General features: G+C 45.5%; 2 protein-coding genes and 1 pseudogene across 2 annotated transcripts; 2 read left to right on the forward strand and 1 right to left on the reverse strand.

The window, feature by feature from the left end:
* Window positions 1–12,885: 12,885 nt before the first annotated feature.
* On the forward strand, window positions 12,886–17,351 carry LOC147957092 (uncharacterized). The gene is made up of 4 exons (XM_087531577.1): window positions 12,886–14,050; window positions 14,528–14,583; window positions 14,656–14,730; window positions 15,354–17,351. The coding sequence occupies exons 1-4, from the start codon at window positions 12,886–12,888 to the stop codon at window positions 17,349–17,351; spliced, it is 3,294 nt and encodes a 1,097-aa protein (XP_087387703.1).
* Window positions 17,352–18,196: 845 nt separating this feature from the next.
* LOC147957093 (uncharacterized) lies at window positions 18,197–20,023 on the forward strand (annotated as a pseudogene).
* Window positions 20,024–43,503: 23,480 nt separating this feature from the next.
* Window positions 43,504–43,864, reverse strand: LOC147957094 (protein transport protein Sec61 subunit gamma-like). Its single transcript, XM_087536009.1, has 2 exons — window positions 43,705–43,864; window positions 43,504–43,619 (listed from the first exon to the last, which is right to left on the reverse strand). The coding sequence occupies exons 1-2, from the start codon at window positions 43,796–43,798 to the stop codon at window positions 43,504–43,506; spliced, it is 210 nt and encodes a 69-aa protein (XP_087392135.1). The 5' UTR covers window positions 43,799–43,864.
* Window positions 43,865–72,089: the final 28,225 nt, after the last annotated feature.

Here is a 72,089-nt window from a genome sequence, read left to right on the forward strand (position 1 = left end):
CCTTGACTGACTTGTGCTGCGACAACACTCACCCACGAAGGGAGGCAACCCCATGTGCGGAGCACCGCATACCCAAGCGCCATGAAGACACGTGACGAGAGGACCAGCAGAATGATCAGCCCACTTACAGGGAGGACCCACCCGCAGGTCACACCCTTAATGAACCAGGAGCCTCTCTCTCAAAAAAGCTTAGAGTTTTACGTGATCAGGAACTGCCTATCCTAGTGGTACGCACCGCTTCTCCAAAGTGCATTGTTTTTTTTAAGAAAGCCAATTTCTTGTGGACCTTGATGGCATGAACAGTAATGAGTTGCATTGTGAGCACTGCCACCAGGCTGAGGGATATATCGTGTTAGCAAAGTCATAGGGGATCTGTTTACCACCAGCTTGGCTCTACTTAGCGTTGCATTGACATTGAAACGCGTGGATGTGAGATGAACACAATTCGTGGGTGCACATCATACTCTTGAAATAATTGGTGCAACAAGTCTGCCAGAGTTTGGATTAGTTCGGTCGAATAATGCAAACTGAGTGTGCGCGTTAAATGAAACACCACCCCAAAAGTCAAAGGATCTTTTGTTGAATAACTAGCCCCAAACGAATATTTGTTTTACCAAGAAGAGATGAGTGGGATGACGGGGGGAATTGCTCACTGTTGGTCCGGTGCAGGGGGGGAGGAGGACCCCTGCGCTCGATGAGGAACTCTATCCTTCTAGTGGCATAATTACCCAGTGATCAATGTCTAAACGGTCGCCATCCTTCCTTGCTCATAGATCTGGCCAAGCTTGGAATCAACGGATGGAAAGGAACACACGACGGATAGAGGCAACTTCAGGATATGGGCTAAGGATTTCTCCACGCCCAACTTCCAGGTGCCGATGGAGCCCTTGAGTGCCGCAGATTGCCTTCCTGATGATGTATCCCCACTTTGTTTCATTAAGGCTCCTCATGGTCTCGAAGATCTCGGCTTCTTGCGATTCCATGGCCATCACATGCTTATGTTGCCGTGTAGTGAACTTGGGCTCGTTGAGGTAACCCGGTAGATCCAGCGTGAGAACAAGGCTCTTATTACTGATTACCACTACAACTTGATAAAGTGTTCCTCTCAACTTTCTCACTCCACAGTAACTGAAATGAGCCACAAGAGTTTCTAGTGTGGTGGGGAGGAAGAACACAAATGGGAGAGGGTGTCTGCCGCAATAATGTTTTTAATCAACCTATCCTTCTCTGTGGCACTCGATGGGATGTAGTGACGTGGCTGGGCTGTACTTATGCCCAATCTTGGCGTGTCATTTTGCTGCTGCTCCTTCTGCTTCTAGTGCTATGTCTGAGTGTGGGTTCTACTTCGTTAGGACCTATCTCCGACTAGCCTTGGTGCTCCACAACGTGGTCCTGATTCACAGGGGTGCTCACACTCTTCCGGATGCAACATCAATATTTATGCAATCGTGTAGGGATTACAACCTGCCATTGCTGCAAAGGTCGTTCAATGTTGCACATTCATGCATGAAGCAATTAGAACAGCCGTTCTTCAATCGCTCTTTCTGGGCGTTCAAGGATTCCTCTGTTTGTTTGTTACTTTCCCTATGCCTCCTAGTCATATGTGTTCAGGATGCCATCTCAATTTTGAATTCACCCCACTTATGCTCTAACACCGCAACTAACTATATGAAAGAGTGTAAAAGCATGTATGCATGTGACATGTTGTGCTTTTCCTATGTGCTCATGTCAACATTGGGTACTATATATAGGAGAGAGGAAGTGGTGAATGTATGAACTAAGACCTGCACGTCAATGCTTGTGAGCAACTTAAACATTCATACTCTAATGTATGAAATTCGAAATGTTAGAGTGGAAGTTGGGCAAGCTGTGAATAAAGAAAACACTTATATTTCAAGTAAAGAATTGTACCTACTCGAAGAAGTAAAGATTTTACTTCTCATGAGTCATGATATTAGGTGTCCTGGACAAGAGAAATTACCACTAAATTATTTTCAGTGATGCTTGCATATTCCGTGGCTTGTAATGGAAATTGCTTCTTAGTGAAGTTTTCGTTCTACATTGATATGGAACAAAAACACTCAAATTAGGCAAGTCTATGATTAATAGTCCCAAGCTGTTTTGTCACCTTTCTTCATCAAAAGCGCAATTCAAGTACATAATCACCTGATTTTGCTTAATAACCAATTTCTTGACATGTCATATGAAAATGGGAGTACACTCATAACATTATCCACCAATCCAGTCACCATCCTCTGCCGTCAGGTTGACCAGGATTGCAATCCAACAAATTTAATTAAACAGCTCAAAATGTGTGTAGTAATTTTATCTTGACAATGCAGTAAGCATCTCGCATGTTTTCTTTTGGAGAGAAAACCTTTCATGTTCGTGAAAATGTTCAGATGGCTGAATGGTGATGTGAAATAATAAGTTGTGGCCGAATACACTAGTAGAAAAAGGGCCATTTGTCCCGGTTCGTAAGGCCCATTTGTCCCGGTTGGGGAATCGGGACTAAAGGATCAGTACTAAAGCCCTATACCTTTAGTCCCGGTTCTTACACCAACCGGGACAGATGGGCCTCCACATGGCCGCTGCGGCGAGCCCAGGCAGGGGGGCCTTTGGTCCCGGTTGGTAGCACGAACCGTGACCACAAGGCATCTAGGCGTCAGCAGCTGGCAGGAGCTGAGGTTTTTGTTTTTTTAAAAGGGGTGGTTTAGGGGGTTTGGGGGGGGGGTAATTTAGGGTGTTAGCTAGCTACTAGAGAGAAGTTTCCTCTCTTATCTCCGTGCTTGGTTTACCAACGCTACTGCCATGATGAAACATGGCTTAGATTGAAGTGAAGGCAACATGTGGTGCATGTCGAAAGTAATACTAATCCTAACTTGATCAAGTTTGGATTAGTACTACTTTCGACATGCACCACATGTTGCCTTCACTTCAATCCAATACATGTTAATTTCATCCACTGATTTATAATTACTCTTCATGCTCGCATCATGCATCATCATAATAATAAGTCCTACTAATCATCGTCATACAACTTCTACTCGTTATTAATAACAAGACATACGATCATCATCCTCATAGTCATCAAACCAACTATACTATTAATTGTTCTTGGCACATGATCATCAGTATTAGTTAGGATCTAAAAACCCTCTTTAAGGTAAAATAGCATAAAACAATATAGACCCTGACTCTCCATTATGGAGAATGCAGATCATCCTGTCTCCAATTCTTGCGCTTCGTTTCCTTTTGCTTCCAAGAACCTCCTTACGACTGTCCATACATTTTTCCCATTCTTTGATTACCATGTGTTCACCTGTTTTAGAAATCCGGTATGGACAGTTGAGATTCGTAGGATGACCTGGCTGTGTGTTCAAAACATCAAGGGGACTATTCTGATACATCAAATGAGACACAATCCATCGGGATTCTCTATTGAAAAACATAGTAATAACTTCGTAGTTAGCAATGATGTACTAGTTTTAGAATTATGCAAAAGATGAATGGATGTCGTAATAGTAAAAAATCATACCAGGGTATCTCCATAGAAGTTACCGTGGTTCAACACGTGCACTAGTGGCACGTGTTGACCATAATTTGGAGGAGTATCATAATAGGTATTGTAATTCTCAAGGTCAGTACCAAATGCGATCAGATGATTTTTCTCCTGATAAGTTAATTTGGAGCCATGGGTGTAGTGGGTTTTGTCTACCATCTTCCGCACATTGTTTGAAGAATGAAAATTAGCTGTCAATGGAAATAAGCTGTCAACTATTTTGAAATAAACAATATAAATTAGCTAATATCTATGTTTGAGAAACTCGCATAGCGGTAGAATTAAGCGTATCAACAAGGATCCAAATGTCCATATTGTCTTGCTCGATGTCAGGATCACCAAGATCCATGGTGACAAGCATATATATCCTCATAAAAACCATACATCTTGCAAAGTGCTTCCCAATTTGGGCAGCCAAAATGGGTTGGGTTACACTCTGAGAATTGTACATATTTACTTCAAAATCCATACCATGATGGGTCCTTAGGTGAATTTTCTTTGTTTCGAAACTTTCATGGTCTTCAAAACCCATCCTATCCAACACATAGCGTCTTGCATGGCATGGGATAAGCTAGTCAAATTGTAAAAGATGAAAATTACACGTTGAAATAGTTGAAGTCATGCTTAATTACGAAAAAAACACTTCTCGTTGTTGCGTACCATTTCAACATCACAGGTCTCCTGCAGCTTAATGTTGAAGCGCAGATCTTCGTCCAGGTGAGGGCACCTGTCGCACAGACCTCGGTCATCGTTGCACCAGGAGCACTCCCCCGGGAGACTTTCGTCGTCCGAGTACGACATTTCCTATGTTCATAATTCAACGATTAAACTTGTACAATTAAATATATGTACTACAAAAACTAAATTAGAACATTTTTATTCATCATGGGTTGACTATCGGTCTGTCGAGTCTTTTCTTGAAAACTCTCAGCTCACGTGGTGTATATATTCGACCATCGGTGATGGCAGCTCCTCCTTTCGTTCCCGAGTGCATTACACCAAATTGTCTAGCTCACAGGAACGAAGGAGAAGCTACCCCGACGACAACAGTCGGGATTCTTCGTCCTCTCATATATGGTGGAGACTCTCCCTCACTGATTCCTCTCTGACATTTGCGATCGTCGGTGATGGTAGCTCCTCCTTTCGTTCCCGAGTGCATTACACCAAATTGTCTAGCACACGGGAACTAAGGAGAAGCTACCCCCACGACAACAGTCGGGATTCTTCGTCCTCTCATGTATGGTGGAGACTCGACAGACTTAAAGTCAACCCGAAATATTGTTTAATTATCTTTCTAAAAAAAGGACATATCGAGCGCCTGAAATTTGCCGGAACGGAAATATACATGTTTTTATCTACATCATATGAGCATTCAAACTTGATGGCCATTACATTTCAATGGTTGAAAATATGAGCAAAAACATTTAAAAATATCTTATATGACTCATATTGACATGGAGATTTGGCTGGTCTCACCTCGAGGTCGGAGGGGTGTCGGTGACGGGGACGACGGCGGGAAAAACCCTATAAGCTATCAACTAATCAAATGCATCGCTAATATAGCTAGAACCGTAGCGCCCGGCGGGTACCAGCGCGGGCGGTGGACACCCAAAGAGAAGGAACCATCACAGATCATAGCTCCAGTGAGATCCCTGAAGAACCTGCCAGGTATTGTCGAACCTGCACTCCAACTCAACCATGTAGCGACGGATATGCTCGTCCTCCTCACTGACACGGTGACGTACCATCTTCGGGGTGTCCGGAAGCCTTGGCACCGTCACTGGCCCACGCAACCGCCACCAAACAAGGTTCAGGTCAACGAAGGGCTGGCTCCTCACCAACCTACGCCCCCCGTAAGGTAGCACCTCCCAATACCAGCCCGGCGGAGCCCAGTCCCGGACATGGCCCCTCTGATCAAGCAGGCCCCCTCCGCCGAGTCGACGACGAGGATGCGGGATAGGCGATGCGGGAATAATTTCTTTAACTAAAAAACAAACTAGTTCTATTAATTTTCTTACTAAAAATAAACTACTTCTATAGTAAAATAAAGTTGTTTTATTAAATCCACTAGTTCAACTACTAAGCACTTAATATAAATAAAATAAAGTAGTACTTACTAAAAATAAACTACTTCTATAGTAAAATAAAGTAGTTTTATTAAATCAACTAGTTCAGCTATACTAAGCACTTACTATAAATAAAATAAAGTAGTACTTACTATAAATAAACTATTTCTATAGTAAAATAAAGTAGTTTTATTAAATCAACTAGCTATTTCAACTACTAAGAACTTACTATAAATAAAATAAAGTAGTACTTACTAATAATAAACTACTTCTATAGTAAAATAAAGTAGTTTTATTAAATCAACTAGTTCAACTACTAAGCACTTACTATAAATAAAATAAAGTAATACATACTAAAAATAAACTAGTTTAACTAGTTCTATTATTTATCGACCCCCCCCCCCTCATGTCGAAGTTATCAGGGAGGGGGTATATCGACAACGACATACCCGATAAAAAATAAGAAGAGGAAGAACAAGAAGAAAAGAGAAGAAGAAAAAGGAACAGAGAAGAAGATTGAAGAAAAAAAAAGAAAAAAAGAGGAGAAGAAGAAAAAATAGAATATATCGTCTATTCCCTTCTTCTTCTCCTCTTTTTTTCTTCTTTTTTTCTCTTCTTATTTATTTATCCTCTTCTTCTCCTTCTTCTCCTCTTTCTTCCTCTTCTTATATCCATCCATACATACATAGCCACATGCATCCATACATATATGAACAAAATTAATATCTACTAATTAACAACCTAAATAAAAAAATAATACATATATGAACATTATATCCATACATACATAGCCACATCCACACATACATATATCCACGTACATATATACATTATATATATGAAAAAAAAAATATCATCACAAAAATTATCATCACAAAAATTGACAAGTGTGGCGGCTCACAGAGGGGGCGCACGACGAGGGCGACGGCGGGGGCGGCGAGGGCACGGTGAGGGTGACGGCGGGGGCTGCGAGGGCACGGCGACAGCGACGGTGGGGGCTAGCCGGGGCAGGGGCGCGGCCCGCCGGCGTGCTCGGGGGCGGGGCAGGGGCGGGACGGGGCTGGGGCGCACGGGGTCGGGGACGACGTCGGTGACGGCGACGGCGTAGGCGAGGACGAGGCATGGGCGACGGCAGGGGCGGCGGACGGTGTCGGGGCAGCCTAGCGGCGTCGATGTCGTCGGGGGAGGAACTGAATGAAAATTTTGACAAGTGTTGTATATATAGACAGAGCTTTGGTCCCGGTTCGTGGCACCAACCGGGACCAATGCCCCCCTTTGGTCCCGGTTCGTGCCACCAACTGGGACCAAAGGTCTCTTTTCAGCAGCTCAAAAGTCTCTTTTCAGGACGCTTACATATATACTCTCAAATCATATAAGTGGGCATCCAATAATTTATGGGAAACTTTAAAATAGAGAATGGCAAGCTTTTAGAAATTTACAGGCCAGTTAAAAATACAACAAACTTCTAATGTTAAAGTTGAAATTTTAATATATGAGGATGGCGTCTAGAGCGTTGCGGTGCAAGTGAAAAAAAGATTTGACCAAAAAAAAAGGGAATATTGGAAAGACAAATAAGGCATCCAAATGTTGAAAAAACAATCTTTAAGAAGTTCAGTTATTTTCCGAACATTTTAAAAGTACAAGGATAAACCGGAACTGATCCCTGTCTCCTAACAAGTCATGCAACTCAGGGCATTCTTAGAATGATCGACATAAACTAACTCCTCTGAGAATGAAGAAAGCTCACCTATGTTTTCAAGGAATATTTCAGTCATATGTATGATCTGGATGCAACCAGTAATTGTGCAAGTAGTAACCCGTGAAGAGCAATATCAAAAACAAATGTGGCAAAAAGTTTAAATGTAGATGGTATATGTGTAATAAAGTTAAATAGAAAACACATTTTGAATGTATTTAGTAATTACAAAAGTCAGAAGCCGTTAAATATATATAATGACATCACCGCTTTTTCTTGTCGCACAATGCTTAAAACAAAAATTCAAAAATAGAAGATGATCCACGATGTGCTGGTCATAATAGGAAGTAGAGAAACATAAAACGTTATGGACTATGAAAATACTTTTCTTTCTACAAGATTCAAACAAAGCAATACTTATATAAATTTTCTATATACAAAATTAAATCGTCAAAAATTACTAGCCTGTGCAGGAGCACGGGTTGATGACTAGTGTATAATAGCCGCTGATGTAGTGGAAGCATAACTCGTTTTATTTAGCAAATATTTGAACCGCGAAAACACCAATTACATATTTGCTCACGAACATAATTACCCTGGCCCACAGTGTCTTGGCCCAGTTCACAGGAAATCGCCGAAGCCGTTCTGCAGAGTAGTGGCCTAGTTTACATTTGGTAGCTCTCTCATGGTATAAATGGGGCATGGATGGATGGCAGAGGTCTTTTTTAGACGGATGGATGGCAGAGGTGATCCAGGCCGTGCGCGTCCGAATCGGATGGGTGGGAGTGCCGAATCGCTGTGGCAAGGCATAGCTCGCTACGACTTTTCTGTTTTTTTTAGGGGTACGTTTTACTGTTTTGTAATAGGATGCCGTTGCATGCTTCTCTTTTCTTTTCAACCACGGAGGCAACTTGCCCAAGGCCCACCACCAGTTTGCCTAGCGCCACCAGCACACATGCTCCTTCTCCCACGGCATACACGTACTCACGTTTGACACGCCCGCACACAGCTGCCCAACGTGGTGCGCGGTGTGTGTTTTCTGAAGTCTCCTATTCCCAAAGGAGCTTCATGTCTCTAAAGCTTCCTTCTTTCACCCTTTTAACCGGCTAGGCTGAGCTCCTCTATCTAGCTTATCCATATGCGTGACGTATATCGAATTAAGCCCTCCTTGCATCGATCTTGTTGCTGATTGATGAAGAATAAATAGATAGAAACCTACACTGGAATGTGACCTATATATAGGAAGAAACGTATAGAGGAACATTATCAGCATGGTGTAAGGTAGGTTTGGTAGGTAAGTGCGCATCAAGATCAAGGACGGACGGTGCAACTCCATCATATGGGTGGGGCAGGCCGACGGAAAGTTTTCAACTCGATCAGCCCATAGTGTCTAATTTTCTTTTCGTGAGGGCTTCGTTGCGGCTTTGCATATTTGGCGTGCCGGTTCACTGGAAAAGCGCCACTTCTTTGCCTGGCCCCTAGTTCACAGACGTTGCTGGAGAGCGGATCATCTTAAGCATCGTTCCCTCCCAGTTCCTATCGCTTGCCGGCTCAGCGATCAGCATCATGTATCCATTAAACATTTGTTGATCGGATGTGTTCTCGCCGGGTAGAGTGCTTGCCCACCGTGGCCACGAATCTCACGAATTGGTGGATCTCGCTATGTGTGACTTCGATAGTGGCCAATGATTTATGGACCTGCCTCATCTTGCTGTGATAGTATGTTTGGCATGAGAGGAATGTGGTGGGATTGGACTGCGTGCTAGTTTTCGACCAGCCAGTTCTAAATCTCATAGTGTCGTGGGAACGATTCCGACAAGGGAAGAGGGGGTAGGACAAAGGAGCATGGTCTATCAAATGGGTGACACGAGTATTTTTTACGAGTTCGGTCCTCTCACGGGGGAGATAACAACCCTACATCTCGAGCTCCAGAGAGACTTTCATTGATCTGCGTGTGAACATAGGGTTACAAGGTGTATGTGTGTGTGTGTGTGAGAGAGAGAGAGAGGGGGGGGGGCCTAGGAGGCGAGTAATGCTACATTCACGGTATATTACGGGGGTTTTAGTTTAAGGGGTGTGGAGGGGCCCCACGCACCTGAAATAAAGGGGGGTGGAGCTAATTAAAGGAACGGCCCCGTAATAATCCTGTCATGAGCCCGTCCGTTTACCTTATAAAGAATGCCCCACCGCCTAACCTTCTAAATGGGGCCATTGATTCAGCCCACTACAGAAGGTAACTGACGTATTAAAACATATTTAATGTAAAAAGCTTAAACCCACTGGTGATTCAGAGAACTGACAGTTGGTCTTCGCGCATCCGACTAAGTTATACGATAGGATGGTTTGTGACCGCCCGAGTTGAGGGTATGTCTGACGTCTGAGTAGTGCTGACCTAGATACCGTCCGAGTAACTTCCTGTACAGTATGAAATTTTTTTGGACCAACCTGATATGTGGACCCCATGCTTTATGATCCTATGACACTTTGTGGGCCTACCTATTATGGTTATCTCCATCACATACCGTAGGTGTTTGAGGCATGGCGATCTGCCGAGTTGATTAGGGTTGACCTTTCTCCATGTGGGTTGCCAGTAGAGCGTCACGAGGTCTTACGGCCAGACTAGTATTTGTGCATTGGCAATTGGCATGGATAGCCATTATGACGTTATAATGTTCTTGCCTACTTGGTCTCTCCTTCTAGTATAAATTTGATGCGACTCCATGTCACATCCTTACATGTGGGACGATCCAGTGAAGCACATGGATCGAATAAGGATGGGCGATGGAGCCAAAAAATCCCTGCCCCATGCAAGATTTGTGGATTGACAATTCGTCCTTTCGCTCCTGGTATAGATAGGCAATAGAGCTGGCCTCTCCATTCCCACGCCCTTCTCCACTAATGCACGCAGGTTGGAACGAGGTCCTCGTCACCGACATCCAGCCCTCCAGGCACCAGCGTGCGACAGATTGATCCTTTCTAAGCAGCGGCGATGCAAGCGTCAAGATGCAGTAGATGGGAACATGCGTGTCTAATGTAAGAGTATAGAGTAAGACTGAAATAGAAAGATTAGTAGCAACGTAATAACCCTTCACAAACAAAACCTAGTAACACCTGTTGTGGGCGCGTGTATGGGCGCGCGCCGGGCGTGCTGGGAGCGTCGGGTCCACGGCGGGTCGAGTGTGTGCGTGCGTGTGGTGTGCACGGGCGTGTCCTTCTGCTGGTACACCATAGGTGTGGGTGTGTGTGTTGATCGTTGGCGAGCCACGCGGGGCGATTGGGCAGGTTCTGTTGGTGCTCACCTCGAGAAGCGCGCGTGCGGGCGTGTAGCGGGTGCTGCGAGAGCATCCAAAACGTGGGAAATATTGCGGGCGAGTGGATGCCTCAGTGCATGCCCGGTACGCTGGCTCGGGGTATAAAGCCGTGTGGTGGCGTTGTAACAGATTGACATGGTCGAGTTCGTGCTCGAGGGACGAAAGAGGCGTTCGTGCGCCGGAAAAATCCTGTGTCCACTGTCTACCCTGTCCTTCTTCTTCCTCCTTCTTCTGTTGATTAAGTGCAGAGAGAGAGCGAGGTGCAGAGAGAGAGAGAGAGAGAGCGAGGTAGAGCTAGGGTTTAGGGCATAGTCTCGGTTCCAACAATTGGTATCAGAGCCACGTGGAGAGGAAAGCTCGCCGGAGATGTCACTCGTCCTGTACGCCGGTGGATTGGGCGGGTCGCTGCCGCGGCGGGTGCCTGTGCTCACCGGTGAGAAATACACCGCGTGGGCGATCAAGGTCGAGGTCAACCTCGACGCGGCCGGGCTGTAGGAGGTGGTGGTCGTGACAGAGGACGCGGCGGCGGCGGTGATCGCGAAGAAAGACCAGCCAGCGCGGGTGTATCTGCTCGGAGCGCTAGCGGAGGATCTCCTGCTGCAGGTAGCTTCGAAGAAGACGGCGGCGGAAGTGTGGGCAAGCCTGAAGGCGGGGTTCGTCGGGGCGGATCGAGTCCGGGCGGCGCGGCTGGGGACGCTCCGCGGCGAGTTCAAGCTCCTTCCCATGTCGGACGGCGACACACTGGACGGGTTCACGGGCAAGATGGGCGGCATGACGGCGCGTTTCGCGGGGCTCGGCTCGACCCTGGATCACGCGGCGCTCGTGAAGAAGCTGCTCGACTCCGTGCCGTACCGCTTGTACGCGGCGGTGGCCGGGATCGAGCAGTTCTGTGACATGACGATGATGCCGTTTGAGGAAGCACTCGGGCGGCTGAAGGCGTTCGATGAGCGGCTACGGCAACGCGGGCAGGTAGGCGGCGAACGAGCTGACGGCGTGCTCATGTACACGGCACAATGGCGGGCTCGGGACTAGCAGCAAGGAGGTGCACGGGACGACTACGACGCGCGGAGCGTGGCATCGAGCAACGGCAGCTACCGGCGATGGCGTTGCTACAAGTGGGGCGAACGCGGGCACTTCAAGCGGGAGTACCCTCTGCTGCGGAAGGAGCCAGCGAGGGAGCGTGCACTGCTGGTCGACGGCGACGTCGAGGACGCCAGCCTGCTCTGAGCCACGGCTTAGGGCGCGAGTGTTGTGTGTAATAAGCCGTGGTGACGACCTTGTTGCATCGGGCGCGTGTATGGGCACTCGCCGGGCATGCTGGGCACGTCGGGTCCACGACAAGTCAAGTGTGTGCGTGCATGTGGTGTGCGCGGCCGTGTCCATGTGCTGGTACACCGTAGGTGTGAGTGTGTTTGTTGGCGAGCCACGCGGGGCGATCGGGCAGGTTCTATTGGTGCTCACCACGAGAAGTGCGCGTGCGGGCGTATAGCATGCAAAACGTGGGAAAGATCATAGGCGAGTGGAGGCGTGGGTGCGTGCCCGGTGCGTTGGCTCGGGGTATAAAGCCGCGTGGTGGCGTTGTAACAGATTGACATGGTCGAGTTCGTGCTCGAGGGAAGAAAGAGGCGTTCGTGCGCCGGAAAAATCCTGTGTCCACTGTCTACCCCGTCCTCCTTCCTCCTTCTGTTGATCAAGTGCAGAGAGAGAGCGAGGTGCAGAGAGAGAGAGAGACCGAGGTAGAGCTAGGGTTTAGGGCATAGCCTCGGTTCCAACAACTCCTTCTCATCGCACACCACCCATTTGCTTATGAGTGAATCATGTCGGTATTGAACAGGACTTGCGGGATGTCATCAAAGCTCTCACAGATAAATGGAGCTACCACTTATCTACATCCGTAATGATTGATGACTATACTTGATTGCTTACATGCTTTGAGCCCTGTTGGAAACGGTTTATACCTGCCGTATTGTAATCTAACTCTGTATTGTTGGTCTTATATATATACGAGATATGTGGAGGCTTTGCCCCACGTAACCCTAAATCAAACTTGGTAACAAGCCTTTTTTTCCAATCACGCTGTCGCTCGCGTTGAAGCCGCCGTTCGCTCGTTCGTGCCGTCGAAGCTGCCGCTCGCTCGTTCGTGCCGCTGCTTGCTAAAATCGATCGGGCGTTGCCTCTCGCTCGTACGCATCGTCGCACGTTCGGCCGATCGCGCGTCGCCGCTCAGTCCCGCGTCACTGCTCGGTCTCGATGGCTTCTGGATCCTCTTCCGCCGCGATGCAACTGGCCATTATCGGTCCGGTTGTGACGCCTCCGGCCGCAACGGCGCCAGTCCCGTCCATCGCGCCTTCCCTTGGCGTACGTCTGGATCGCGGCAACTTCCCGCTATGGCGCACCCTCACCGTGACGCATCTCTCCGGTGCCTCTCTCCATGGCTACCTCGACGGCTCCGTCGCTGCTCCGCCCACAACCATCTCCCAGGGGGCAGGTGATACCGCCACCACTGTGGCAAACCCTGCGTATGCAACGTGGTGGACGCAGGACCAGAAGGTCCTCGGGATGCTCCTCTCCTCCATGACGGAGGACATTGCGTCTCAACTGATCAGCTGCAAGTCCGCTGCTGCCGCGTGGACCTCCATCCACGCCATGTTCAGCGCGCAAAACCGTGCCGGGGTTCGGCACATCCGGCGACAGATTCAGTCGCTGAAGAAGAACGACATGACTGCCAGCGAGTACATGCACAAGGTGAAGGCTCTTGCCGACGCCATGGCCTCCGCTGGATCCCCCCTCGCTGATGACGAGATCATCGACTACATGCTTACCGGATTGGGCAAGGCCTTCAACCCGATCGCGGCTTCGCTCAGCGTCGTGGTCACTCCGGTCGCGCTGACTGACTTCTACTCCATGGTTCTCAACTATGAGGCGCTGCAGCTATCGCAGCAGGTCGACGATGAGGAGTGGACCTCGTCGGCCAACGTCGTGGCACGATCCGGTGCTCCCGCCCCCGTCAACCGTCCTCGAGCACCCGACACTGGTCGTGCCACCGACATCCGCCCCGCTGGAGGCTACCCGCAGCAACAGGGGCAGGGCTACCAGCACGGCGGTCAAGACAACCGTCGTAACAATGGCGGTGGAGGAGGAGGCAACGGTCGCAACGGCAATCGTCGCTGGCGCCCGAGGTGTCAGATTTGCAAGAATTGGGGTCACGAAGCCGACACCTGTAAGAAGCGCTTCGATTCAGACTACTCCAGCGGCAATGGCCGCTCGGCATATAATGCATCGACCTCTTCCAACAACTCCACCCACTGGGTTCTGGACTCCGGCACCACGGATCACCTGACTAGTGACCTGGAGCGTCTTCAGTTCCGCGAACGCTACGGCAGCCATGATCAGGTTCAGGTGGCCAACGGCTCAGGTTTGTCTATTTCGCATATTGGGCACTCGACCTTAGCCGGTTCTTCTCTACGACTGAACAATATTTTACATGTTCCAAATATTAGCCAACATCTTCTATCAGTCTATCGTCTTGTGTCGGATAATCGTATCTTCATTGAATTTCATAAATATTTTTTCCTTGTTAAGGACAAAGCCACCAGGAGAATTCTTCTTCGAGGTAGAAGCAAAGGAGGGCTCTACCCTCTTCCACTCGGACGAGCCTCGCATCTGTCCGAGCGTCAAGCGTCGTCCAGCGTCTGTGTCTCCTCATCTCAGTGGCATCAGCGTCTCGGTCATCCATCCAAAACTGTCGTCAGTTCCATTGTTAGGAATAATGATCTCGAGTGTTCAACCTTAGATACTTCTGCTTTAGTTTGTGATGCTTGTCAATGTGGTAAAAGTCGTCAACTCTCTTATACTGCTTCTGCTCGGGTGTCTACTATGCCTCTTGAATTAGTTCATACTGATGTTTGGGGCCCTGCTCGTGCTTCCTCTGGGGGGTACAAGTATTATGTGAGTTTTATTGATGACTACTCCCGTTTTTGCTGGATCTATCTACTAAAACATAAGTCTGATGTTGAACAGGTGTTCTATGCTTTTCAAGCACATGTTGAGCGCCTTTTGGATGCTAAGCTTAAAGCTGTCCAATTTGACTGGGGGGTGAATACCATAAGTTGCACCGTTATTTTCTTCGTACGGGCATCTCTCACCGAGTCTCTTGCCCTCACACCTCCCAACAGAACGGCATTGCCGAGCGCAAACACCGACACTTGGTTGAAACTGGTCTTGCCTTGTTGGCTCACTCGTCTCTCCCTTTACGTTATTGGGATGAAGCTTTTCTGACTGCGTGTTACCTCATTAACCGCATGCCCACCCCCGTGCTTGGTCAAGATACTCCTATTCATCGTCTTCTGAAAATTCCACCCAACTATACTTTTCTTCGTACCTTCGGGTGTGCTTGTTGGCCTAGTTTGCGGAAGTATAACTCCCACAAACTCGAGTTTCGGTCCAAGATGTGTGTTTTTCTGGGATATAGTCCTATGCATAAGGGGTACAAGTGTCTTGATCGGTCTACGGGTCGTATATACATCTCGCGTGACGTTATCTTTGACGAATCTGTCTTTCCGTTTGCTACTCCCGGTGTCACTGTTGATGCGTCTACACTTGACGAGGCTATTTCTTTTCCATCCACAGAACTGGCTACGAGTGCTCATGTGCGTAATTATGACTTAACCTACTTGGCTACTAATCCATCTGGCCTAGCCAGCGTTTCTTCTGTGCAGGCTCCGCGACTGGCCATGCTCGACGTACCCGTGGCCATGCAGAACGACGTGCATGGCGGCCAGGCTTCCCAGGCAGGGGTCCCGCTCGCACGTGCGGCTGGCTCTGCCCGCGAGTCGGCCTCGCCCGCCAGCACCTTGGCCTCGCCCGCCCACGAGTCGGCCTCGCTCGCCCGTGACTTGGCCTCGCCCGCCCGCGCCTCGGCCTCGCCAGCGCCTGGAGTGTCGCCTGGCTCCCCGTGTGCCTCGTCGGCCCATGAGCAGGCCCATGAGCCATCTTGGCCGGCTCTTGTGCCATCGTCGCCAAGTTCGGCACCGTCTCCATCCTCGCCTATGTCTCCGGCCGTCGAGCCCACTCACCCAATGGTGACTCGTACCCGTGATGCTACTCGTCGTGAGAAGGAATTTACTGATGGGACGGTGCGGTATAATCCTCTTCGTCGTGCTTTCTTTGCGACACCGGTGTCACATCATGATGCCCTCCGTGAGCCGGCGTGGCGTGATGCTATGGCTGCTGAGTTTGCAGCGCTTCATCGAAATGGCACATGGGTTTTGGTTCCTCGACCACCTGGCGTTAACATTGTTGGCAGTAAATGGGTGTTCAAGACGAAGCAACACGCTGATGGGTCTGTTGACAAGCATAAGGCTCGCCTCGTTGCTCGTGGTTTTACTCAACAGCAAGGTCTTGACTATGGTGATACCTTCAGTCCCGTTGTCAAACCGACTACTATTCGTCTGGTTCTTTCGCTTGCTGTTTCACGAGGATGGAGTTTGAGGCAAGTTGATGTCAGTAATGCATTTCTTCATGCCTTTCTTTCCGAGACTGTGTATATGCAGCAACCACCAGGTTTTGAAGATACTCGATTTCCTTCGCACGTGTGCAAGTTGCAACGGGCTCTTTATGGTCTCAAACAGTCGCCACGTGCTTGGTATGCTCGTCTCAGTGCTCGACTTCTTCAGCTTGGTTTTGTTCCATCCAAGGCAGATGCATCTCTCTTCATCTTTGTTGCGCATGGCGTCCAGATATACATGCTTGTGTATGTTGATGATATTGTTATTGCTGGCTCCACTCCGGCTGCAGTTGAGCGTTTGGTGAGATCTCTCTCCGACAGTTTTCCCATCAAGGATCTTGGTCCTCTCCAGTATTTTTTGGGGCTTGAAGTATCCTACAATTCAAAGGGCATGACGCTAACTCAACGCAAGTATGCACTTGATCTTCTTCATCGTGTGAGTATGGAGAATTGCAGGCCTACCTCTACACCATTATCTGCCACTGAGCATCTGGCTCGTGAGGTTGGCACTCCTTTGGGTGTTGAGGATGTCACTCGATATCGCAGTATTGTTGGAGGACTGCAGTATTTAACGCTCACTCGTCCTGACCTGTCTTTTGCAGTCAACAAGGTTTGCCAGTATTTATCACAGCCGACTAATGAGCATTGGGAAGCTGTCAAGCGTATATTGCGTTATGTCAAAGGGACTTTGAGTACAGGTTTGAGGATTCGTAAATCTCCTTCCACTGGTGTCAGTATTTTCACAGATGCTGATTGGGCTGGATGCATTGATGACCGCCGTTCTACTAGTGGTTTTACTGTGTTTGTTGGATCAAATCTTGTCTCATGGAGTTCCAAGAAACAGCCAACTGTCTCTAGATCGAGTACGGAGGCAGAGTATAAAGCTTTAGCTAATGGAGCAGCTGAAGCAATCTGGGTGGAGACCTTACTCAAGGAGCTTGGGGTCTTCAAGCAGCGTACCGCCATTCTATGGTGTGATAATCTTGGGGCTACGTACCTGACAGCAAATCCAGTCTTTCATGCAAGAACCAAGCACATAGAGATAGATTTTCACTTTGTGCGTGAGCGCGTTGCTTCTGGTGTGTTAGATGTCAGGTTTATCTCGTCTAATGACCAACTGGCTGATGTATTTACTAAACCGGCCACACGACAGATGTTAGAACGTTTTCGGTCCAATCTGAACCTTGTATGCAGTAGTAGTTCAGATTGAGGGGGTGTGTTGGAAACGGTTTATACCTGCCGTATTGTAATCTAACTCTGTATTGTTGGTCTTATATATATACGAGATATGTGGAGGCTTTGCCGTATTGTAATCTAACTCTGTATTGTTGGTCTTATATATATACGAGATATGTGGAGGCTTTGCCCCACGCAATCCTAAATCAAACTAGCCCATCTATTATAACCGCTGTTGACTAGAGGCCAATGTGGCTTCTCATTATATACGTAAGTTTTGCTTCGATTAAGAATATGATGATGTACAAGAAGATGATGCAACAAATTTACTAATACCACTAGTGGATAATGTGACTTGTATAATTGTCATCTCTACGAATACCTGTCTTCCAAGTAATGAGGTTTGTGAAGCATTGATCATCAGACTGTCGGATCCTGACGGTCTAAAAAAGCTTTAGTCTGGTGCGATTAACTTTGAATAAGCACACCACTGGAAATCACCTTGGAGCCATCACGGATGGCCAATGGATGCCAGCATCACGAATACAAGGGTGATAGAGCCCAGCGGCATCTCATAATTCTCCTGCTTCCAAACAAGATCTGCGTGACCACTCTAGGTAGTCTCTGTCCATGAGCGTGTTCCTAAAGACCACAAAGCAGTCCGAGACATGCATAATGTATATGTTGACCAGTGGCTCCAAGGAGAGCTGGGAGTGGGCTGCCGGTGGCAGGGTCGGCATGCTTAACGCAATTATATTGCGTGTTACTTTTCCGATGACTCCTATTCTTGACCTAACGTCACTCCTTTTTTGGGGACTATCTTTGCTAACATTCGGCTGTGTCAGGGAGAAAGGTGCGTTGAACTGAATTGGAATCATGGACAGTGTTAGATGATTCTACGTATCCCCAACCGGATCGACCACGTGTTGTAATTGATCCTGTATAGTTGGTTACCATATAAGGTTAAAACCGACTTGATGAACTTGCGATACAAGTTTTGTAACCCTGTATATATACCAATCAATAAGATCAATCGAGGTATGCACTTTAGCAGCCCGATCATATTACATTACATGGTATCAGACACCAGCCGTATCCTCCCTCCTTTTGAAATCCTAATACACACAAGCCTCTCCAATCGAATCCCAACCTAGCCTTCTACCTGCACCATGACAGCCGACGATCTCAAGAAGCTCGAGGCCGAGTTGAAGGAACGCGAGTCTCTCCTGCAGACTCGCCAGGAAGAACTTGATCGTCGCACCGCCGAGATGGGCAAAGCTCCCGCAACCTCCCCAGCAGCCTCCACGCCCAGCCCTTCCACCTATGCCACATCCATCAAACTTCATGTACCCATCACCCTCGACCTGACCGCCTCCAACTACACCAACTGGCGTGAGCTGTTCCTCGTCGCCCTTGGGCGCTATGGCCTTACAGCTCATGTCATCGGCGATGCCGGCGCTACTCCCTCTGACACTTCGCCGGCTTCGGATTGGGGCCGCGACGACTACACGGTTCTCTCTTGGATCTATGGCTCTATCTCCATCGACCTCTTCAGCATCGTCATGCGCCCCGGCTCCACCGCGCGCACGATCTGGGACGCCATCGAGAATCTCTTCCGCGACAATAAAAAGCACCGGGCAATCCAGCTGGAAGCGGAGTTCAGGAACACCCCGCAAGGCGATATGACCGTCGGTGACTACTGCACAAAGCTCAAGTCCCTTGCTGATTCTCTCGTGGATGTTGGCCAGACGATCAGTGACGAAACACTCGTCCTCACCCTCCTTCGTGGCCTCAACGACAGTTTCGCCCACCTCCGCTCGTTTCTTCCGTTCCAGGTGCCCTTCCCCTCGTTCCTGCAGACCCGCTCGGCGTTGATCCTTGAAGAGAGCCAGAAGAAAACTGATGCCAAGAACGCGGCATCCACTGCCCTTTGGGCTAGCCGGAACAACATCAACCCGAGCGCTGGCGGTGAACGAGCTCCTCTCCCTATCAGCTCCGGGGGCGTCGGCTCTGGAGGGCACGGAACGGGCTCCACCTTCAACCGCGGCAGTGGCCGTGGACGTGGCGGATGCAGTGGACGTGGCCGCGGCCGCGACAATCCGTGGCAGTTCAACCCATGGACGGGTGCTCCGACGAGGGCATATCTTCAGCAACAACACACACACAGGCTCCATGGCAGCAGCCCTCCTCTTCCTGGCAGTCACGTCCGTGGCAGGCTCCTGCTCCAGGTCTACTTGGTCCTCGCCCCAACACTGCTCCTCAAGCTTACACTGCGTACGACCATGCCAACAACAACTCCAGCATGTTGCAGTCACCTTCATCAAGCTCGGCGGTCGACCCTGCACTTCTAGCGGCTCTCAACAACATGCAGATTCCCGGCACACATGAGTGGTATATGGACTCTGGTGCATCCTCCCACATGGCATCCGATCATGGTAACTTCGACTCTCTAATACCATCTGCTTCTCAATCTGTCACTGTTGGTAACGGTGCTACTCTACCCATTACACATATTGGTTCCTACTCTCTAACTAGCACATCTATTCCTCTTTATTTACGCAAAATTCTCATCGTTCCACAAATTATCAAAAATCTTGTCTCTGTTCGTCAATTCACCACAGACAACTCTTGTTCCGTCGAATTTGACCCTTATGGTTTCTCTGTGAAGGATCTTCTCACCGGGATCGTGATTCTTCGATGCAATAGCTCCGGTCCCCTCTATCCAGTCTGCCAAGCCAGCCATGAAGCCCATGTCACCACATCTCCTTCGGATATTTGGCATCATCGCCTAGGTCACCCCGGCTCCCACACCATGTCGCGTCTTCATCAACTTCAGCACATCCCCTACAATAAAGCCGGCTCTACTTTATGTCATGCTTGTCAATTAGGAAAACATGTTAGGTCACCGTTTTTTCCATCACAGTCCTATACTATTCGTCCGTTTGAGCGTCTACATTGTGATCTTTGGACATTCCCTGTACCCAGCTCATCTGGCTATTGCTATTACTTAATAATTGTCGATGATTTCACTCAATATTTTTGGAGCTTTCCTCTTCGAAAAAAAATCCGATGTTTATAACACATTTGTCGCCTTTCATGCTTATGCCTCTACACAATTTAATCTCACTATTCAATCCATCCAATGTGATAATGGCAGAGAATTTGACAATACTAAATTAGATGTTTTCTGCGGTAGCCATGGCATTCTATTCCGTTTTTCCTGCCCCTACACATCTCAACAAAACGGCAAGGCCGAGCGAGCTATTCGTACAACCAATGATGTTGTTCGTACCTTACTATTTCAAGCCTCTCTTCCTTCTTCTTTTTGGGCTGAAGCTCTACACACTGCCACCTATCTCATTAACATTAGACCAACCAATTCATCTAACCTTAGTACACCCTTCTTTCTCCTCCACGGTCATCATCCTCGGTATCATGATCTCCGTGTGTTCGGATGCCTTTGTTATCCCAACACCTCATCCACCACACCACATAAATTAGCTCCTCGTGCCACTCGTTGCTTATTTCTCGGCTATCCTTCTCGGCATCGCGGTTACCGATGTCTTGATCTTGAAAGCCGGCGAATCATCATCTCCCGTCACGTTACATTTGATGAGAACACCTTCCCATATGCTCCAACACCTAGCCCTCCCAACCCACCTCACCATGACATATTCGATCCTCTAATCATTGACCCAATTCATACCACGACAACCAAAACTCCTCCATTCCCTACAGCAGCAGCCGACCCATCTGCCGTGGCAAAGAACACCTCCACTATTCCTGCCGCGGCAGCGCCCCCACCCGAACCATCCTCTCCTATTTCTCCTACCGCCTCCGTATTACACACTCCCAACAACTCACCAACCCCTTCTCCTATCCTTACCCCGCCACCACCACCTCCTATACATCGCACTCGTCGCACAACCGGTAAGCTACCCGGTCCCATCGATCGTCTTAATCTTTCCGTCATGGTTGGCTCCCCTCTTCCACATAATTATCTTGTTGCTCTTTGTGATCCTTCATGGCGTCAAGCCATGCAAGACGAATATGATGCTCTCATGACAAATGGCACTTGGACTCTTGTTCCTCCCCCTTTGGGTGCTAACATTGTTAGTGGCAAATGGATATTTCGCCACAAATATAACTCCGATGGATCTCTTGCTCGTCATAAGGCTCGTTGGGTAGTGCGCGGATTTACACAACAACCCGGCATTGACTACGACGAAACCTTCAGCCCTGTTATCAAACCTGCCACCATACGTGTTGTTCTTTCTCTCGCGCTTTCTAAATCTTGGCCAATTCATCAACTAGATGTAAAAAATGCTTTCTTGCATGGAAATCTCAATGAAGAAGTCTATAGTCAGCAACCATCTGGATTTATCGATGCTTGCTTTCCTACACATGTATGTCGTCTTCAAAAGTCTCTCTATGGTCTCAAACAGGCTCCCCGCGCATGGTTCCAACGCTTTGCCACCTATGCTCGTTCCATTGGATTTATTGAATCTAAGTCCGATGCATCTCTTTTTGTCTTACATCATGGCACGACCACTGCCTATCTTCTCCTTTATGTAGATGATATTATTCTTACTGCTTCTTCTCAAACCACTCTTCATCAAATAATTGTTCAACTTAGCGGTGAATTCTCCATGAAAGATCTTGGTCCTCTTCATCATTTTCTTGGCATCTCCGTCACCCGCACTCCCTCCACTATTCATTTATCTCAACGTCAGTACATCATCGATGTTCTCCGTCGTGCTGGCATGATTGACTGTAATCCTTCTCCAACACCTATAGACACCAAATCCAAACTTTCTGCTTCTGCCAGTGCACCGGTCTCTGATCCTTCTCAGTATCGTAGTCTTGCTGGGGCACTCCAGTATATCACTCTTACCCGACCAGAAATTTCATATGCCGTCCATCAAGTATGTCTTCACATGCATGATCCTCGAGAACCACATCTTCTCCTAATCAAACGTATTCTTCGTTATCTTAAAGGAACACTTGATCTTGGTCTCATTCTTCATTCCTCCTCTTCACACACTCTTGTTGCCTATTTGGATGCTGATTGGGCTGGATGCTCGGATACTCGCCGCTCTACGTCTGGTTTCTGTGTATTTTTGGGAGACAATCTAGTCTCATGGTCTTCTCGCCGACAGCCGACAGTTTCTCGCAGCAGTGCCGAAGCTGAATATCGAGCAGTTGCTACAGCCGTAGCCGAGACTTGTTGGCTGCGTCATTTGTTACTTGAGCTAAATTGCCCGCTTGACAGTGCCACCGTCGTCTACTGTGACAACATATCTGCAGTATACATGTCCGCAAACCCAGTGCAACATCGCCGTACTAAATACATTGAGCTGGATATACATTTTGTTCGCGAGAAAGTTGCTATTGGAGCCCTGCGTGTACTACATGTTCCATCATCATCACAGTTTGCGGGCATATTTACTAAAGGATTGCCGACACCATTGTTCCTCGAGTTTCGATCCAGTCTTCACATCGGCGACGGCATGTCTCCATGTTCAGACTGCGGGGGCGTGTTAGATGATTCTACGTATCCCCAACCGGATCGACCACGTTGTTGTAATTGATCCTGTATAGTTGGTTACCATATATAAGGTTAAAACCGACTTGATGAATTTGCGATACAAGTTTTGTAACCCTGTATATATACCAATCAATGAGATCAATCGAGGTGTGCACTTTAGCAGCCGGATCATATTACATTACAGACAGAAGAGTTTGGTGTGGTGGTCTTATATAAATGGTTGGCCCTAAAGGATGTGTGGTCTCGGGAAACATTTATCTTGGAATCAAGTTCATGTTATATTTTTGCATCACAGATCTTTATAATTAACTAGCAGGGTGATCCGCGCATTTGCACGGCTAGATTTTTATGTATTATCTTCATCATGTTTTTCCATATTTAATACGTTGAAATTTACATGTTGGTGTACTTATTAGATAGACATTTGAAATTACAAATAATGGCATTTCACAATTACATCGTGTTAGAACTTGTTTTGGTATTGACTTTGGTGTGTGACAACAAAAATCCACAGGCCCGTCTCCTGCCATGCAAAATCATATCATTTATGCTAATATACAGCATTCTCTAATACAAACATCACCCCCTGATAGTTCATATTTTCCATACTTATTTTGATTATTTTTTGTCAAAAATATTAAATCGACCAAGTTGAACTATGCTTAAAGTTTATTTTCACTTCCTTTGCACATCTTTAGCTTTAGTTTTGCATTGACCTCTATCTTTTGATAGAATCATATGATTTATTGCTAAGTATCGACTGACTCCATAGTGGAAGATACACTTTGGGGTTGCTCCAACGTTATTATGTGTAACACGGTGATCGTACTTGCAACTTACTAGTTTATCACAAAGTATGACACGGTGATACTCGATAGTATTGCATATCATATCCTATATACCTAAATAGTTGGTCTCCACAATCTCAATTCTTTCAACATGCGCACGTGCCACCCTACCACACGTGTCATCTCATCATTCCACTAATTATTTCTCTCAACATGCATGTGACATGTTATTTATAGTCTCTGCCAACATGGCACATCCCAAACCCCACATATGCCACCACATCAATCACGCTAATTATATTTCTCTCAACAAGCATGAAAAAACTACTTATATTATACATATTATATATATATATATATATATATATATATATATATATATATATATATATATGCATGTATGTATACAATTGTATGACAATCAAATACAATCTACTGTATCTATTTTAAATTTCATATAAATTTCATCAAAATAGATTACAATCAATCCCCGTAGCAACGCGCTGTGTGTCATCTAGTTCAACAACCCACTGTCCACTAAGAGCAAGCTATGCTTGGAACCGTATTGCTTGGTGCCACTAGTTCGCAAAAGAACTATTGAATTAGCACATAGTAATTGTTTTCTACCAAAAAGTAAACACTTTTTTCCAAATTACGAAAAAAGGTTTTACCATGCTTTATAGATAAACACGAAAACACCGAGCCTTACAACGAAGGCAAACAAAGTCAATAACAAAAACATAGAAGATGTTCAAGAATAGCTGACGTGCTTGAAATCCACCAAGAACATGCTTGAGCATTGAGGACCTTGGCGAATCTTATATCTTGCCATCGTTATGACAAATTAATGGGACAAGCCCACCGCCGGAGTAAGACCATCCTTCGCCAGTTATCATGAGGTCAAACACTGTTCTCACGACATCCGTTGTGCTTCCGAAGAAGGACCTTGCCCTCTTACCCATGACTGGAGAGTACCTACCATCGGCAGATTGGGCAGCTCACCACCCGAGCATTAATGAAGAAGACCAATAGGTTGCCGTGGAGCGGGCGGCAAGCACGGTGACCTCACCTCACAAAGAAAACCTCTACCCATAGCACACACTAGTAGCTGCCTAACGGAATAACCATTAATGAAACGGAGCAGAGCAACCGCCAGCTGCTGCCCATCACAACGTTGATGACCCGACCTCAGCCCCACTATCCCAATGTGACAGCTTCTAGAATAAAAAGAATGCCGAACAATTACCGCCACCCAATCCAACCGATTTTGAGCATTCTTCCATGATACGTAGGCGTGCGCGAGGGAGGGGGTGGGATTGACCTCAATTTATCCTAATAGAGGGAGAACGATGCGCAACGCCATCGGCATCGTGATCGTTGCCACTGGCAAAGGGTTTCTTGTGATCCAGGATCCCCGTCCCCAACTTCCCCAACCAGCCACTAGATCCGGCAAACCAAAGGCCGTCGGGGTCGATAGACGGCGGGGCAGGACGAGGAGTGCATGAAGAGGCCACCATCTTTAGATACGCCACCTAGGGAAGCCTAGGATACAAGACCATTGCCAGTCGCGGCCACGCTGGGCCGCACGACCAAGTGGAGCACCCACTAGCACCCGCTCCAGCCTCGCCTAGTGCGGAACCATGGGTCATCGGAGACTTCTCCACCATTTTTATCTGTAGCAGCGCAAGCATGCCACTACATTGCCATATCAAGGAGATGCCAGCAGTGAACCTATGGTCCGCGGATATATTTTCCATCATAAAAAACACCCACAATTGCTCTTTTTGCTTGTTTACTTTTTTTCCACATTGCCATATCACTACTTGCTTTTAATCTTATAACTACCAAGAACGAGATTGACAACCCCTTGCCTTTGCTGGGTGCAAGCAATTTATTTGTAGAGCACAACTAGGACCTGACTTCAGGTGCGCACAGTGACCAGATGCGGCTTAACCACCAACGGGATGAGAGGCTTAGCACGAGCACGACATCCCATATCCCACTCTCCACGAGCAGCCATCTGCATGTGTTATTTGGTCCCACTATTTGCTTCTCTAGATTATCAAGGTGACAAGGAAATTGGACGGGCAGGATGGTCTGCCACACATCTTCAAGTTACACCATGAACTTCAAGGTACAATGTTCTTGGTGGTACGGTATTTTCTGAAGGTAAGTTACTTCCGGCTGTGTGCCCATGAAATGGTTGAGCTTATGGAGAGTAGAGAATGGGGGTGTGCTTGGGAGACTAACATATGATTACGCTGTCTCCAGATGGCTCGAAGTGTTTCATTCTCTTCCTCTCATTCTCAAGTTAGACTCTCATTTTTTTGTTGATTCCCACGTCGTCGTTGTTAATATATAGTGGGTCAAGAAGATTTTAGTCATGGCGCTCAACCTCAGCGCTGACTCTAGTGAAGGATGGAGTATGCACCTGGTCGATAGCCATGTATATATACACAGACATATATAATACTTTTCTTTTGCCGTGCAAGGTCTGGTTGGTGAGAATATTTATCTATGATCAATATTCTAAGGTTTTTCATACATAGAACGACTTATAAAATGGTGACCCTCTGCAATGCTACACATAAAGAATCTGTGATTTTATTACTTCAAGCTTGGTGGACAACTATCTTAATCGTTTCAAATTCGGGAGCCAAATCATTTAGTTTTTTCTTTGTTAACTAATCCTTGTCTCTAAAGAAACATTTAAACAATTCAAGCCTATTACCTAGATAAGAAAACAACTCATAAGTGAAAATGGTGGAGTCCGATAGCACAATTTGTATGAACAACCCAAATGCAGGTCCAAGAACACTAAACGATAAAATGGTGGAGGCTCTAATCCATCTTCAGAAAGTTACAGCCTCTCTTCGTAGACGGTGGCAAAAACTATTGTGTTTTCGTCCATTGTGATACATTCTGAATCATTTACGTACGCGATGGTTATGTGATGGTAATTACGCGACGGTGATGTGATTGACACGCGGTTGGATTTGTCATGTAATACAATATACATCTTGTCGTATTGATCTAGCTCGATTCCACTTCATTAGGCCAATAGGTGCCTAAAGGTCGATTGCACCCTCGATTGACTTCAGGTAAATAGGAGAACTTGGTGATAACCTTGGAATGCAATTCTTTTTCAAGAAAAAGAAAACCCATGGCATGGTTAAGCTTATTATCCTATATTGTAACTAATTAGTTGAGAGTGATAGGATCTGGTTTTTTTATGTCCACAGTGTTGAGTGCGGCGATTTGGTGCCCGGGCTCAGATGAGCCTGGGCGTGAATAGTACCTTGATTTGACATAGAAAAAAAGTTAAAAAAGTTTCAATTTTTTTTGTGGTGCAAGATGCTTCCGGAACTCCATGCAAAATTTTGTGCAGTTTGGACATTCGAGGAGCTCGTGGCAAAAAAGACAAATTTTTGATGTCCGAGAATCTTTTGAAAATCACACTTTTCACGCCTGTTTTTTTTTGTTTTTTGCCACGAGCTCCTCGAATGTCAAAATTTCACAAAATTTTGAATGGAGTTCACGCACAGGAGCTTCTTGCACCACAAAAAAATTTGAAAATTTTTAAACTTTTTTTCTGTTTCAAATCGAGGTACTATTCACCGGGCTCATGTGAGCCCGGGCACTGGCTTGAATTATCGCACAGTTCCCCCCTTTCGTGGCAGCATGGATGTGATGCCCATGCATGGGCTCCTCCGTACCAATGATTATTGCATGTCCAGTTCATATAGTGTTGGACATGCCCATGCCCGAGATGGTATGGCACAGCTATGAAAGATGAGTTGCTGGCCCTTGCTCGGTCTTTGCTCATTATGTTTTCCAAAAGGTGGTTCAAACCCGGGCCTGTACATCCACAAATGCACACAACCATCTTCATTGGTTATTAAACAAAGGTCTGACGAAAATATGCATTAAAAAAATCCGAAGGCACCGCTCATAGCTACAATCTTTGTAATTTGGAATGCCATCACTCTCCTAATATGTAGGACCGGGATCACCGCCAATCCGCCCGCATGACAGATCAGGAGTCTACACCCGGTGCAGCAAATCAAAAGCACATACCACATGCAGACATTTTAAAAGCCGCCATGACCATCGAACCACTTACCCATCTCTAGGAAAGAGATCTACATCATCCTTGCCAGGTCGGCCATTCGTCGACGTCGCGACAGTGTCAAACAACACCACCGCCCTACTTTCATCCATCTAGACACATCCGTCGCCGAATCTTAGCTCACTAGTGCAGAACCGGGCAATAGCACTAAAGTGTTTTATTTTGTGCCGGTTTAGTGCCGGTTTAGGAACCGGCACTAAAGTGTGGGCACTAAAGCCCCCCCCCTTTAGTACCGGTTCAGCACGAACCGGTGCTAAAGGGAAACCACGTGGCACGAGCCAGCTCCGGGGGCCGGGAGCCCTTTAGTACCGGTTGGTAACACCAACCGGTACTAAATGGTTGTAGGTTTTTATTTTATTTTGTATTTTTCAATTAAATTTGTGTTATCAATTTAATTTAGGATTGTCTTACGTTATAATGAGTTGTAGTCGTCGTCATCATCATCATCGCATATTAATAAATAAATAAACTGTAGCTAGCTAAAAATCATCATAGTCGTCTAATTACCACTATTTAATCATCATAGTCATTACCGCTAACTATCTAATCATCATCAACGCTGGCTAGCTTAAAGAGGAAACATTCACTTTGTAACAGAAGCAAAGATATCATCAAGTTCAACATAATCATCACCAACATCGAAGTTCAGGACACGGACATGAGACAAGTACTAATTAAGAGCATGAACTAGTAGCTACTGATCCTGCTGCTCCCTCTCAGGTAGAATAGCATAGAACATGTATAGCTCTCCTGATTCATCATACTGGAGCATGCAAATGAATCTGTCTCCTAATCTTGGGTTGCGCTTCTCCTTGCTGCCCCCTAGTACTTCTCTGCGATCGTTAACAATTTTGCTTCAATCTTTCATTATTAAGCATTCTTCGCTTTCAGAAATCCTGAATGCACTCATGTGCAATGTAGGAAATCTTGGTCGTAAGCTAACCATTGACATGCGACCTTTTGTCTCGATCCACTGAGGCACAACTGTCATCGGAAGTCCCTGTTGAAGAACATCGTATAGTAATTAATATACTAACCAATGAAAGTTTAGCTTCAAAAATAATGTATGCAAAAGATGCACTAATTAAGGACAAATATTTAAAATCTTACCATCTTTCGATTATAGATGTGACCGTAGTTCAATACGATCACCATTGGTCGCACGTTTTGAGTACTAACATTTCTAAGTTCAGGAAAAAAATTTGTCTTGACAGTATTAAGATCCTCAAGCCATGAAACATAATGACTTATCTCCTCGCAGTTTAGTTGAGCCCCGGGGCAGTAGTAGGTCCTATCTACCAAGCGCCGGACATGTTTGCTTGAACCGAAATAAGCTGACAATACAAATTAGTTGTCAACTATTTTTGAATAAACTGTATCAAAGACATAAACATATGCATGCATGGTTGAGAAAAACTCACCAAATGGTAGAACTGGAGGCGTTTGCACATCGACCCAGATGTCTATATTACCTTCAATATCATCTTCCGGACGAATATCAAAGGTGATAATCATATCAGGCTCAAATGCATAAGCCTTGCATAGTGTTTGCCAAGTTTTGCATTCAAAATAGGTGTATGTGTCTCCATTATATAATTTGACGTTGAAAGTATACACATGCTCCGTCTTCAAGTAAACTCTCTTTACCTCCATATCATCTATAGCACTAAAACCTATCTTATCCAAGACAAAAATTCTTGCATGGCAGGGGATGCGCTAGTAGAATGGTGAAAATTTAAAATTATAAGTTGAAGCAAATGAAGCATAAGTTTTGCATTCAAATAATAATTGACAAAGTGACTTACTGTATCAACTTTGAATGTCTCATCCAGCTTGATGCTGAAGCGCCTACCATCAACAAGGAAATTTTTGTCGCACAGGCCGCGCTGGTCTTCACAGTGTTCGCACATAATGAAATCTTTTTCGTCGTCAGATGACATTTCCTATGTTCATATAGGTGAAACATTAAACACCTATATCTAGCCAAATATATATTCATCTAACATTTGACATTAATATATCTAACTATATTCATCTCTAACAATTGACATTACTGTATATATTTAACTTCTCTATCTAATTCATCTAACATTCAACATTAATCTAACATTTATATAAACTCAAAATATATAAAAAATTAAATAAACAGAAAAACTCATTAATAAATAATATTTTAATTAGATCATCAAATCTTAGATACCAAAATTTTCTTATTAAAAATAAACTAGTTGTATTAATTATTGAACTAGTTCAAATCTCATATACCTAAATAAACTAGTTCAACAATTTTCTAACTAAAAATAAACTAGTTATATTAATTATTCAACTATAGTTCTAATCTCTAGTTCGACAATTTTTCTATCTAGCTAGCTAATTCATCTAACATTCGACATTAATCTAATATTCGATCATCTAATTAACTTTTCTAAAAAACAGAAAATAAGTAAAAAAAAATGTGTGTGTGTGTGTATGTGTGTGTATGTGTGTGTATATATACGTATATTATGTGTGTACGTGTGTGTGTGTATGCGTGTGTGGTATGTGTGTGTGTGTGTGCGGCCCCGTACGCCGTCGCCCCATACGTACGAGCGGGGGCGCCGGCGTACGGGGCGGGGGCGGCGGCGTACGGGGCGGGGGCGGCGGCGTACGGGCCGGCCGTCCGGGTGCGCGCGACGAGACGACGGACAGCGTGCGGCGCGGCGAGTACGCGAGGAGAGCGAGATACGTACGTATACGGGACCATGGCGCGGGACGACGACGGACGGCGGCGCGCGGCGTTCGGGGCGGCGGCGGGGACAACGACAACGACGACGGGCGACGGGCGGCGACGACGGGAGCGGAGCGCAAGAGGTTGGAGACGCGAAGAAGTGGGGAGATGTAACTGAAATTTTCGTAAGTGCTATATATATAGGAGAGGCCTTTAGTACCGGTTGGAGCCACCAACCGATACTAAAGGCCAACTTTGGCCAGGCCAAGAGGCGGGAAGAGCAGGCCTTTAGTACCGGTTGGAGCCACCAACCGGTACTAAAGGCCTTGCGCTGCCACCCCGCAGTTCGCAAAGTTTAGTCCCACCTCGCCGGGCGAAGGACAGCCGCACTGGTTTATAAGCCCAGCCGCGGCTGCCTCTTTGAACTCCTCTATATAGCAGGCTTGTGGGCCTAATTTCTACGCGCTGCCATGCGAGTCTGCTGGGCCTTTCACTACAAGAAATATGTCAACTTATGACCACCACTATTGGTCACTGAAAGGTCACAAATTTCCATTTATGACCTTTTTGTGACCAAAAACATAAGGTCAAAAGCTGGGCGTCGTAAACTGACTATAGCGACCTTTCTTCTAGAATGGTCGCAAACGTTTATGACCAAAATAAGTCCACTGTGGCGTTTTGGTCACTAGCAACCTCCCCAGGCCACGTAGGCATCCAGCGTGGCAAGCTGATGTGGCACAAGATTCAGCCCGGTCCAATTCGATTTTCTACATGGGCCTAGCCCAACAATTCGGCCTATTTGTGTTTTTTTCTGTGTGTCAATTTTTGGTTGGGTTCATGGGCCAAGTCCAATATTGCAGCCTTTTTATTGTTGGGTTGTGGCCTTTTTGTCTAAACGAATTTAGTTTTTCTTTTTTCCCAAAAGAAGGGTCCACTAGTCAGATGGGTCCCAGTTGTCAGGTTCTATTAAAGTGGGACCCTTTTGGTAGCATCATATTATTCAGATTACAATTTGACAATTTGACAGAAATAAATAACCATGTTTAAATAAGAACAGACAAAAAACACAAGTAATATTTCAAATAACAACAGCGAGAATCAATCACAGTCATACAAATATACTGGGCTCCTTCTGTCATGACAAAGTTACAACACAGATACAGATACAATCAGTCACACAGATATAGGGACAATCACAATGAGAATTGACAATCAGCACAAACTGGGCTCTTGCTCCAGTCAGATGAAACTGTAGGCATGACTAACTACGCGACCATAGTCGACTAGGCTACCTTCGCTACACTAGGACAGCAATAGAACTATCATCATGCCTTCAGCCATCACCCTGTTACATGAATCAGAAGAGAAGAATCAAAACACTGGAGCCAATATATTATGAACAGAACATTCAAAAAAAAGGACAAGTTCTTTAGAAAGATAACACAAATTCAGCTAATACAATGATTTTTGTCCCCAGATAGTTAAGACGATATACTCATTCATACAAGGATGCTGCCAGTGCATAACCGACCCACTCGCTGCAATAGAAAAGATGAAACTTGCATATTACTCCAAGTCCCATTTTCAACTTGAGTACACACAAATATGTAACCAGGATTCAATGAAAATGATGCTTATAATCTTAGCGATGCACTAAGCAGACTAATGGAAATATATATGGGAGGTATTCAGAAACATGTTTAATGGAAATATCCAGCTTGGAGATATTCAGAAGCATGATACTCCTAATCATGTACTTATGCTGAGAATATTTATGCTTTCATGTTCAGAATATATACTCTACTCAGCTTTACTAAGAAATATTGTTAAATCTTGACAAGTTAAATCTTGTTCGGTCTTGTTAAATACTCCAAGCAACTAATCCTACTGCGACTGCATCTTGAGTATAGTTACTCCAAGCAACTCTCTCGGACGAGTACTAACTAGAAAGAGCACCATGGGGACGGGGAGGGTTGGATGGAAATCTCACCAGGATGAGGTCGAAGATGAACTAGGAGGTACCGAAGAGGAACACGAACAGGGACAGCAGGAACAGCATGAACTCCAGCCCTCTTCGACCAACCTCTGCACAAGCACAACCACACGCATGTCTCATGATTCAGTAGTCAGCGCGTACACCAAACTGTTGACTGTGGATTTCAGAAATGTGTGCGTGTGTACCGTGAAGACGGCGATCCGTGAAGCTGATCGTGACGTTGACGCAGGGCACGGCGATGGCGCCAAGCCGCGATGCCGCCGCCGAGGACGACGAGGGAGAGGACTAGGACCCCCGCTCGCAGTCGGTGGTGGCGACCAGGAACATACAAAGAGTACAAGAACAAACAAAGCTCATGGTTACACTTAATTCACATTTTCTAACTCTCTTTTTACATGTATAAGATGCTACAAATAATATATAGAGTTTTCAAAAAATAATCAGCATACTTGCATTTTGCAGTGCTACTGTGTGCACTGGACAACGATCATTTATGGACTTAATTCAAAACACTTGTAACATAACAGAAACAAAAAAATGCACCAATAATTTTTTAGAAGGTAACTGAACTTCTGTGCACACATTTAGATAGAAACAAACGCTTGATCAACAAGCTGTTGTAATAGTGTATATATACATGCTAACAACATGAATGTTGCATCAGGCCATGCTCAACTACTCCAAACCATTACATAATCAACACTCCTAGCAGCTAATTATATAATGAAGGAAATATGCCCTAGAGGCAATAATAAAGTTATTATTTATTTCCTTATAATCATGATAAATGTTTATTATTCATGCTAGAATTGTATTAACCGGAAACATAATACATGTGTGAATACATAGACAAACAAAGTGTCACTAGTATGCCTCTACTTGACTAGCTCGTTAATCAAAGATGGTTATGTTTCCTGACCATGAACAATGAGTTGTTATTTGATTAATGAGGTCACATCATTAGTTGAATGATCTGATTGACATGACCCATTCCATTAGCTTAGCACCCGATCGTTTAGTATGTTGCTATTGCTTTCTTCATGACTTATACATGTTCCTATGACTATGAGATTATGCAACTCCCGTTTGCCGGAGGAACACTTTGGGTGCTACCAAACGTCACAACGTAACTGGGTGATTATAAAGGAGCATTACAGGTGTCTCCAAAGGTAGATGTTGGGTTGGCGTATTTCGAGATTAGGATTTGTCACTCCGATTGTCGGAGAGGTATCTCTGGGCCCTCTCGGTAATACACATCACATAAGCCTTGCAAGCATTTATTAGTTGTGAGATGATGTATTACGGAACGAGTAAAGAGACTTGCCGGTAACGAGATTGAACTAGGTATTGGATACCGACGATCGAATCTCGGGCAAGTAACGTACCGATGACAAAAGGAACAACGTATGTTGTTATGCAGTCTGACCGATAAAGATCTTCGTAGAATATGTAGGAGCCAATATGGGCATCCAGGTCCCGCTATTGGTTATTGACCGGAGACGTGTCTCGGTCATGTCTACATTGTTCTCGAACCCGTAGGGTCCGCACGCTTAAGGTTACGATGACAGTTACATTATGAGTTTATGCATTTTGATGTACCGAAGGTTGTTGGGAGTCCCGGATGTGATCACGGACATGACGAGGAGTCTCGAAATGGTCGAGACGTAAAGATTGATATATTGGAAGCCTATGTTTGGACATCGGAAGTGTTCCGGGTGAAATCGGGATTTTACCGGGTTACCAGGAGGTTACCGGAACCCCCCGGGAGCCATATGGGCCTTCACGGGCCTTAGTGGAAAGGAGAAAGGGGCAGCCCAAGGTGGCTGCGCCACTTCCCCCTCCCCTAGTCCTATTAGGACTAGGAGAAGGTGGCCGGCCCCCCTCTCTCTCTTTCCCCCCCTTGGGGAATCCTAGATGGAATAGGATTGGGGGGGGGAGTCCTACTCCCGGAAGGAGTAGGACTCCTCCTGCGCCCTCTCCCTTGGCCGGCGCCCCCCTCCCCCCTTGGCTCCTTTATATACTGAGGTAGAGGCACCCTAGAACACACAAGTTGATCCACGTGATCTATTCCTTAGCCGTGTGCGGTGCCCCCTGCCACCGTATACCTCGATAATACTGTAGCGGAGTTTAGGCAAAGCCCTGCTGCTGTAGTTCATCAAGATCGTCACCACGCCGTCGTGCTGACGGAACTCTACCCCAACACTTTGCTGGATCGGAGTCCGGGGATCGTCATCGAGCTGAACGTGTGCTCGAACTCGGAGGTGTCGTAGTTTCGGTGCTTGATCGGTTGGGTCGTGAAGACGTACGACTACTTCCTCTACGTCGTGTCATCGCTTCCGCAGTCGGTCTGCGTTGGGTACGTAGACAACACTCTCCCCCTCGTTGCTATGCATCACATGATCTTGCGTGTGCGTAGGAATTTTTTTGAAATTACTACGAAACCCAACAGTGGCATCCGAGCCTAGGTTATTTATGTTGATGTTATATGCACGAGTAGAACACAAGTGAGTTGTGGACGATACAAGTCATACTGCCTACCAGCATGTCATACTTTGGTTCGGCGGTATTGTTGGACGAGACGACCCGGACCAACCTTACGCGTACGCTTACGCGAGACCGGTTCCCTCGACGTGCTTTGCACATAGATGGCTTGCGGACGACTGTCTCTCCAACTTTAGTTGAACCGAGTGTGGCTACGCCCGGTCCTTGCGAAGGTTAAAACGGAGTCTATTTGACAAACTATCGTTGTGGTTTTGATGCGTAGGTGAGATTGATTCTTACTTAAGCTCGTAGCAGCCACGTAAAACATGCAACAACAAAGTAGAGGACGTCTAACTTGTTTTTGCAGGGCATGTTGTGATGTGATATGGTCAAGGCATGATGCTGAATTTTATTGTATGAGATGATCATGTTTTGTAACCGAGTTATCGGCAACTGGCAGGAGCCATATGGTTGTCGCTTTATTGTATGCAATGCAATCGCGATGTAATGCTTTACTTTATTACTAAACGGTAGTGATAGTCGTGGAAGCATAAGATTGGCGAGACGACAACGATGCTACGATGGAGATCAAGGTGTCGCGCCGGTGAAGATGGTGATCATGACGGTGCTTCGGAGATGGAGATCACAAGCACAAGATGATGATGGCCATATCATATCACTTATATTGATTGCATGTGATGTTTATCTTTTTATGCATCTTATCTTGCTTTGATTGACGGTAGCATTATAAGATGATCTCTCACTAAATTATCAAGAAGTGTTCTCCCTGAGTATGCACCGTTGCCAAAGTTCGTCGTGCCCAGACACCACGTGATGATCGGGTGTGATAAGCTCTACGTCCATCTACAACGGGTGCAAGCCAGTTTTGCACACGCAGAATACTCAGGTTAAACTTGACGAGCCTAGCATATGCAGATATGGCCTCGGAACACGGAGACCGAAAGGTCGAGCGTGAATCATATAGTAGATATGATCAACATAAACGATTTTCACCATTGAAAACTACTCCATCTCATGTGATGATCGGTTATGGTTTAGTTGATTTGGATCACGTAATCACTTAGAAGATTAGAGGGATGTCTATCTAAGTGGGAGTTCTTAAGTAATATGATTAATTGAACTTAAATTTATCATGAACTTAGTACCTAATAGTATCTTGCTTATTTATGTTGATTGTAGATATATGGCTCATGCTGTTGTTCCGTTGAATTTTAATGCGTTCCTTGTGAAAGCAAAGTTGAAAGGTGATGGTGGCAATTACACGGACTGGGTCCGTAACTTGAGGATTATCCTCATTGCTGCACAGAAGAATTACGTCCTGGAAGCACCGCTGGGTGCCAGGCCTGCTGCTGGAGCAACACCAGATGTTATGAACGTCTAGCAGAGCAAAGCTGATGACTACTCGATAGTTCAGTGTGCCATGCTTTACGGCTTAGAATCGGTACTTCAACGACGTTTTGAACGTCATGGAGCATATGAGATGTTCCAGGAGTTGAAGTTAATATTTCAAGCAAATGCCCGAATTGAGAGATATGAAGTCTCCAATAAGTTCTATAGCTGCAAGATGGAGGAGAACAGTTCTGTCAGTGAGCATATACTCAAAATGTCTGGGTATAATAATCACTTGATTCAATTGGGAGTTAATCTTCCGGATGATTGCGTCATTGACAGAATTCTCCAATCACTGCCACCAAGCTACAAGAGCTTCGTGATGAACTATAATATGCAAGGGATGAACAAGACTATTCCCGAGCTCTTCGCAATGGTGAAAGCTGCGGAGGTAGAAATCAAAAAGGAGCATCAAGTGTTGATGGTTAACAAAACCACTAGTTTCAAGAAAAAGGGCAAAGGGAAGAATAAGGGGAACTTCAAGAAGAACGGCAAGCAAGTTGCTGCTCAGGAGAAGAAACCCAAATCTGGACCTAAGCCTGAAACTGAGTGCTTCTACTGCAAGCAGACTGGTCACTGAAAGCGGAACTGCCCCAAGTATTTGGTGGATAAGAAGGATGGCAAGGTGAACAAAGGTATATGTGATATACATGTTATTGATGTGTACCTTACTAGAGCTCGCGGTAGCACCTGGGTATTTGATACTGGTTCTGTTGCTAATATTTGCAACTCGAAACAGGGACTACGGAATAAGCGGGCACTGGCAAAGGACGAGGTGACGATGCGCGTGGGAAACGGTTCCAAAGTCGATGTGATCGCGGTCGGCACGCTACCTCTACATCTACCTTCGGGATTAATATTAGACCTAAATAATTGTTATTTGATGCCAGTGTTGAGCATGAACATTATATCTGGATCTTGTTTAATGCGAGACGGTTATTCATTTAAATCAGAGAATAATGGTTGTTCTATTTATATGAGTAATATCTTTTATGGTCATGCACCCTTGAAGAGTGGTCTATTCTTATTGAATCTCGATAGTAGTAATACACATATTCATAATGCTGAAGCCAAAAGATGCAGAGTTGATAATGAAAGTGCAACTTATTTGTGGCACTGTCGTTTAGGTCATATCGGTATAAAGCGCATGAAGAAACTCCATACTGATGGACTTTTGGAACCACTTGATTATGAATCATTTGGTACTTGCGAACCGTGCCTCATGGGCAAGATGACTAAAACACCGTTCTCCGGTACTATGGAGAGAGCAACCGATTTGTTGGAAATCATACATACCGATGTATGTGGTCCGATGAATATTGAGGCTCGTGGCGGATATCGTTATTTTCTCACCTTCACAGATGATTTAAGCAGATATGGGTATATCTACTTAATGAAACATAAGTATGAAACATTTGAAAAGTTCAAAGAATTTCAGAGTGAAGTTGAAAATCATCGTAACAAGAAAATAAAGTTTCTACGATCTGATCGTGGAGGAGAATATTTGAGTTACGAGTTTGGTGTACATTTGAAAAATTGTGGAATAGTTTCGCAACTCACGCCACCTGGAACACCACAGCGTAATGGTGTGTCCGAACGTCGTAATCGTACTTTACTTGATATGGTGCGATCTATGATGTCTCTTACTGATTTACCGCTATCATTCTGGGGTTATGCTTTAGAGACGGCCGCATTCACGTTAAATAGGGCACCATCAAAATCCGTTGAGACGACGCCTTATGAACTGTGGTTTGGCAGGAAACCAAAGTTGTCGTTTCTTAAAGTTTGGGGCTGCGATGCTTATGTGAAAAAGCTTCAACCTGATAAGCTCGAACCCAAATCGGAGAAATGTGTCTTCATAGGATACCCAAAGGAAACTGTTGGGTACACCTTCTATCACAGATCCGAAGGCAAGAAATTCGTTGCCAAGAATGGATCCTTTCTAGAGAAGGAGTTTCTCTCGAAAGAAGTGAGTGGGAGGAAAGTAGAACTTGACGAGGTAACTGTACCTGCTCCCTTACTGGAAAGTAGTTCATCACAGAAAACTGTTTCAGTGACACCTACACCAGTTAGTGAGGAAGCCAATGATAATGATCATGAAACTTCAGATCAAGATACTACTGAACCTCGTAGATCAACCAGAGTAAGATCCGCACCAGAATGGTACGGTAATCCTGTTCTGGAAGTCATGCTACTAGATCATGATGAACCTACGAACTATGAAGAAGCGATGGTGAGCCCAGATTCCACAAAGTGGCTTGAAGCCATGAAATCTGAGATGGGATCCATGTATGAGAACAAAGTATGGACTTTGGTTGACTTGCCCGATGATCGGCAAGCAATTGAAAATAAATGGATCTTTAAGAAGAAGACTGATGCTGATGGTAATGTTACTATCTACAAAGCTCGACTTGTCGCAAAAGGTTTTCGGCAAGTTCAAGGGATTGACTACGATGAGACCTTCTCACCCGTAGCGATGCTTAAGTCCGTCCGGATCATGTTAGCGATTGCCGCATTTTATGATTATGAAATTTGGCAGATGGATGTCAAAACTGCATTCCTGAATGGATTTCTGGAAGAAGAGTTGTATATGATGCAACCGGAAGGTTTTGTCGATCCAAAGGGAACTAACAAAGTGTGCAAGCTCCAGCGATCCATTTATGGACTGGTGCAAGCCTCTCGGAGTTGGAATAAACGTTTTGATAGTGTGATCAAAGCATTTGGTTTTATACAGACTTTCCGAGAAGCCTGTATTTACAAGAAAGTGAGTGGGAGCTCTGTAGCATTTCTGATATTATATGTGGATGACATATTACTAATTGGAAATGATATAGAATTTCTGGATAGCATAAAGGGATACTTGAATAAGAGTTTTTTCAATGAAAGACCTCGGTGAAGCTGCTTACATATTAGGCATTAAGATCTATAGAGATAGATCAAGACGCTTAATTGGACTTTCACAAAGCACATACCTTGACAAAATTTTGAAGAAGTTCAAAATGGATCAAGCAAAGAAAGGGTTCTTGCCTGTGTTACAAGGTGTGAAGTTGAGTAAGACTCAATGCCCGAACACTGCAGAAGGTAGAGAGAATATGAAAGATGTTCCCTATGCATCAGCCATAGGATCTATCATGTATGCAATGCTGTGTACCAGACCTGATGTGTGCCTTGCTATAAGTTTAGCAGGGAGGTACCAAAGTAATCCAGGAGTGGATCACTGGACAGCGGTCAAGAACATCCTGAAATACCTGAAAAGGACTAAGGATATGTTTCTCGTATATGGAGGTGACAAAGAGCTCACCGTAAAAGGTTACGTTGATGCAAGCTTTGACACTGATCCGGACGATTCTAAATCACAAACCGGATACGTGTTTACATTAAACGGTGGAGCTGTCAGTTGGTGCAGTTCTAAACAAAGCGTCGTAGCGGGATCTACATGTGAAGCGGAGTACATAGCTGAAGGAGTTCATATCCGATCTAGGTGTCATACCTAATGCATCGGGTCCAATGAAAATCTTTTGTGACAATACTGGTGCAATTTCCTTGGCAAAGGAATCCAGATTTCACAAAAGGACCAAACACATCAAGAGACGCTTCAACTCCATCCGGGATCTAGTCCAGGTGGGAGACATAGAGATTTGCAAGATACATACGGATCTGAATGTTGCAGACCCGTTGACTAAGCCTCTTCCACGAGCAAAACATGATCAGCACCAAGGTTCCATGGGTGTTAGAATCATTACAGTGTAATCTAGATTATTGACTCTAGTGCAAGTGGGAGACTTAAGGAAATATGCCCTAGAGGCAATAATAAAGTTATTATTTATTTCCTTATAATCATGATAAATGTTTATTATTCATGCTAGAATTGTATTAACCGGAAACATAATACATGTGTGAATACATAGACAAACAAAGTGTCACTAGTATGCCTCTACTTGACTAGCTCGTTAATCAAAGATGGTTATGTTTCCTGACCATGAACAATGAGTTGTTATTTGATTAACGGGGTCACATCATTAGTTGAATGATCTGATTGACATGACCCATTCCATTAGCTTAGCACCCGATCGTTTAGTATGTTGCTATTGCTTTCTTCATGACTTATACATGTTCCTATGACTATGAGATTATGCAACTCCCGTTTCCCGGAGGAACACTTTGGGTGCTACCAAACGTCACAACGTAACTGGGTGATTATAAAGGAGCATTACAGGTGTCTCCAAAGGTAGATGTTGGGTTGGCGTATTTCGAGATTAGGATTTGTCACTCCGATTGTCGAGAGGTATCTCTAGGCCCTCTCGGTAATACACATCACATAAGCCTTGCAAGCATTACAACTAATATGTTAGTTGTGAGATGATGTATTACGGAACGAGTAAAGAGACTTGCCGGTAACGAGATTGAACTAGGTATTGGATACCGACGATCGAATCTCGGGCAAGGAACGTACCGATGACAAAAGGAACAACGTATGTTGTTATGCGGTCTGACCGATAAAGATCTTTGTAGAATATGTAGGAGCCAATATGGGCATCCAGGTCCTGCTATTGGTTATTGATCGGAGACGTGTCTCGGTCATGTCTACATTGTTCTCGAACCCGTAGGGTCCGCACGCTTAAGGTTACGATGACAGTTACATTATGAGTTTATGCATTTTGATGTACCGAAGGTTGTTCGGAGTCCCGGATGTGATCACAGACATGACGAGGAGTCTCGAAATGGTCGAGACGTAAAGATTGATATATTGGAAGCCTATGTTTGGACATCGGAAGTGTTCCGGGTGAAATCGGGATTTTACCGGGTTACCGGGAGGTTACCGGAACCCCCCGGGAGCCATATGGGCCTTCATGGGCCTTAGTGGAAAGGAGAAAGGGGCAGCCCAAGGTGGCTGCGCCACTTCCCCCTCCCCTAGTCCTATTAGGACTAGGAGAAGGTGGCCGGCCCCCCTCTCTCTCTTTCCCCCCCTTGGGAAATCCTAGATGGAATAGGATTGGGGGGGGGGGAGTCCTACTCCCGGAAGGAGTAGGACTCCTCCTGCGCCCTCTCCCTTGGCCGGCGCCCCCCTCCCCCCTTGGCTCCTTTATATACTGAGGTAGAGGCACCCTAGAACACACAAGTTGATCCACGTGATCTATTCCTTAGCCGTGTGCGGTGCCCCCTGCCACCATATACCTCGATAATACTGTAGCGGAGTTTAGGCGAAGCCCTGCTGCTGTAGTTCATCAAGATCGTCACCACGCCGTCGTGCTGACGGAACTCTACCCCGACACTTTGCTGGATCGGAGTCCGGGGATCGTCATCGAGCTGAACGTGTGCTCGAACTCGGAGGTGTCGTAGTTTCGGTGCTTGATCGGTTGGATCGTGAAGACGTACGACTACTTCCTCTACGTCGTGTCATCGCTTCCGCGGTCGGTCTGCGTTGGGTACGTAGACAACACTCTCCCCCTCGTTGCTATGCATCACATGATCTTGCGTGTGCGTAGGAAATTTTTTGAAATTACTACAAAACCCAACATATAAGGGCACTGCTCATAATGAAGAGCAAAGTATTTTTATGGGGAGGAAAGGCTCCCAGCTTCACCACCCCCAGGATATGCATTCAAACAAGAATTGATTAGTGAAGAAAAAAGAGAGCGGCTCCCCTACTTTTTGCTGGAACTGCGGTAGCCTAGCTTAGCTTCAAACAAGAGTAACGACTTTGTAAGACATGTATGTCTGCCATACAAGGTGACGCAAGAAAATAGAGCACTTTACTCATAGCATGCAGAGTATCATTATTAAGTTCATAGGGTTTATAGTGCTTGGACTTATTAGAGTGGTAGCATATCATCATATACATCCGTATGTTGTAGCCCATTTGAAATGTCTAGAAAGACTTATATTTAGGAATGGAGAGAGTAGAATGTAGCATGATATAAAACCAAAGGATTAGCCAACAATAAAAGAAGGCACTTAATTAGTTCATTACATTTAGTTAAAACTGCTTCTATGAAGCGCAGGACTAAACCATTTAGTTAACACAGCAAGAAGTGCCAAGGAGCATAGTATAGTACTGCACTAAAAGCACCAAGAATCTTCTGGACCAACAACAGAAGCAACCAAGAAGCACTCATTTTTCAATTCATAGGGCTAAAAATATATTTATCAGAATGGCACTGAAATCAACCTCTTTATCTATCATCACAAGGTTAGTATGCTTGATAGGCCCATTATGAGTTGCCCTACGGTATCGGTGTAGAACAGCATAGGTAGAACAAGCAGTAAATAGGTAGTAGATATTAACACCCATGACATAGGACCAGCATAAAAAACAGCATCGGTGTAGAACAGGCATATAATCAGTGTAGTCAGCCAAAGATAGGGGGAAGAGAAATTGAAAAACCCAGAAAGAGCATTCATATATGAGGCACTAAGCTGTATGAACCAAAAGACTATTAACATCAGCTAGCAAAGAAATGGCAGTTGGCACCACACATATCGGACGACCACATGAAACAGATAGAACAGACTGGTCGGCCATAGCTAACATGGTAAATAGAATAATGCACATATTGTAGAAGACACCACCAGCATGGATTCTAAGAAATGGATTGGAAGAGCTCAGGAAACACAATGTTCCTGGTCTGAGAATCAGTAGTACCATCTTCATTTTCAATCAGGATTTTCAAAGCCTTTTTGAGTTCACAGGCGACACTGCTACATAAAGCTGGCCATGCGTGAACACAGGTGCATTAAAGTATAGATCAACACTGCACTTGTCAGATAAATTACACTGAAACGAACTTAAAAGTCAAGAGTCAACCCCTAGTTCCCCACAGCTGACTACCCTGAATTCATCCCAATTCTCCTAACAAACTAGGAAATTAGCAGGATCTACTAAAACCTAACTTATATACTAAATATTGCTCAGAGCAGGAATTTCCTAAGAAGATGTGCTAAAACCCAACATATTCAAAAGCCGAATGTCAACGGAACTCAATTTCGCAGGCCTACAGCCGCAAAATCCCCGGGGGCAGGCGCGCACACCGCAGATCCAACAGATCACAGCACGAGACAACAGGAACCAAGTCTAACTAAACCGTGCAAGCAAGAGGGAGACGGGATCGGAGGAGACGCGTTCTCACCTAGCCGGAGCCGACGATGATGTTGTTGATGGGGATGAAGATGAGCTTGACGAAGAAGCCGACGAACCCCATGACGACAAACCCGATCGCCGTCCGCGCCGCCACCTTGGTGAACTCTGCGCGCCAAATCAGCGTCAGATCTGGACGAAAACAAACCAGATCCGAGACGAGGAGAGCGGGCGAGCTTGTGGCGGTCCTTACCCTTGCAGTCGGGCTTGTGGCAGTGCTTGACGAGGCGGACGCTATCCTTGGCGAACTCGCGGAGGGGGTCCACCACGGAGTTGACGGCGTCCATGGCTGCTGCCGGCGGGAAGGCGAGATCTCCGAGCCGACGACGACGACGAGGTCGCGCGCGTGAGGGGAAGGGAGGGGGGAAGCCAACAGGCGAATGGTGTGCTGTTTGGATTTGTGCTCTGGATCTGCGAGGAGGGGAGGAGGAGGCCCGGCGGTGAGCTATGGTGGGAGGATGTGGTCTGAATCGGGGAGAAGGGGGCGGGGGCAACGGCGGCGGCGGGAATGGATCTCCTCGCCGCGGCGGGATGGGGAAGGAGGGGGCAGCAACGAGGGGCCATCGTCGTTGGTCGTTGCAGGTCAAGAGCAGCGGAGCTTGGGGGGAGGCCGGCGGCGGGGTAGGAGTTGGGATGGCGGAGAGGGAGGTCTGGGTCGGGGAGGGAGATCTGGGTCGGGGAGAGGGAGGAGGCATCGCATGGGTCTGGGAGAGGGAGAGGGAGGGGAGTGTGCTGCACGATGCTAGGGTTTGGTTGGCCAGCGTGCGTTTAGGAGACGTTGGATCTGTATGGTGTGGACGGCTCAGATCGGCTTAGGGGGGTGATCCGTGGGAAGGGAGGTTCTGCCTTCTGATTGGTCAAAGAAATGTGTCATTTTGAAACAGGCATAACAAATTCAAAAAAATCAAAAAAAATGCAAAACCTTCGCGTTGTGTTATCATATGTGGCCAAGTTCCTAGGAAAAATAACAAACTTGTAATACGGCAATTATTATAAAAAAGTGTTCTCAGAAACGAGCTATCACTTGTGGAGATCAATGGCTTTCAAGCCAAATGATCACTCTTATGGCCACATTCATGGCATAGTTTGTTCAAATGATCTCATATTGTGCACAAGGGTGCATATTGGAATGACAAACAATGTTGCTTAAGGAAGTTTTCATTTTCTTTGGACGAAAAATTCATTTTCCATTTTTCGAGAGCCCGAAAAGAGATTTTTCTGTGAAGGGCCTACCATATATTAGTTGCAAAATTGTACCAAGTCAATTTTGTAAAATACTAGTACATATTTAATGCACAATTGACCAAATGGTTGGGTGTCAGAAGTTTTGATCCACCTCTCGTGAAAAAGACAAATTTCCGCCGATTCAGCTGGAAGCGGGTCAAATTTGAACTGCAGCTGCCTCATAGTTTGCTATTTATTTTTTCCAAAAATCATTTCTAGGTACATAAGTATCTATTTAATCACAGAAACACCAACAAAATTCCAAGATTCAACCACTAGCTAGGAACGGTCATTCCCGCCGTTTTGACCGCATTTTGAAACGGGCATAAAAAATTCAAAAAAAATCAAAAAATTGGGAAAGCTTTGCATTGTTTCATTATATGTGTCCAAGCTCCTAGGAAAAATAACAAACTTGTAATATGGCAATTATTTTAAAAAAGTGTTCTCAGAAACGAGCTATCACGTGTGGAGATCAATGGCTTTCAAGCCAAATGATCAATCTTATGGCCACATTCATGGCATAGTTTGTTCAAATGATCTCATATTATGCACAAGGGTGCATATTGGAATGGCAAACAATGTTGCCTAAGTAAGTTTTCATTTTCGTTGGACGAAAAAACCATTTTCCATTTTTCGAGTGCCTAAAAGGTGGTTTTCTTGTGAAGGAACTACCAAATAATTGTTGCAAAAATGGACCAAATCAATTTTATAAAATACTAGGCCATGTTTAATGCAAAATTAACCAAATGGTTGGGTGTAAAAAGTTTTGATCCACCTCTCATGAAAAAGACAAATTTCCGCCGATTCAGCTGGAAGCGGGTCAAATTTGAACTATAGGTGCCTTGTAGTTTGCTATTTATTTTTTCCAAAAATCATTTCTAGGTACATAAGTATCTATTTAATCATAGAAACACCAAAAAATTCCAAGATTCAACCACTAGCTAAGAACGGTCATTCCCGCCATTTTGACCCCATTTTGAAACGGGCATAAAAAATTAAAAAAAAATCAAAAAATTGGGAAACCTTCGCATTGTGTCATTATATGTGGCCAAGTTCCTAGGAAAAATAACAAATTTGTAATACGGCAATTATTTTAAAAAAGTGTTCTTAGAAACGAGCTATCACGTGTGGAGATCAATGGCTTTCAAGCCAAATGATCAATCTTATGGCCACATACATGGCATAGTTTGTTCAAATGATCTCATATTGTGCACAAGGGTGCATATTGGAATGACAAACAATGTTGCTTAAGGAAGTTTTCATTTTCTTTGGACGAAAAATTCATTTTCCATTTTTCGAGTGCCCGAAAAGAGATTTTTTTGTGAAGGGCCTACCATATATTAGTTGCAAAATTGTACCAAGTCAATTTTGTAAAATACTAGTACATATTTAATGCACAATTGACCAAATGGTTGGGTGTCAGAAGTTTTGATCCACCTCTCGTGAAAAAGACAAATTTCCGCTGATTCAGCTGGAAGCGGGTCAAATATGAACTCCAGCTGCCTCATAGTTTGCTATTTATTCTTTCCAAAAATCATTTCTAGGTACATAAGTATCTATTTAATCACAGAAACACCAACAAAATTCCAAGATTCAACCACTAGCTAGGAACGGTCATTCCCGCCGTTTTGACCGCATTTTGAAACGGGCATAAAAAATTCAAAAAAAATAAAAAAATTGGGAAACCTTCGCATTGTTTCATCATATGTGGCCAAGCTCCTGGGAAAAATAACAAACTTGTAATATGGCAATTATTTTAAAAAAGTGTTCTCAGAAACGAGCTATCACGTGTGGAGATTAATGGCTTTCAAGCCAAATGATCAATCTTATGGCCACATTCATGGCATAGTTTGTTCAAATGATCTCATATTGTGCACAAGGGTGCATATTGGAATGGCAAACAATGTTGCCTAAGGAAGTTTTCATTTTCGTTGGACGAAATAACCATTTTCCATTTTTCAAGTGCCCGAAAGGAGGTTTTTTTGTGAAGGAACTACCAAATAATTGTTGCAAAATTGGACCAAATCATTTTTATAAAATACTAGGCCATATTTAATGCATAATTGACAAAATGGTTGGGTGTAAAAATTTTTGATCCACCTCTCGTGAAAAAGACAAATTTCCGCCGATTCAGTTGGAAGCGGGTCAAATTTGAACTGCAGTTGCCTCATAGTTTGCTATTGATTTTTTCCAAAAAATCATTTCTAGTTACATAAGGACCTATTTAATCATAAATACATGGTTTGGTGGTGATACGTCGAGGTTTGGGTAGTGGCCGAGGGCCCCAACTCTAGAGCGCGTAAACTCGCATGCCCGTCGCGTGGTCACCGCGTGACCGTAATGTTGCCATGTGTTCTGGGCGGCTTAGGCATGTCTAGTGGGTTGGGCACTCCCCAGGTTGGTGCTAGGAAGAAAATTATAACATAAGATTCTCACGAGAAGACCGATCGATGCTCAAACATGAATTAGCAGGCAAGTGTTTGATTAGTGGTACGGGAAATGCACATGGCCAATGGGCGTGAGTTTTGGCTGAGGATGATCATCTACTAAGGAGAATGTCTTCACAAATTTTTAGCTCAAAAGGAGGATCCTAGGTGGTACTTGCTTTGCAAAGTACCACGCTGGACAAAAATATGAATGTTGAAGCTGGGCTCAAAATAATGAATGGATTGAGCTGAAATTTTGTGGAGGATGGTTATTTGGGCATAGGAAAGCATTGTAGAAAATTGATACCATTTAGACATGCCAAAGTAGTACTTCCTTCACAATGCTCTTCTATGGACAGAAACTTGGGAAAACTAGTGAGAGAGATTGGATGAATGAAATGAGCTCAAAATTGGTGTAGGTAAGTTACTTAGGTATGGTCATGCGCTGGTCAATTTTCAGATCATTTGGGCAAGCCTAGCTAGTACTTACTTCACAAAGCTTCTCTCGAGGTAGAAACTTTGGAAATTTCCCGAGAAAGATTTACTAGGAAAATTGAGCTGAATATTATCATGTGGCAATGATTTGGGTATGGAAGAGTGCCCGAAAAGTTTGAGGGTAATAGGAGGGGTCTATATAACACTTGCTTTGTAACGTGCCAATTTGGCCATAAAATATAAATTGAACCTGGGCTGCAATTTGGAGGAGGGTGATAATTTGGGCATATTAAGAAACTGTATAAATTTCATGTCATTTAGAGATATAAAAAAGGTACTTCCTTCACAATGCTTCTAGGTGGACAAAAACTTTGGAAATTTGCCGAGGAAGATTTGCTAGGCAAATGGAGCTGAATTTTGTCATGCGGTAATGATTTGGATAGGAAAGAGTGCCCAAAAATTCCTAGGGCAATCAAGAATATATAAATAGCACTTCCTTCATAAAGTGTTGTTGTGAACATAATAGGAAAATGAATATTGTTGAATTAGTTTTGAACTAGGCAAGGAAGGATTTTTACATATTTGATGAAGGTATGCCCCAAAGAATTTATGAGATTTTTTGGGAATTTTGGGAATGATAGAAATATAGGTTGCTTCACAACCTAGGGCAAAAACTGCCACATGGACATGACACATAGGCAAAACTGATGAGATGGCGCCTAGTCATCACAACCCACCACAATCTACAAGGCTATGACCATCTATATTGGTCATTAACAACTAGAAATAAGGCAGCGGACTAGCACTGTTTGCTTTGTGACCATTTCGTGTAAGGAAATTACGACCTTTCTGACCAAAATTGTCGCAATGGTTTAGGGTTTGAAGCCCCCTGAACAGCTTTTGACCAATTGGTCTAAAATGGTCATAAATTTATGACCAATTCTTCGAGGGTCGCTGATAGAAGGTCATAAGTTGACATATTTCTTGTAGTGTTTAGGGCCTGTAATTGCACGCCTGTGGCGTAGCAGGCCCACAGGGCAGCGCCCCAATTTTTTTATATTTTTTTCTTTTCTGTTTCTTCTATTTATTTCTTCGTAGTTTTTTGTATAGTTTTTTCTTTTCTGTTATATTTATTTGTGAGTAGTTTTTCATCTAGTTTGCCAAAATTCAACATTTTCAGAGTTCATTTTGTAGTGATTTTCAATTTCACGGTCATTTTGTGAACGATTTAAAAATAGCAAATATAAGAAGTTTCTTTTCTGCTTTATTTTTTCTTCTATTTATTTCTGAGTAGTTTTTTCTTTTCTGCTATATTTAATTTCTTCTATTTATTTCAGAGTAGTTTTTTATATAATTTTTTTCTTTTCTGCTATTTTTTCTTTTCTGCAAAACTTGATGGTCAAAGTTTGGAGTTATAACCAAAGTTTTAAAAAAAGAAATGCCGACGTGTAGTGTAATAAGTCCGGAGTTGTAATAAGTTATTAAAAATAAAAAAGAGGTGCAATGCTTCGTTAATTTGCTTCAAGCCTTTCGGAATAGTGTAAACTGCACTGCGCGTCCAGTTTTTGCCGTGACCCTCTCTACTCTTTCGCGCATGCTATGCAGGTGATATGATGATACCATGCCAAGTTTCAACATTTTCAGGATTCATTTTGTAGTGATTTTCAATTTCATCGTCATTGAGCTCTCTAAAACAATTAGATAAATGACCGAAAAACAACAAATGATGTCAGAACATGTTGGAAATTGATGACGTCGCTTTGAATGCTGCATACTGAACACAAAAGAAGTCCGGAGTTCAAATAAGTTTAAAAAACATTGAAGTGGCCGTGTAACAGATGAGTTCTCATCCGAAACCCTGATACTCCGAAAGAGTATGTCCAGTTTGCACACGAAGTGCATCCAGTTTTTGCCGTGACCCTCTCTACTCTTTCGCGCATACTATGCGGGTGATATGATGATACCATGCCAAGTTTCAACATTTTCAGGATTCATTTTATAGTGATTTTCAATTTCACGGTCATTTAGCTCTCTAAAACAATTAGATAAATGACTGAAAAACAACAAATGATGTCAGAACATGTTGGAAATTGATGACGTCGCTTTGAATGCTGCATACTGAACACACAAGAAGTCCGGAGTTCAAATAAGTTTAAAAAACATTGAAGTGGCCCTGTAACAGATGAGTTCTCGTCCGAAACCCTGATACTCCGAAAGAGTATGTCCAGTTTGTACATGAAGTGCGTCCAGTTTTTGCCGTGACCCTCTCTACTCTTTCGCGCATGCTATGCGGGTGATATGATGATACCATGCCAAGTTTCAACATTTTCAGGATTCATTTTGTAGTGATTTTCAATTTCACGGTCATTTAGCTCTCTAAAACAATTAGGTAAATGACCGAAAAACAACAAATGATGTCAGAACATGTTAGAAATTGATGACGTCGCTTTGAATGCTGCATACTGAACACAAAAGAAGTCCGGAGTTCAAATAAGTTTAAAAAACATTGAAGTGGCCGTGTAACAGATGAGTTCTCGTCCGAAACCCTGATACTCTGATAGAGTTTGTCCAGTTTGTACACGAAGTGCGTCCAGTTTTTGCCGTGACCCTCTCTACTCTTTCGCGCATGTTATGCGGGTGATATGATGATACCATGCCAAGTTTCAACATTTTCAGAATTGATTTTGTAGTGATTTTCAATTTCACGGTCATTTAGCTCTCTAAACAATTAGGTAAATGACCGAAAAACAACAAATGATGTTAGAACATGTTGGAAATTGATGATGTCGCTTTGAATGCTGCATACTGAACACAAAAGAAGTCCGGAGTTCAAATAAGTTATTAAAAATAAAAAAAGAGGTGCAATGCTGGTTAATTTGCTTCAAACCATTCGGAATAGTGTAGACTGCACTGCACATAGCTCAGTGCAATCTATGCTATTCCGCAAGGCTTGAAGCTAATCAACATGTAGATGAGCATTGCAACTCTTCGTCATTGTCTGTGCACTCACGGCTTATCAACCGCTCATACTGCCTCTCTCTTGGCGAGGTGGGACTAAAAATCAGCTTACAAAGATACTCTAAGTACCGGTTCATGGCATGAACCGGTACTAAAGGTCTTCGTGGGGGCCCCAGACTGACCATAGCCTGACACAGCCTCATTAGTACAGGTTCGTGGCATGAACCGGTACTACAGGTTACCCACGAACCGGTACTAATGATACCCGCCCGCCTAGCCGTTGGAACCGGCACTAATGGTCACATTAGTGCCGACTCAAATTCAAACCGGCATTAATGTGCTTCACATTTAACCCTTTTTCTACTAGTGGCTTTACTACCCATCCTAGATCCGCCATCGTGTCCTTGCCACCCGGAGCCCACCATCGACAACAACCTCCCAATATAGCTCCTCCATGGAGAGTACGACGCGGATGATGTCACCGCTGCCCAATCCAAGGTGGGTTTAGGACTTTCGTTCGGGGAGGGGGTCGGTGTGGATAGGAGGGACATCGGCTTCGCCTCCATGGAGGGTAATCCCGCCAAGTGACATCGCCGCTGCCGTGCTGAAATAGCTGAACAAGGTTTCCTCTGCTCCCAATCCTACAACGCCAACCTCCGTCTACTTCGGATCCGGCAGCCTAGCCGTCCACCGAGACCTATGGGGAAGGAAGTTCCATGGGGGCTCTGCCCTCTTGATCCGGCGATGAGGAAGATCGAGAAGAGCAGCCAGAGCATAGCAGCAACCCAGCCAGGCCCTCGGAGCAACAGCAACCCAGCCGGGTCACCAACGTCTAGGCGGCGGATCAAGGAGGATCCCACCGGAAGCCAGCGACGCATGCCACCACCAGATCTTGCACTTCCTCAACCTCTGCACCGCGCGTGCAAACCCATGTCGTAAATGTGCCGTCACCGAACACTGCCGCCAGTAGTGCCACCATAGCGCCGCCTCGCCCCACGCGAGCCCGGCGCCTCTACTCAATTTGACCGTCCTGCGCCAGCCGATGCGAGCGAGCGAAGGGGGGAGGAGCCTTGCGGCCACCAGAGTTTTCTAAGTACATGTCGCAATCTAGCCAAAGGAATGGTGGTCCATCACATTTCTTACTATTGTCCCACTACTTAGATTGGGATCTATGCATCCTTTTTCTATGTTAGATGTATGCATCCTAATTTTGTATATTATACATTGCAACTTTGATATTTTGTTGACCTATAAAATTCGAAGTCTATATCTTGTTCATCTCAGAGAAATGAAAGTAGATGTTGAATTACATTCATCATCAACACCTAGCTCATGGACACGTCACCCTTCCTTGAGAAACCTAAGCTCGTTACCAGCATGCAATGCTCAGACAAATCCGTCGTTTTCAGCCCATCTACCACCATCCCCGTGAACACTGCTAGCGCGTTGATTTTGGTGTTCGATGACACGTGAGGTCTTGTTTGCCATTCCAGCGCAGAACTTCCTAGGTTCACACATTTTCCTTACACGTCACAAACCAGCGTGAAAAGCAACTGCATGGACCTTCAGGATTGTGGCTCGGAGGGCCCATTCCCCAATTAAATATTGAGCAACCAGCGAGATCCAGGCTATGGCCAGCAGGTAGGAGAGCACAGCTAGGAGCCGACCTCAGGGATTTAATTGGTGCCAATTTGCTTCTCGAGATTTAATTGGACCTAGACTTCAATCGTGGTACATTTTTCTCCAGCGGTTGTCCACGGTGCAATTGTCACATGGATTTGATGTATTCCGATGGAACCTACATGAGAATGGACAATTCTTAGTGGAGTCTATGTATAGAGCATTAATCCAGTCTGATGTGCCAGTTGATAATAACAAGGGGAATTGAAAGATGAAGATACCTCTTATGAATAATCTTTTTGCATGGTATCTTCATCGCGGAGTCATTCTTACTAAAGATATATAACCTTATTAAAAGGAATTTACATGCAAGTCCGCAATGTGTCCTTTGTCATCACGATGAGACAATAAAATATTTATTCTTTCAATGCAAATTGGCTCGCTCTATATGGTCAATCAGCCAGATAGCTTCTGGCTTGTATACTCCTTGTAGTGTTGCTAATGTATTTGGCAACTGATTATATGGGATAGATCACAGTTTTAGAAATGATAAGGTTTTTAATGATAAAAGTACTTCTCTAATGCAGGTTATCTACAAATGTATCATGATTCTTTGTTTATGGTCCTCTCTACAACGTGTGGAGAATCGAGACCTGTTTGCGAAGGTGTGTGCATGTTGAAGGATACGGCGATAGATACATTTACCCAACATGGGTCGCACCATGATCTTAGGATTGGCCCACCTTCACTAGGCATTATACGGACTCTCTACATGTTTCTTTGTGTTTTTCTTTTTTATTTTCGTTTGTGCGTGAAGACTTCATTTGGCTGTGTACATCTTAGTTATGTAGAGGCCGTGTGTAATGCTTAAAACTTTCAAGTAATAAAGTGTCCCTTTTTGAAAATTTTGCTTCTCGAGATTATCCAGCTGACAAGGAAATCAGATGGATAGGATGTCCTGCCCCATATTTTAAGTCAAAACTTTGAAAGAGGATCCAACTCTAAGGAAAGGAATACACCACGAACTTCAAGGTTAAGGGTACTGGGAGGTACGGTATTTTCTGAAGGCGTGTTACTTCTGCCTGTGTGCACAAGAAAAGGTCGAGCTTATGGAGAGTAGAGAATGGTGTTGTACAAGAGCAGCTAACATTTGAAGAGTTTCATTCTCGATTCCTACCATTCTCAAGTTGGCATCACATTTGTTTCTTGATTCTATGATTGTCGTTGCTAACAGCAGGTGAATTTAGGCTGAACCTCAGTGCTCACTCTAGTGAGACACGGAGAATGCACCTGGCCGATGGCCATGTATATATACACAGACAAATATAATCCTATTTTATTTTATTATGCTGTGCATGGTCTGGTTGGTGAGAATTTTTGTCTGGGATCAATATTCTAAGTCCTTTCCATACACAGAACGACTTATAAATAATGACGGTCTCCAATTCTGTATGTAAATATCACGTGATGTTATTACTTTAAGCTTGGTCTTCAATTATATTAATCGTTTCAAATTCGAGTGAACTCATTTAGTTTTTTCTTTTTTACACATTCTTGTATCTAATGGAATATTTAAACCATTTGACTCCATTAGGCCAATAGGTGTCTGAAGGTCGATTACATCTTCCAGCGAGTTCATGTAAATAGGAGAACCTGGTGATAACCTTGGCGTGCTGATCTTTAACAACAACAAAAAACATGGCTTGGTTGAGCTTATTATCTTAGATCGTAACAAATTATAGTTGAAAGTGAAAGGATCCCATCTGTGACACCCCCATGTGCCACCTGGTGGTGCGGTACCATTGGGTTGATACCCATGGGCTGCTCCATACCAATGTTATTATCTTGCATCTCTAGTTTATATACTTTTTGCACATGCCCATGGCCGAGATGGTATGGTACGGCTATGGAAGATGAGTGGTTGACCCTAGCTCAGTGTTTTTTGTGCGAGGTAAAATCTACCACAGATATGTAGCTTGGCTGTGAGAGGAAAAATCTACCATGGACATGTAGCTTGGCTGTGAGAGGTAAAATTGGCGCCGCGACCGGAGTTGTCCAGTTAGTAGTTTTTATTCCGTAAGTGTAGCACATACGGAATAAAACCTACGGACTGGACGTACGCGCCAACTCCATCCCTTGATTTCAGCATGACCCCACATCGTGATTTCAACCTCATCCCCATGAGTGCTCCACGTCAGTCTGTAAGGGGATTCCGTAGCAGGAATTCCGTATGTGTAGCATTGTTGCCGGAAGCTCTGCCTACTCGCACGGATGTGCATAGTCAACAGGAAGTGGCTGTTTGCACAGGGCCCGGAGCAGCTGGGCAGGCCACGCGTCGTGCTCGTGATGGAGGCTGGTACGGCGGGCGGGCAGCACTGCAGCTCTAGACGGTGGGTGGCATGGTGGCTAACGTTGCCGCGGGGGCTTTGGCTATGATCGAACGTGCTTTGGAGGACAATTCGGTGGCGGTGATTGGTACTACGAGTCTACGACGGCTATGGGGCATAGAGATATACATACAGAGGTCCTTTGTCCCGCGGCCTCGGAGATAACTGGAACTATGGCGGCGACCGTGGTTTCCATGTGCCGGATGGCACCTTCATCGAAGGATCTTGTGGTCCGCGTCGTGGTGCGGCTTGAGTGCCTAGAGCTGGGCACCGGGGAGGAAACCGTTAGGGTCGGATGGGACAGGAACGAAGTCGTGACCCTCCAACTCGTCCAGGTGGTTGTGTGCCTAACACAGAGGTGATGCCGGCCCCCGTGGGGCTACTGCTCCACCGGTGGCATCTCCGGCGGTTCGCAGTGCTGCAGCCGGCTATTGCTCAGCCAGCGCCGACTGCCACGGCGGCAGTTGGAGCGTTGGCGGCGGTGCCGATGGAAGGTTTCATCGTGCAGGCTGTTGTTCAGGGCACATCTATTGACACATCCGAGGTGGATCATATCGGTAAAGGTCCAAGGAAGAATGAGAAATTCTATTGCTTCCAATGCGGCAAAGGCGGTCATTGTGCGGTGGACTGCATTTTGGGATTATTCGGATTATGATGTATTCAATGGGGAACAGGGCAGAGTAGAATCCTTCATTTTTGTGTCATATTAAAGCTAGGCTTTAAGTCGGTGGCGGCGCAAAGCCAAGGAAATCCCGTGAAATCGCTTTCGCTCGCACCGCTCCCGCGAGCGGCCGGGCGAAACCCCAGCCCGTCGCCCTCCCACACCTTCGCCTCCCCCTCCCTCGCCGCCGCCAGGAGACGGCGCCGGGCAAAGCCCGTGCGTGCGTCGGCGGCGGCGGGGTCCCCACGAGGCGCGGGCGGCGCGGGACGTCCGGCTCCCGTGGTGGCGCGCATGGCCAGGTATGGCATGCAGGCGAGTGGATCTGACGTGGGGGCGGCCAGGTGAGGACGGATCTGGCGCCGGCGAGGACGTGGAGTGGCCTGCCGCGGAGGCGGCCAGGTGAGCGGATCTGGCGCCGGCGGCGGCGCTCATCCAGGCGCGAGCGGGCGTGGTGCTCGGCCTGGCCTGGTGGCGGCCAGGCGGGGGCGCGCACGGGCGCGGCCAGGCGCGGTGGCGGCCAGGCCAGGGCGCGTGGAGGTGCCTCGGATTCTGCGCGGGCTGGCGGGGCGGCGCCCCTCCGGCGTGTGGCGGCCGGATCTGGTCGAACCTGGCCATATCCGTGGTATGTTTGACGCGCGCCGGCCTTGCGCGCTGGTCCTATGATGCTGGAGCAGACGGCTCCGGCCGTGATAGATGCGGGATGCAGGGACTGATCTGGTCACTGTAGGCTCGCCGTGGGCAGGGTGGACCACGACTCCATGGCTTCTACGACTAGGTTCTGTGGCGGTGGCGGTGCGAGACTACATAGACGAGCTTCTGTGGGCACGAGCGAAGGTGTGCGGCGATATGGACGAAAGTCCTGCACGACCAGAGGCCGGTGGCGATGGCGCCTGTGGGTGTCATTTTCCTCCTTGAAGGCGTCACCTGAGGTGTGTCGGCATCTTTCTCATGCTCGGATGGTGGTTTGTCTCCGGGCGAAATCCTAGGTCCGGTGTTGGATCGGCGTGATGGCGGCGTGTTTGACGTCGTTCCTCTGTTGGGAGCATCACGTTTGGAGACACTTCCGGGAAGCTCTTTGTGGCGCTCCTCTGGTGCTCGCCGCTGTTCAAGGTGAAGCTCCAGGCGCAATGTACGACATCATCGATGAGTCAAAGACGAAGCTCTTCCTGCGATTGACCAGGTCCTGCCGTCTACCCCCTGCTTCCTGGGTGGATGGTGCGTTGGCGAGGGAAGTTGTAGTGGGAGCTGCTGCTGTCTTTGGAGGTGATCGGCGTTGTTCGAGACGCGGTGGTGATGCTTAGCTTAGGACAGGTGCTTCGGTTGTGTAGTCATGTTGTTTGTGGTGGGTGTAGCTCTCTGCAGCTATTAGGGCTGCAGTTTTTTTTCTTTCTCTTTTTGATCTTCGGATCTTCACCATGTTGTTCTTCCATTGCTTTCTGCTAAATTTGAATCAAGCCAGCAATTTGCTGGATCTTTCAAAAAAAAGTCGGTGGCGGAATCTGGTGAGCATCATTTTCTTCCAGAAAGTGTTGTCTTTGGAGAACCCACCTTGCTTTGCTTGAGATGTGTGTGTGTGCACGTACACGCGCCGCGCGTGTGGGTGCGTGTGGACGCGCTCGTATAGAACGTGAGTTGCACGATTCTATAGCATCTTTGATCATTGTTTTCATTGGCTAGGAGTTTTTTTCTTTGTACTCCACCATGGTATATTTTCATTGTTATATAACTTTGCTGTACGCCGATGTGATTTTTTGGGTGTCTCTATTCATGTTAACTCTGTGCCTACTAACTGTGTAGACAGCACATGTGCGCTTATTCGTAGCACCGATGTCTTGTACTCCTTTATTTGCATTGTTTTCTGCAATAATTTCACACATGAGAGAAATGTCTTAATCCCACTATTTTGAATGAGCATTTGCATGGAAGAACTTACCTAGCGATCTAATGGATTGTGTCGTTAACGTGCTCCCAACTGCCAAGTCACGGGAGTCTACTGTTGTTGCCGCTCCTTGCCTTAGCTAGCCCTCTCGCTCTCGCAGCTCACTTCTCTCTGGAACGGACTGAAGAGGAATAAGGGATATGAGGTGGACACGGAGATGCCGGCGCATGAACGCCACCGCCGCTCGAACGGCGTTTCTTTCCTTGAGAACGAACTCAATCCACAGCTGAACCAGTACAAAGGAGGGAGACTTATACGTGTGTGTGCGTACGCACCATGCCGCACTCCACTCTCCCACACCCACGGTCAGCAAGCGTGGACGCGCACAAACGCGTCCTACGCAGCCGGCTGCACCCGATCACCAGGCAACCTCCTGCTACTCTCGCCAACAGACTCACGCACACACACACACTTGCCACGGACTGGGCGCGGCCACGGACTCGCGTCCAGCAAGCTCACCGCACATGCACACACCCGTAAACTAGCTGGACTAAGCCTAGACACAAGTCAGACTAACCCTAGTCACCAGTCGGACTATGCCCAGACGATGGCCAAGCCATACACCAGTCGGACACAACCCAGACTATGGTCAGACAAGTGCCCCGCCGTGGCTTATTTGCTAACTCATACTATAAGTTTTTTTATAAACCTATCCAGCCACTAAGAAATAAAGAGAAAAAAATGCTACTATAAATAGTAGCATATAGACCATGGTTTGATCACAAGTCATGTTACTCTCTCCCTCTAGGTGTGTAAGTCATTTTACGAAAACCAAATATTTCTAAAACACTTAGGCGCGGTACATTAACTCTCATCTCGTTTCTTGTTTCGTGACATATCAACCAATAAGAGATGTGAGCCATGAATGCTTCAAATGACTTGAGACAACAAACACGACATGCAGTGGTCAGTTCATTGCATGCAATGTTATTAATTAGCAAAAAAACATTAAGTTCTCTCGTTTTCCCCTCCACCTTGGTCGCGGTGCGCAGCCTAAGATGACTTACACACCTAGACGGAGGGAGTAGGATCTATCTTTTTCTTTAATACAGTTTAGGGCAAATGGCTCCGGTATTTGTCCGTTTTTAAATCCCATTGGGAGCCATCCAAAGCTATTCACAAATTAATCCCGTGCATGTGTGGTGGGATTTATGGTATGGTGTCCGGTTGCGAGGAGAGAGAAGAGAGGGGCAACCTGCATGTGAGAAAAAAGAGCGGAGGACCACGTGGTTAATTTTGGTTGGTCTACTGGATGTCCGGAGACCGATATAACTCCCACAAGTTTGTCTGGGATTTGCCGGAATACGGTGGTCTGGACCACTTCGCGGACCGAGGGGGTCCCCATTAGATCGCATGCCAGAGATGCCGCCCCTCAAGTATCACCTGCATGAGTAGGGCCTAGTCCTCGTAGTTGGTATGGGTCAACATCGTCTAGGAATTGCCACCACTAGTGCAGAACCGGGCAATAGCACCGGTTCGTAAGGCCCTTTAGTGCCGGTTTAGGAACCGGCACTAAAGTTTCGGCACTAAAGCCCCCCCCTTTAGTACCGGTTCAGCACGAACCGGTGCTAAAGGGAAACCACGTGGCACGAGCCAGCTCTGGGGGCTGGGAGCCCTTTAGTACCGGTTGGTAACACCAACCGGTATTAAAATGTTTGGGGGGTTTTTGGTTTTATGATTTTTTTTCATTTAATTTTGTGTTTTCCATTTTAATTCTTTTTCGTTTGCTGGTATTTTACGGTACTACACATTGTACACGTTATGCATATATATATATATATATATATATATATATATATATATAATTTCTAGTAGAACCAATCATATATATATCATCAATGTCTCACAAACCATATTAATTCACACATACACACATGTATAGCTATATACAATTTCTCCTACATATGCATGTTGCCTTCGGAGCCAGTGGCATTAGCCTAATTGGTGCCTTCGGAGCACGATGACAATTGGAAGTGGTTCATGACCTGGTCGATGGGGGTGGTAGCGGGTAATAGTATTCTCCTTCGGATTTATGACCTGGTCGAGCAAAAATCCCGCTATTTCCTCTTGAAGTGCTTCTACGCGCTCCGTTTCTAGGAGCTTGTCCTGCACCTCTTTGAACTGTTAAGAAGGAGATCAATATGCATGTGTATTAGTTGTGTGACTAGATATCGATAATGGTGTAAAAATTGTGAATAGTGTTCTGACAAGCGTACCCATTCGTGTCTTTGAGATCTGCTCCTTTCGGACGCCATCATGCGAATGTTCTCGCAAACGCAGAATGCACATAGATCAGTCCCCTGTGCCTGCTTCAGGGCCTTTATTACGAGAATAGAATTTAATTTGATCAGATAATAATTAATCAAGCATGATAATTAAAGAGATGGCAGCTAGCTAGCTAGCTAGCTAGTACTACTTAATTACTTACCTTGGATCGAAACCATTTCAGCTTTGGTTTCCATTTGCCTTCCGTGACGCTGATGAACCTTGCCCAAGCCCTGCACGCCGACAAAGAAAATGAATAAAAGGGTTATTAAATAGTTCATATCATGAAATGACGAACTAAATAGGCCGAGATATATAGTTAATAATGATTGAAATTACCTGTTGACTATCCCAAACAAGATGTTATAGTCACTATTTGCTTTGAGTAGCGAGTCCAGTATTTCAACTGTTCCGGCGTCAACTTTAATGATACACAAGATCCAGTGAAATATGCATGCACACACGTTTGCATGTCTTAATTAAGCGGGCATATGTAAGCAAAAACATGTAGCTAGCTAGCTAGTAGGCAAAAACAGAGAATTTGTAGTACAAGAAAGTGTGACTCACTGGAAGTTGTAAGGAAGTAGTATATCTTCATTGTATTTGAGGCGCTTCAAGAACTCTAGCATGCTGTCCTATACCTCTTTTTCATGATGCTTGTTTATTTTCCATGTGTATTCATTAACGGTGTTTGGGTCAATGAACCCAATGCCATAGCGTCCACCTTTTCTCATTTCATACATCTTCATCCTGCATTATACCATAGAAAAGAATATAGTGAAGATAATTACAGGTAATGATTGATCAAAAGGATCACTACAGCTAGCTTGAGACTTAAATTACAGAAAGAAATCACTTACAGACAATAGCAACTGACGATAGATTTGTCGAGTGCGTCTTAATTGTATAACTGAAACAGTTCAGGATACTCAACGGCCACAGCTTTCTCATGGTAGTAATCATCCTTCTTGACATACACCATGAGGGACTCTTGATCGGATCTCTTGGTAATGTCCATGTACCATTGATGCAATTCATACATTCTCGTTGGGAGCTTGTTGACATCTTCTGGCTCGACCAAAGGTTGGCCCCGGACATATTTCCGTTTTATTTCCTCCTCTGTAATCCCAGGCATGTCCTCGATCTCGAGGAGTTGTCCAACAGTGATCTTGAGTTCTTCAGCCTGCATTATATGCTCCTGGATTATTACCACATCGCCCACCTCGGGAACGTAAACTGTTTGGCCACAATAATATTGGGCGCGCGTACTGTCACGTGTTGTTGGCGGCACAACAAGCGGGGCGATCGATTGCGCCGCCTGTTTTCCCAGCTGGGCAACGGTTTTCCCGCATTTTTTGACAGCTGCTTGTTGTTTGCTCGAGCTCGAGCTCGCCTCCTTCTGTAGACGTCGTCGATGTAACTTCCTAATGTGGCGCTCATAGTCTGTGTCAACAGGCTTAGGAGCTGGTGGTTGAGCCATACGAATGAAGTGGTCAACTACTTCCACAGGCACTTTCTCCCTTGGCGGCGGTGGCGGTTTCGGTCCAAAATGGGCGTCGACTTCTGCCTGCACTATGGCATTGGTTTGCTCCTCGGTCCTGTCGTAAGCCCTCACAGGAAGAGGAGTAGTGAGGTTTGGACCATATTTATATCGCTTGCCTCCGCCTGTACTTCCTGTACTATGACCTCGACTCGTACCGCTATGCACCATAGCTGCGGGGTGTCTCATCTGCGATTGCTGAGGCAGCGGAGACGGCTGACGGAGCTGAGTTGGACGAGGAGGAGTGGCCTGAAGCTGTGCCGGACTTGCAGTGGCCTGAGGTTGTGCCGAACTTGGAGGAGGAGTGGACGTCTGACGCTGTGTCGGAGTTGGAGGAGGAGTGGCCTGACACTTTGCCGGACTTGGAGGAGGAGGAGTGGCGTGACACTTTGCCGGACTTGGAGGAGGAGTGGCCTGACACTTTGCCGGACTTGGAGGAGGAGGAGTGGCCTCACGCGTTGGTGGACTTGGAGGAGCGGGAGTCTGCTGACTCGGTGGCGGACTTCGACGAGGAGTCGGGTGACGCAGTGTCGGTGGCCTTCGAAAGATGATGCAATTCTTTCTCCATAGGATGACACGATGTATGGCCTCTCCCAATGTATGCTCGTCGTCACCTCCAGGAATGTCAAGCTGTAGCTCCAAATATGGGTCCACCACCTCATCAACAAAGACACGAGCATAGCCCGCTGGAATCGGGTTGCAATGGAAGGTTGCCTCAGGGAAATTTGAAAAAGCAACGGCGTCCGCCACCTTCATGGATATGTTCTTCATTTTGAAGTGTAGCTCGCAGTTAGTGTTCTCCATGATGTCATACACGGGGTATCTATCCAGCACTACTGCGTCGTCTGGGGCGGAACCCACGCTGCTTCTCGGCATGGATGGGGCGGTGGTATCCAATGCTGGATCATCCGCTAGCTGCTGCAGATGCTGAGACCCCCTTTGCTGGCTAAGTGAGTCGATCTGCTCCTGCTGCCGCTGGAATTTAGCTGCCAATTCCACTTGACTTGCTTCTAGGCCTTGAAGGCGTTCATAGTCCCGCTTCCTCTGCTCCTCCTCCATCTTCCTCTTCTTCTCCTCCGCAATCTTCTTTCTCGCACGGGTTCTGTGGTCGGCGTTCCAGTCCGAAAACCCCTCATACCATGGAAGAGCGCCCTTGCCTCGTGTTCTTCCCGGGTGTTTAGGATTTCCCAGGGCACGCGTAAGCTCGTCGTTCTCTCTGTTGGGTTGGAACACCCCCGATCGAGCATCTTCTATTGCAACAAGTAGTGCATCGTCGGCTCCGTTCAGATATGCCTTCGTCGAAACATTGCCTGTCTTCGGGTCCAACTCCCCCCCATGCGCATAGAACCAAGTCCTGCACCTGGGGGGCCAGCTCTTAGTAACCGGAGTGACACCTGCATCCTCCATCTCTTTCTCAGACTTATCCCACTTAGGCATTGCCACCGCGTAGCCACCTGGCCCCAGCTTATGGAACTTATCCTTTTTTTCGGCATTCTTCTTATTTATTCTCGACCGTTCCTTAGCTAATTCTGAATCCTTGAATTTCACGAAATCGTCCCAATGAGCACTTTGATTCTCTAGTATCCCCTCGAATACTGGAGTCTTCCTTCCTCCCTTGACGTACTTCTCCCACGTCGTTCTCTTGTGGTTCTTGAATGCAACCGCCATCTTCCTAAAAGCAGCGTCCTTGACTTTCCGCACATCTGCTTCTGTGAAATTATCTGCTAGGGTGAAATGTTCCATGAGAGTATCCCAAAGCAGTTTTTTTTATTCTCGTCGACAAAAGTAACATTTGGACGTGGATTTGCTGGCTTTCTCCATTCTTGAAGGGAGATCGGGAGTTGGTCCTTCACAAGAACTCCGCACTGACGAACGAACTTGTCCGCAATCTTCTTAGACGCTAATGGTTCGCCATTAGGTTTCAATGCCTCGATATTGTACTTTACGCCCTCCTTCAACTTTTTGTTCGGGCCTCGTTTCGTCCTTTTGCCTGAAGATTTGCTCGATCTGGATGGCTGAAAGAAGAAAGATCGATTTGTTAATATATCTTCAACTCATTTAAAACATGCGATGATCACCAGATTCCTGCTTATATAAATATATATACCTCGCCGGTGTTTGTTGTTTCAGGATCAACATGTTCTTCGTCGTAGTTCATGACTTCATCTTCTCGGTCGCCGCGATCGAATATCATATCACCCTCTCCGGTGTTGTTTAGAAATTCGGAGCCGTCAAAATCTTCTTCATTCTGATCATCATCTGGCCCACGTATGATATCGAACATGGTCTGTTCTCTCTCTCTTTGTCGGTATTGTCCGCCATAGCTTTTATTTAACTATGCCAAAAGAAATATAAACAATTTAGTATAATCTCGAATAATAGATATAATCTCGAATACATCGTCTCGAGTAATAGATATAATCTCGAATACATCGTCTCGAATAATAGATTTAATCTCGAATACGTCGTCTCGAATAATAGATATAATCTCGAATACATCGTCTCAAATAATATATATAATCTTGAATAAATCATCTCGAATATTATATATCGAATACATCACTAGCTAGCTAGCTAGCTAATAAAGATCGAATACTAGAGAGTAATCTAGGCGGTGGACAACCAAAGTGAAGGAACCATCACTGGATCATAGCTGGGGTGATCTCCCCAAAGAACCTGCCAGGTATTGGAGAACCTGACGTCCATAGCAGCCATGTAGCGATGGACGTGCTCGTCCTCCTCCCTGACACGGCGACGTACCACCTCCGGCGGGGCCGGCTCCCTCCGCACCGAAAGTGGCCCACGCGAATGCCACCAAAGGAGATGAGGGTCGACGACGGGACCCGGGGCCGGGTTCCTCACCAAGCGTCGCGCCCCTGAAGGTAGCACCTCCCAGTGCCAGCCCGGCGGAGCCCAGTCCCGGACATGGGTCCTCTGAAGCAGGACGTCGTCGCGAACGGGTCGACGGCGAGGATGCGGGCCGGGCATCGTCGACAACAAATACTATATGCAAATGTAACACTAATTATGCTATCATTGCATATGTCAAAATTCTATATGCTATTTCGTACTAATTAAGCATCTAACACTAAAAACAGAAAAAACAACTTCTATACATCCATTAAAAACAGAAAACAACATTATATAAAAAAATTCCATACTAATTAAACACTAATTATATCCATCTAACATGCATTCATACATATATACTAGTGAAAAAATAATAATCTGAAAAATCTAAACTAATTAAACATACAAAATACGTATACACTAATTAACTTAAGGAAATGTGCGTGTGTGTGTGTTCATCATGCTTGTGTGTGTGTATGGGCTCGGGGAGGGGCGGCGCCCATGGTGGCCACCGGGGGCGAGGGAGAGGGGTTAGAGGGGGAGAGCGACGGCCCGGGGCGTGACAGGGTGGCGACGCGGGGACGGGCCCGGGGCGGCGACGGTGACGAGGGCGGCGACGGGGACAGGGGCGGCGACGGGGATGAGGGCGGCGACGAGGATGGGGGCGGCGACGGCAACGACGCGCGACGGGGGCGACGTAGGACGGGGGCGGCGACGGCGGGAAGAAACAGAGGGGGAGAATGAAATTTTTCGAAGTGATGTATATATAGAAGGCACCTTTAGTACCGGTTGGAGCCACCACCCGGTACTAAAGGCCTGTTTTGCCACGACCCGGTACTAAAGGGTGTGCGCTGCCAGGCGAGGGGCGCAGAAGTTTAGTCCCACCTCGCTAGCCGAAGGGCGCTCACACCTGCTTATAAGCCCCATCGCCATTGCTGTCTCGAGCTCCTCTCTAAAGCAGGCCTTCTGGACCTACCTCTGCTACTCTGCCCTGTGGGGCCTATTGGGCTTGCGGGCCTGCATCCTGGCCCAACAACAGGTTGGGTTTCTAGTCGTATGCAGGCCGCTGTGGCCCGGTAGGTGGGCTTTTTTCATTTAGTTTTTTCTTTTCTGCTTTATTTATTTTGTTTTATTTATTTTTAGTTGTTTTTTGTTGTATTTAGAGTTTCTTTGTGAATATTTTTGATAGTTTTTAAAAACTTTCAGTTAGTGCCGGTAGTTTTTAAATTTGAATAGTTTAAATTTTGAATTATTTGAAATTTGTGTGAATCACTAGTTTGTGAATAACTTAACTTTAAAAATACATTTTCCAGTGATTCTTTTTTCTTATGTTTAATATTAGTGTGTTTTATCATTATATTCAATTTGGTAATGCTTAAGTTATTTAAAAAATGAAATGCCTTTGTAACGGATGAGTTTTCGTCCGAAACCCTGATACTTCGAAACAGATTGTCCATTTTGTACACGAAGTGCATCCAGTTTTTGCGGTAACCCTCTCTACTTTTTTGCACATGCTATGTGGGTGAAATTATGATACCATGCCAACTTTCATCCATTTCTGAGTTCATTTGAAATGCTTTTCAATTTCAGGGTCATTTAGCTGAAAAAATCAGTAAATGCATGAAAGAATTTGCTTGCACATAAAATTTCTTCGCGTTTCAAATGCCAAAACACATAACTAGCTACCCTAACTATTACAGAGATTCCTTCCTGGGTGTGAAACACAGAAGAAAGTGATGATAGTTAAGCTGATCACATCCCAGATCTTTGGGTGTGAAACTTTTTCTTCGCGTGTGTCCCTTTGCGTCGTAGCCATGGAAAATCTTCATCATTTAACGGGATGCTCGGGTCAATATTCACTGTGAATGGAGCAATTTCATCAAACTTTTCATAATCTTCTGACTTGTCTGTCTTGTCATCCACTCCCACGATGTTTCTCTTCCCAGAAAGAACTATGTGCCGCTTTGGCTCATCGTACGATGCATTCGCATCCTTATCTTTTCTTTTTCTTAGCTTGGTAGACATGTCCTTCACATAGAAAACTTGTGCCACATCATTGGCTAGGACGAATGGTTCGTCTGCATACGCAAGATTGTTGAGATCCACTGTTGTCATTCCGTACTGTGGGTCTTCCGTTACCCCGCCTCGTGTCATATTGACCCATTTGCACCGAAACAAAGGGACCTTCAAACCACGTCGATAGTCAAGTTCCCATATGTCCTGTATAGAACCATAATATGTTTTCTTTCCCGTCTTGGTTTCTGCATCAAAGCGGACACCACTGTTTTGATTGGTGCTCTTCTTATCTTGGGCGATCGTGTAAAATGTATTACCATTTATCTCGTACCCATTGAAAGTCATTATATTCGAAGATGGTAACTGGGACAGCAAGTACAGGTCATCTTCAATAGAGGTGTCATGCATGGTACGTGCTTGCAACCAGCTGGCGAAACTCCTGGTTTGTTCACGTGTAATCCAGTCATCAGACCGCTCCGGGTGTTTGGAGCGTAGCAAATTCTTGTGTTCATCCATATACGGAGCCACCAAGGCGGAATTCTGTAGAACTGTGTAGTGTGCTTCAGTGAGAGAATGTCCGTCCATACATATTATTTGTTCCCCTCCTAGCGTGCCTTTTCCATCCAGTCTGCCCTTATGCCGCGATTCAGGAACACCAATCGGCTTAAGGTCAGGAATAAAATCAATACAAAACTCAATGACCTCCTCATTTTGACGGCCCTTGGAGATGCTTCCTTCTGGCCTAGCACGGTTATGAACATATTTCTTTAAGACTCCCATGAACCTCTCAAAGGGGAACATATTGTGTAGAAATACAGGACCCAAAACGTTAATCTCTTCGCATAGGTGAACTAGGACGTACGTCATGATGTTGAAGAAGCATGGTGGGAACACCAACTCAAAACTGACAAGACATTGCACCAAATCATTCTGTAATCTTGGTATGATTTCTGGATCGATTACCTTCTGAGAGATTGCATTGAGAAATGCACATAGCTTCACAATGGCTAATCGAACGTTTTCCGGTAGAAGCCCCCTCAATGCAATCGGAAGCAGTTGCGTCATAATCACGTGGCAGTCATGAGAATTTAGGTTCTGGAACTTTTTCTCTGCCATGTTTATTATTCCCTTTATATTCGATGAGAAGCCAGACGGTACCTTAATACTGAGCAGGCATTCAAAGAAGATTTCCTTCTCTTCTTTGGTAAGAGCGTAGCTTGCATGACCCTGATGTATGCCATCTTTTCCGTGCATACGTTGCTGGTCCTCCCGTGCCTCAGGTGTATCTTTTGTCTTCCCATACACGCCCAAGAAGCCAAGCAGGTTCACACAAAGATTCTTCGTCACGTGCATCACGTCGATTGCGGAGCGGACCTCGAGGTCTTTCCAATAGGGCAGGTCCCAAAATATAGATTTCTTCTTCCACATGGGTGCGCGTCCGTCAGCGTCATTCGGAACAGGTTGTCCACCAGGACCCTTTCCAAAAACCACCTTCAAATCCTTGACCATATCATGTACATCAGCACCAGTACGGTGGCGAGGCTTCGTCCGGTGATCCGCCTCACCTTTGAAATGCTTGCCTTTCTTTCTTACGGGATGCCTGCTCGGAAGAAATCAACGATGTCCCAGGTACACATTCTTATTAGCCAAATATATACTGTCGGTATCGTCCAAACAGTGTGTGCATGCGCGGTATCCCTTGTTTGTCTGTCCTGAAAGGTTACTGAGAGCAGGCCAATCATTGATGGTCACGAATAGCAACGCCTTTAGGTCAAATTCTTCCTCCATGTGCTCATCCCATGCACGTACACCTGTTCCATTCCAAAGTTATAAGAGTTCTTCAACTAATGGCCTTAGATACACATCAATGTCGTTGCCGGGTTGCTTAGGGCCTTGGATGAGCACCGGCATCATAATGAACTTCCGCTTCATGCACAACCAAGGAGGAAGGTTATACAAACATAGAGTCACAGGCTAGGTGCTATGGTTGCTGCTCTGCTCCCCAAAAGGATTAATTCCATCTGCGCTTAGACCAAACCATACGCTCCTTCCGTCATCTGCAAACTCCTTCCCGTACTTTCTTTCGATTTTTCTCCACTGCGACCCGTCAGCGGGTACTCTCAACTTTCCGTCTTTCTTACGGTCTTCTCTGTGCCATCGCATCGCCTTGGCATGCTCTTTGTTTTGGAACAAACGTTTCAACCGTGGTATTATAGGAGCATACCACATCACCTTGGCAGGAATCTTCTTCCTGGGGCGCCGGCCCTCGACATCACCAGGGTCATCACGGCTGATCTTATAGCGCAATGCACCACATACCGGGCAAGCATTCAAATCCTTGTACTCACCACGGTAGAGGATGCAATCATTAGGGCATGCATGTATCTTCTGCACCTCTAACCCTAGAGGGCAGACAACCTTCTTTGCTTCGTACGTACTCTCGGGCAATTCGTTGTCCTTTGGAAGCATATCCTTTATCATTACCAGCAACTTTCCAAATCCCTTGTCAGATATACCATTCTCTGCCTTCCATTGCAGCAATTCCAGTGTGGTGCCCAGCTTTTTCTTGTCACCTACGCAATTCGGGTATAACAATTTTTTGTGATCCTCTAACATGCGCTGCAACTTCTTCTTCTCCAAATCACTTGCGCAGTTTCTCTTTGTATCGGCAATGGCCCGACCTAGATCATCAACGGGCTCATCTGATGCTTCTTCTTCAGCTTCTTCCCGCATTGCCGGCTCAGCTTCTTCCCGCATTACCGGCTCAGCTTCTTCCCCCATTGTTGTATCATCGTATTCAGGGAACCCATGGCCAGGATAGCTGTCGTCGTCCTTTTCTTCTTCATTGTCTTCCATCATAACCCCTCTTTCTCCGTGCTTGGTCCAAACATTATAATGGGGCATGAAACCGGACTTAAACAGGTGGACGTGAATGGTTCTTGACGTAGAGTAATTGTGACCATTCTTACAGTGAGCACATGGACAAGGCATAAAACCATCCGCCCGCTTGTTTGCCTCAGCCGCAAGCAGAAAAGTATGCACGCCCTCAACGAACTGGGGAGAGCATCGGTCATCGTACATCCATTGCCGGCTCATCTTCATTACACAACACCGAATAGACCAAATTAATACAAGTTCATACATAAAGTTCATACAACACTTAAATGCAACAAACAAATAACTCTCTAGCTAAAGCATTTAAATGCAACAACAAATACGATCAAGATCGCAACTAAGGTAACAATGGATCCAACAGCATAATGATACCAAGCCTCACTATCGATGGCATATTTTCTAATCTTTCTAATCTTCAAGCGCATTTTCTCCATCTTCATCTTGTGATCATCGATGACATCGGCAACATGCAACTCCAATTCCATCTTCTCCCCCTCAATTCTTTTCAATTTTTCTTTCAAGTACTCGTTTTCTCTTTCAACTAAATTTAACCTCTCGGCAATAGGGTCGGTTGGAATTTCCGGTTCACATACCTCCTAGAAAAAATTTCTATGTCAACTTGATGGGCATAATTTGTCATAAACACGAAATGCAACTAGTTTTAAAAGAGAATATACATACCACATCCGAATCATAACAAGGACTAGGGCCGACGGGGACGGATATCAAAACCATGGCACTATATATGTATAACAAACAACGTACGGGTAAGATAATTATACGAGTAACTATATATCCAAATCACACAAACATCAATTTTTATATAAAATTTCATGAACAAGAGGCTCACCACAAGGTGGTGCCGGCGACGGGACGGTGCGGGCGATCGACGGTGGCTACGATGGAGATTTAGAAGGCACTAAGTAAACCACACCTACATATGCAAACTAAGTGTTATTTTTGACCTCAAATTGCATATAAATCAAATACTAGCACATATATATATATATATCCTCCCAAATTACTAAACTCACAAATTAATCACTATATAAAGCATTGCAAGAGCTAATCTAGCAATGAGAGATGAAACGACAAAGTTGCTAACCTTTGTGATCATTTGAATGGATGGGGGCCTTCAAATCTTGACAAATTTTGGGCAAAATGTGTGATGAGCTCGAGAGGAAGAGGGGAAGAACAGAGAGGAGAGGGGAAAGGGGAAGAACAGAGCGAGCTCGGGTGGATGAAGGGTTTATGTAGGACGACCTTTAGTACCGGTTCGTGCCAAGAACCGGTACTAAAGGGGCTGGAGGGGCTCCAGTCTGACAACATCCTGCCACCACTCTCATTAGTACCGGTTCGTGGCACGAACCGGTGCTAAAGGTTCGCCACGAACCGGTACTAATGAAAGCGGCCCGGCTAGCCGTTGGAACCGGCACTAATACATTAGTGCCGGCTCAAATACAAACCGGCACTAATGTGCTTCACATTTGACCCTTTTTCTACTAGTGTACCGCCAACGCGCACCACCCACGTGACGTGGTGCGACGATTCCTCATTCCTGCGACCGGTGATCTGCACCCGTGGTGCCGTGCCCGAGGATGATGGGATATTCAAGTTGTCATTGTCATCCATCTCTCAACTTCGCTCCGATGCCAATTGTTAGCACCCACAAATCACTCATGTTCTCTCTTCTCTGTATCTCGAGGTAGATGAAGAACAAAAGAACGCTCTGAAGTTTTTTGTGCAGTGTACTAAATGCTTATTTTCTCTCTTCGATTTATTTCTGAACAGAAAGGAAACGTGCCGCAGGTCGTGCCATCACACAATCGAGAACAAGTGGTATAGTCCAAACAATCGCGCCTCAGGAGCGTACTAGTCACGTCTTCCGGCGTCACTAACAGAATAACAGAAAACACCTAACTGAAACTACTGACGAAAAATAGAGACTACTACGACAGCTAGAAAACGCAGCGCCATGGCAGGGATAACTAGTGACCATGCCACACTACCTTATTTTGCTAACAATTACGACAACTGAGTACATGTCTCTTATTTTTCAAAACGTAAATACAACTTAGCCCTGGTAGCATACGGTGACAAGGACCACCATAGCATCAATCCATTGGCTAAGTGTGCACCATACATATTCAGTTTAAGGTGTAGAAGTAATCATCCCTTGCTATCGGAAATGAGAAGGTTGTACTTGAGGAACTCCTATCCCTGTTTGCACAGACCAAAGTTGTAAGGCTCCATGGTCCACGCGCTATACACAACTAAATCACTCACGTGCATAAATGGGTGTTGATCGATTAGTAGTGCATCATATCTACCAGCAATAGTAAGACTCGATGCATGGACCAGTGAGCAGCTTTCCTCTTGTTCCCGGTGTCTCTTATTCTGATGCTTTTTCAGCTCCATTTTATAGTGACCTATCTACTCCCAGGACTAGGTCCTCTTTTTCTGCACTTGCCACACATTTGAATGTGAGGGTAAGTGTTGTAACTAAGAAAACTGGATGCTACTACTCAATTGAAGATTCAGATGTATTTATAATTATATATGCATGCCCACCACATAAAGGACATGGTATTCTTGGTTGGAAGTTTGTTGGATCATCAATACTATAGTGAATTGACCTTATGTCCTAACACATTGTAAGCATATAGATGAAGTATTTATTTATCCATAGTCCTTGTTTCAAGGTTAGTACTAGGACAATGCTCTTTAAACGTGAAACGAGGTCAAGTACTCCTCAGAACTATCCAGCTACAAGAGAGCGAAAATCCCATGAACGAAAAACACAACTCGCACCTCTTAGTTGAACTGACCGAAGTTGCAAAGAGGAGAAAATAGGAGCAGAGTCACTGAAAGATGACGTACGTGTTGTAGAGGCGGCTGTACAACAAATGAGCAGACGTCTCACTGTTATCTATGCTACATAGGTTTGAATCCTGCTCCAAGCAGATACAGACCCTTGCCTATCGGAAGAAACACAACGTCCATTACTAGGCGCTCTTAACACACTCGGTCTCGTCCTGATGTCCTATTATCAAGCTAGGGTTTCTCTTTTTTTCCTGCATTATTTTGCCTAACAGTTGGTGGAGCAGAGAAACGTACTAAAATGACCCCTGAAATGCGAATAGAGTTTGACATGTCACTAGTGGTATATAGGGTCGCGCTATTCGTCACCCTGGGTGAGGAATTCTTATTCCTCACCCTGGGTGAGGAATTCTTATTCCTCACCCCAGCCTGTCCATCCATCTACAGCCACGCATGGCACACTGTAAGAAAAAAAAGGCATAGGAGGTAAAATTACATTGTGGAGGAAGGAGCATGTCCGGCTAAAACTACCATAAGTAAAA

This window comes from Triticum urartu, chromosome 7A, assembly GCF_056163025.1.
Source record: "Triticum urartu cultivar PI428250 chromosome 7A, HENAU_Tu73, whole genome shotgun sequence".
In the NCBI taxonomy this organism is placed as follows: domain Eukaryota; kingdom Viridiplantae; phylum Streptophyta; class Magnoliopsida; order Poales; family Poaceae; genus Triticum; species Triticum urartu.

What these genes read in the sequence shown, in the direction of transcription:
- LOC147957092 (XM_087531577.1), top strand. Translation starts at nt 12,886, where the DNA reads ATGGCTTCTGGATCCTCTTCCGCCGCGATGCAACTGGCCATTATCGGT. An exon ending in TCAGGTGGCCAACGGCTCAG is followed by an intron (nt 14,051 to 14,527) that starts GTTTGTCTATTT and finishes CTCTTGAATTAG; the next exon opens with TTCATACTGATGTTTGGGGC. An exon ending in CTGTCCAATTTGACTGGGGG is followed by an intron (nt 14,731 to 15,353) that starts GTGAATACCATA and finishes TCTTCTGTGCAG; the next exon opens with GCTCCGCGACTGGCCATGCT.
- LOC147957094 (XM_087536009.1), bottom strand. Translation starts at nt 43,798, where the DNA reads ATGGACGCCGTCAACTCCGTGGTGGACCCCCTCCGCGAGTTCGCCAAG. An exon ending in CCACAAGCCCGACTGCAAGG is followed by an intron (nt 43,620 to 43,704) that starts GTAAGGACCGCC and finishes TTTGGCGCGCAG; the next exon opens with AGTTCACCAAGGTGGCGGCG.